The sequence below is a fragment of the Lolium perenne genome, chromosome 2 (assembly GCF_019359855.2).
Source record: "Lolium perenne isolate Kyuss_39 chromosome 2, Kyuss_2.0, whole genome shotgun sequence".
Lineage (NCBI taxonomy): Eukaryota > Viridiplantae > Streptophyta > Magnoliopsida > Poales > Poaceae > Lolium > Lolium perenne.
This window is the reverse complement of record NC_067245.2, coordinates 14,420,245-14,492,333: the sequence shown is the minus strand read 5'-3', so window position 1 is coordinate 14,492,333 and position 72,089 is coordinate 14,420,245.

Below are 72,089 nucleotides of genomic sequence, written 5' to 3'. Positions count from 1 at the left end.
CTTCGGTCTTCTGGAAGCTTCATGGCAAAATAGGACCCTGGGCGTTGATTTCGTCCAATTCCGAGAATATTTCCTTACTAGGATTTCTGAAACCAAAAACAGCAGAAAACAACAACTGGCACTTCGGCATCTTGTTAATAGGTTAGTTCCAGAAAATGCACGAATATGACATAAAGTGTGCATAAAACATGTAGATATCATCAATAATGTGGCATGGAACATAAGAAATTATCGATACGTCGGAGACGTATCAGCATCCCCAAGCTTAGTTCTGCTCGTCCCGAGCAGGTAAAACGATAAAAAAGATAATTTCTGGAGTGACATGCCATCATAACCTTGATCATACTATTTGTAAAGCATATGTAGTGAATGCAGCGATCAAAACAATGTATATGACATGAGTAAACAAGTGAATCATATAGCAAAGACTTTTCATGAATAGTACTTCAAGACAAGCATCAATAAGTCTTGCATAAGAGTTAACTCATAAAGCAATAATTCAAAGTAAAGGTATTGAAGCAACACAAAGGAAGATTAAGTTTCAGCAGTTGCTTTCAACTTATAACATGTATATCTCATGGATAATTGTCAACATAGAGTAATATAATAAGTGCAATATGCAAGTATGTAGGAATCAATGCACAGTTCACACAAGTGTTTGCTTCTTGAGGTGGAGAGAAATAGGTGAACTGACTCAACAATGAAAGTAAAAGAATGGTCCTCCATAGAGGAAAAGCATCGATTGCTATATTTGTGCTAGAGCTTTGATTTTGAAAACATGAAACAATTTTGTCAACGGTAGTAATAAAGCATATGTATCATGTAAATTATATCTTACAAGTTGCAAGCCTCATGCATAGTATACTAATAGTGCCCGCACCTTGTCCTAATTAGCTTGGACTACCGGATCATCGCAATGCACATGTTTTAACCAAGTGTCACAAAGGGGTACCTCTATGCCGCCTGTACAAAGGTCTAAGGAGAAAGCTCGCATTGGATTTCTCGCTATTGATTATTCTCAACTTAGACATCCATACCGGGACAACATAGAGAACAGATAATGGACTCCTCTTTAATGCATAAGCATGTAACAACAATTAATAATTTTCTCATATGAGATTGAGGATATATGTCCAAAACTGAAACTTCCACCATGGATCATGGCTTTAGTTAGCGGCCCAATGTTCTTCTCTAACAATATGAATGCTTAACCATAAGGTGGTAGATCTCCCTTACTTCAGACAAGACGGACATGCATAGCAACTCACATGATATTCAACAAAGAATAGTTGATGGCGTCCCCAGTGAACATGGTTATCGCACAACAAGCAACTTAATAAGAGATAAAGTGCATAAGTACATATTCAATACCACAATAGTTTTTAAGCTATTTGTCCCATGCGCTATATATTGCAAAGGTGAATGATGGAATTTTAAAGGTAGCACTCAAGCAATTTACTTTGGAATGGTGGAGAAATACCATGTAGTAGGTAGGTATGGTGGACACAAATGGCATAGTGGTTGGCTCAAGTATTTTGGATGCATGAGAACTATTCCCTCTCGATACAAGGTTTAGGCTAGCAAGGTTATTTGAAACAAACACAAGGATGAACCGGTGCAGCAAAACTCACATAAAAGACATATTGAAAACATTATAAGACTCTACACCGTCTTCCTTGTTGTTCAAACTCAATACTAGAAATTATCTAGACTTTAGAGAGACCAAATATGCAAACCAAATTTAAGCATGCTCTATGTATTTCTTCATTAATGGGTGCAAAGCATATGATGCAAGAGCTTAAACATGAGCACAACAATTGCCAAGTATCACATTACCTAAGACATTTATAGCAATTACTACATGTATCATTTTCCAATTCCAACCATATAACAATTTAACGAAGAAGAAACTTCGCCATGAATATTATGAGTAGAGCCTAAGGACATACTTGTCCATATGCTACAGCGGAGCGTGTCTCTCTCCCACAAAGTGAATGCTAGGATCCATTTTATTCAAACAAAACAAAAAATAAAAACAAACCGACGCTCCAAGAAAAGCACATAAGATGTGATGGAATAAATATATAGTTTCAGGGGAGGAACCTGATAATGTTGTCGATGAAGAAGGGGATGCCTTGGGCATCCCCAAGCTTAGACGCTTGAGTCTTCTTAGAATATGCAGGGGTGAACCACCGGGGCATCCCCAAGCTTAGAGCTTTCACTCTCCTTGATCATATTGCATCATACTCCTCTCTTGATCCTTGAAAACTTCCTCCACACCAAACTTAGAACAACTCATTAGAGGATTAGTGGACAATAAAAATTAACATGTTCAGAGGTGACACAATCATTCTTAACACTTCTGGACATTGCATAAAGCTACTGGACATTAATGGATCAAAGAAATTCATCCAACATAGCAAAAGAGGCAATGCGAAATAAAAGGCAGAATCTGTCAAAACAGAACAGTTCGTATTGACGAATTTTATCGAGGCACCAGACTTGCTCAAATGAAAATGCTAAAATTGAATGAAAGTTGCGTACATATCTGAGGATCACTCACGTAAATTGGCATAATTTTCTGAGTTACCTACAGAGAAAACAGCCCAGATTCGTGACAGCAAAGAAATCTGTTTCTGTGCAGTAATCCAAATCTAGTATGAACTTTACTATCAACGACTTTACTTGGCACAACAAAACACTAAACTAAGATAAGGAGAGGTTGCTACAGTAGTAAGCAACTTCCAAGACACAAAATAAAAACAAAGTACTGTAGCAAAATCATGGGTTGTCTCCCATAAGCGCTTTTCTTTAACGCCTTTCAGCTAGGCGCAGAAAGTGTGTATCAACTATTATCAAAGGGTGGTGCATCTACAGCGGGGTGTGGAGTTTTCTCAACCAGGCATAGTATATTAGATACATAAGTTTTAGCGTCCCCCTTTTCATTAGTCTTGGGCTTGCTACTCTCATCAAACAAATTTTCAGGAACAAGCCAATCATAATTATTTTCTAGTGCATCATTCATTGCTAGGAGCTTACATGGTATTGGTGCTTTGATCTCCCCACCATCATTAATATTATTAGTGTACTTTATTCTATCCATATCCATCTTTTCAAGGAGACTAACAAAATTGGTATAAGAACCAAGCATATTATATTTAGCAAAGACCTTTCTAGCCTCTCTTGCTATACCACCAAATTCTCTAAGAAGGGTTTCTAAAACAAAGTCTTTCTTTTCTCCTTCTTCCATATCACCGAGTGTAAGAAACATGTGTTGGATTATAGGATTGAGATTAACAAATTTAGTTTCCATCATACGAACTAAAGCAGCAGCGGCAATTTCATAAGTAGGAGCAAGTTCTACCAAGTGTCTATCTTCAAAATCTTCAACGGTACTGACATGATTGAAAAATTCTTCTATATTATTTCTCCCAATTATAGACCCACGTCCTACCGGTATGTCTTTCGTGGTAAAATTAAAAGGAAACATGATGAATCAAGTAAAGTAAATGCAAGTAACTAATTTTTTTGTGTTTTTGATATAGCAAACAAGATAGCAAATAAAGTAAAACTAGCAACTAATTTTTTTGTATTTTGATTTAGTGCAGCAAACAAAGTAGTAAATAAAACTAAGCAAGACAAAAACAAAGTAAAGAGTTTGGGAAGTGGAGACTCCCCTTGCAGCGTGTCTTGATCTCCCCGGCAACGGCGCCAGAAAAATTGCTTGATGGCGTGTACAGCACACGTCCGTTGGGAACCCCAAGAGGAAGGTGTGATGCGTACAGCAGCAAGTTTTCCCTCAGTATGAAACCAAGGTTTATCGAACCAGTAGGAGCCAAGAAGCACGTTGAAGGTTGATGGCGGCGAGATGTAGTGCGGCGCAACACCAGGGATTCCGGCGCCAACGTGGAACCTGCACAACACAACCAAAGTACTTTGCCCCAACGAAACAGCGAGGTTGTCAATCTCACCGGCTTGCTGTAACAAAGGATTAGATGTATAGTGTGGATGATGATTGTTTGCAGAAAACAGTAGAACAGTATTGCAGTAGATTGTATTTCAGTATAGAGAATTGGACCGGGGTCCACAGTTCACTAGAGGTGTCCAACAGCATGTTGGGTGAACAAATTACAGTTGGGCAATTGACAAATAGAGAGGGCATGACCATGCACATACATATTATGATGAGTACTGTGAGATTTAATTGGGCATTACGACAAAGTACATAGACCGCTATCCAGCATGCATCTATGCCTAAAAAGTCCACCTTCAGGTTATCATCCGAACCCCCTCCAGTATTAAGTTGCTAACAACAGACAATTGCATTAAGTATTGCGCGTAATGTAATCAGTGACTACATCCTCAAACATAGCACCAATGTTTTATCCCTAGTGGCAACAGCACATCAATAACCTTAGAGGTTCTTGTCACTCCTCCAGATTCACGGAGACATGAACCCACTATCGAGCATAAATACTCCCTCTTGGAGTTACTAGCATCAACTTGGCCAGAGCATCTACTAATAACGGAGAGCATGCAAGATCATAAACAACACATAGACATAACTTTGATAATCAACATAACAAGTATTCTCTATTCATCGGATCCCAACAAACGCAACATATAGAATTACAGATAGATGATCTTGATCATGTTCGGCAGCTCACAAGACCCGACAATTAAGCACAATGGGGAGAAGACAACCATCTAGCTACTGCTATGGACCCATAGTCCAGGGGTAGACTACTCACACATCACTCCGGAGGCGACCATGGCGGCGTAGAGTCCTCCGGGAGATGATTCCCCTCTCCGGCAGGGTGCCGGAGGCGATCTCCTGAATCCCCCGAGATGGGATTGGCGGCGGCGGCGTCTCTGGAAGGTTTTCCGTATCGTGGCTCTCGGTACTGGGGGTTTCGCGACGGAGGCTTTAAGTAGGCGGAAGGGCAGGTCAGGGGGCCACACGAGGGGCCCAGATGACAGGGCCGCGCGGCCAAGACCTAGGCCACGCCGCCCTGTAGTCTAGCCGCCTCGTGGCCCCACTTCGTCTCCTCTTCGGTCTTCTGGAAGCTTCGTGGCAAAATAGGACCCTGGGCGTTGATTTCGTCCAATTCCGAGAATATTTCCTTACTAGGATTTCTGAAACCAAAAACAGCAGAAAACAGCAACTGGCACTTCGGCATCTTGTTAATAGGTTAGTTCCAGAAAATGCACGAATATGACATTAAGTGTGCATAAAACATGTAGATATCATCAATAATGTGGCATGGAACATAAGAAATTATCGATACGTCGGAGACGTATCAATGATCCAGTAGTGCGTAAGGTATGGTTTGCCGATCCAAGATGAGTTGTTCCGAGAATCAACTTTGTGTTGGTTTTTAGGCCTCTTCTAGGGCTAGTTTTCTATTATCTTTCGTATCTGCCAGGCTCAACTACGTGTAGGATGTTCCAGTTATGCGGTGAAAACCCTAGACCGTCGTAGATTGATTTAACTTGGTATTGACCAAGCAGGACCACCATGTTTTCGTAGATCCGATACGAACCATGGGTGGATCGGCTCCTTGAGCCGATTCACAGGATAACCTGAGAGCCGATCGAGGCTCGGATTTAATGTTTACGTGTTTGCCATGCAGGAAACTAATTGAAGCAATCCATCACCTTCCTGACCAGGTATAGGTCAGGTGGCACGCCCTCGCACCAGCCAGGACGTGTGCCGGAGTTTTGCGGGCCGTTGCCCGAGGGACCAGGGCCCACCAGCAGTTCTGGGAGCCTCCCGGCTCTTTGTGTTGCTCGTCGCTGCTCGCCGGTGAGTTTTGGCAGGCAACAGATACACACTTTCTGCGCCTAGCTGAAAGGGGTTAAAGAAAAGCGCTTATGGGAGACAACCCATGATTTTACTACAGTATTTTTGTTTTATATTTGAGTCTTGGAAGTTATTACTACTGTAGCAACCTCTCCTTATCTTAATTTTATTGCATTGTTGTGCCAAGTAAAGTCTTTGATAGTAAGGTTCATACTAGATTTGGATTGCTGCGCAGAAACAGATTTCTTGTTGTCACGAATTTGAGCAGTAGTCTTTGTAGGTAACTCAGAAAATTCTGCCAATTTACGTGAGTGATCCTCAGATATGTACGCAACTTTCATTCAATTTGATCATTTTCATCTGAACAAGTCTGGTGCACCTAAAAAATTCGTCTTTACGGACTGTTCTGTTTTGACAGATTCTGCCTTTTATTTCACATTGCCTGTTTTACTATGCTTGATGGATTTCTTTATTCCATTAACTTTCAGTAGCTTTGTGCAATGTTCAGAAGTGTTATGAATGATTATGTCACCTCTGAACATGTGAATTTTTATTATGCACTAACCCTCTTATGAGTTGTTTTGAGTTTGGTGTGGAGGAAGTTTTCAAGGATCAAGAGAGGAGGATGATACAATATGATCAAGGAGAGTGAAAACTCTAAGCTTGGGGATGCCCCGGTGGTTCATCCCTGCATATTTCAAGAAGACTCAAGCATCTAAGCTTGGGGATGCCCAAGGCATCCACTTCTTCATCGACAACATTATCAGGTTCCTCTAATGAAACTATATTTTTATTCCATCACATCTTATGTGCTTTACTTGGAGCGTCTGTATGTTTTTTTTTGTTTGAATAAAGTTGGATCCTAGCATTCATTGTGTGGGAGAGAGACATGCTCCGCTGTTGCATATGGACAAATATGTCCTTAGGCTTTACTCATAATGTTCATGGCGAAGGTTGAAACTACTTCGTTAAATTGTTATATGGTTGGAAACGGGAAATGCTACATGTGGTAATTGGTATAATGTCTTGAATAATGTGATACTTGGCAATTGTTGTGCTCATGTTTAAGCTCTTGCATCATATACTTTGCACCTATTAGTGAAGAAATACATAGAGCTTGCTAAAATTTGGTTTGCATGATTGGTCTCTCTAAGGTCAAGATATTTTCTAGTAAGGGTCGAACAACAAGGAAGACGGTGTAGAGTCTTATAATGCTTACAATATGTCTTTTATGTGATTTTTGCTGTACCGGTTCATACTTGTGTTTGTTTCAAATAGCCTTGCTAGCCTAAGCCTTGTATTGAGAGGGAATACTTCTCATGCATCCAAAATCCTTGAGCCAAAAACTATGTCATTTGTGTCCACCATACCTACCTACTACATGGTATTTCTCCGCCATTCCAAAGTAAATTGCTTGAGTGCTACCTTTAAATTTCCATTCTTTGCCTTTGCAATATATAGCTCATGGGACAAATAGCCTAAAAACTATTGTGGTATTCAATATGTACTTATGTATTTTATCTCTTATAAGTTGCTTGTTGAGCGATAACCATGTTCCTGGGGACGCCATCAACTACCCTTTGTTGAATATCATGCGAGTTGCTATGCATGTTCGTCTTGTCTGAACTAAGGGTGATTTATCATGAGTTGAATGGTTTGAGTATGCATATTGTTAGAGAAGAACATTGGGCCGCTAACTAAAGCCATGATCCATGGTGGAAGTTTCAGTTTTGGACAACAATCCTCAATCTCTTATGAGAATATTATTTGTTGCTGAATGCTTATGCATTAAAGAGGAGTCCATTATTTGTTGTCTATGTTGTCCCGGTATGGATGTCTAAGTTGAGAATAATCAAAAGCGAGATTTAATGTTTACGTGTCTGCCATGCAGGAAACTAATTGAAGCAATCCATAACCTTCCTGACCAGCTATAGGTCAGGTGGCACGCCCTCGCACCAGCCAGGACGTGTGTCGGAGTTTTGCGGGCCGTTGCCCGAGGGACCAGGGCCCACCAGCAGTTCTGGGAGCCTCTCGGCTCTTCGTGTTGCTCGTCGCTGCTCGCCGGTGGGTTTTGGCAGGCAACACATTCTGGCACGCCCGGTGGGACATTCTACAGCAACTGCGTGAACATCTGCAGCTGAGATGGCGGAAGCACCGATCACGTACGAAGAGCTGACTGAGGAGCACAAGAAGAAGTATGATGAGATTAAAGCTGTCTTCGAAGCCGATCTCATCGGCTCTTTCGAGAGGACCCGTAAACATGGCATTAGGTGGAAAGGGTTCTCACCCGAAGGCGCTCTCGATGAAGTAGATCTGTCTCTCCCTTCGGAGGAACGCACCAGAGCTCTGCGCCAGGAAGTTAATTACATGGTGGCTCATTCTTTACACCATCATTCTGAGAGCTTGGTGAACGCTTTCGAGCGAATTGCGGTTCGTGTGGTTCAGGAAATCATGAAGCATCAGTACTCTCCGTCAGGACCTGCCCTAGGGACTCACCAGGGAGAAATACCGTTCCAGACTAGACCGCAGCTGCCATTCTCGCTTGCAGCTCCAGAGCCGCCGGGTTCACCGGCATACGTCGTCTACAAGATTGGAGGCGATCCTGGTGATTACCAGTTCCTGCATGAACCGCCTAAAGAAATCCCGCATGGATACGTGTGCACGTACGTGCCGGACTGCAATAACTTGGCGCGCACGAACCAGATTGCAGCAGGAGGGATTTCTGGAGCAGCAGGAGGGATTTCTGGAGCGGACACCGATAAACAGGCGTGGCTAGATAAATACGCCACCGGAACGAGTCATGAAAGCTCAGCCCCTGCAGCTCATACCGTGGAACAAATCAGTACAATCTTGAGAGACCAGTTCGGCATCGTGCCAAAGAGGAGAACAATCGGCTATTCCAAGCCGTACCCCAACGAATATGATTTGATTCCACTGCCACCCAAGTATTGGCTCCCTGAGTTCTCAAAGTTCAATGGATCAGAAGGGTCTAGTTCAATTGAGCATGTGAGCCGATATTTGGCACAGTTGGGCATGATTTCAGCGTCAGACCCGTTACGTGTGAGGTTTTTTGCGCAATCTCTCACGGGACCAGCTTTTGGGTGGTACACCTCGTTACCACCAGATTCAATCCGAACGTGGAAGCAGCTGGAAGAGCAGTTTCATATTCAATATCACTCAGAAGCTACCGAGGCTGGCATTGCCGATCTGGCGCAGGTACGGCAGAAGCGTGGAGAAACGGTGTCGGAATACATTCAGCGTTTCAGGACTGTCAAGAACCGATGTTATTCGGCTCGTTTAAATGAGAAAGAAGCAGTCGAACTGGCAGTGCTGGGCCTCGCAGCGCCGATCAAGGATCTGGCTTTCCAAGTGGAATACAATTCACTGGCGCACATGGCCCAGAAATTAACATTGTATGAGCAGCGTCACCCAGAATTGTACCAAGACAAGTTCAAACGCCCGATAGGCCTGGTCGAGACAGAAGAAGTTGGAGACTCTCCAGAAGACCAGGAAGTAGCCGTGGCTGAATGGGCTCGTGGGGCAAATCCCGTGTCCTGCAAATGGGTGAAACAACAAGGGCCTGCAAAAGGGTTTGACTTCGATGTAAGCAAAGCTGAGCAGATATTCGATTTATTGCTTAAGGAAAAACAGCTGAAGTTACCTGAAGGCCATAAAATCCCCACGGCGCAAGAGATGAACAGAAGACCATACTGCAAGTGGCATCACTCGTTCACCCATATAACCAATGACTGCAAAGAGTTGCGTCGGCAGATCCAAATGGCGATAGAACAAGGCCGTCTGATCTTTGGTCAGTTTGCCATGAAAGTGGACACGCAACCGTTTCCTGGCGTCAACATGGTGGAATGCAATCACTCCGTGAGGCGTCAGCCAGATTTCTCGTTCGGTATTAACATGGCAGGGCCTGTATACCACCATGGCAGGGATAAAGAAGAAAGCGGTCACTCCTGTGGCAAGGAAAAGGAGGAGGCCGGCCCACGCGACCGGCCCCGATATAACGACAAACGGTACATCACCGAGGAACAAGTGAGAAACGTGCGGTATCAGCGACCGCTCTCCGCGTATCTCCTCAACAAATATGAGCGTTAGTACGACCGACGCTGGCGGTACGACACAAATGACGAAAGATATCGTCGGTCTGATCAAGACAACGGAAAATATCGTCGGTATGATAGAGACGACGAAGGATATGAGCGCCGCGCTAAGGGGAAGTCAAGAGAGCAGAAAGACGTGGACAGACACTGGGATTGTCCTTTCTTTAAGCACTACTGGGATTCAGGAATGAGCCGATTGCCTACAATCGACAACTGCCCGGAATGCAGACAACAGAAGGAGGACACCGGTGAGGTTTCAGTGTTCAAGCGTCTAGGGCCTCTCCCATCTCAGAACAGACGAGCTGAGTCATCTCGAGAGGAAGATTTCGAGGAGTCAGAGGATGAAGAAGAAGACAGATACCACCGGCCAAGGTGGTGCCCTGATGGACTCAGTCACTCCCAAAAGCGTAGGGTTCAGCGGCTACGAAGCTTGGAGGAAGCCGAGGCGCAATACCTGCACACGTTGAGGAAAGCGCGGCCCGATCTGGCCGTGAAAATTCAGCAAACTTTGGACGCAGAGACTCGACCACAGAAGAAAGAATGGCGCCCCAAACAAATGAAAGCCGATGAGAAGGCATCGGCTGGCACAAATATGGTGTTCATACTTCCGTCGGAGTTTTGTGCTCCAAGAAACGAAGAAGCGCCGGTAGCACAGTTTGATTGTGGCCCACGGCCAGTTATCTTTGAAAAGCCCCGAGAGAAGAGCTACAAACATTTGAAGGCCCTGTACGTGAGAGGTTATATCAACGGGCAGCCTGTCAGCAAGATGTTGGTTGACACGGGAGCGGCAGACAATATAATGCCATACTCCATGCTACGTCGTTTGGGACGCTCAAGCGCAGATCTGATCAAAACCAACGTCACACTAAGCGACTTCAACGGCCAAGCATCAGAAACGCAAGACGTTCTGAACGTGGATCTAACCGTGGGCCGAAAAACTATCCCTACGTCATTCTTCATCGTCGATAGCAAAAGCACCTACGCTGTCCTGCTAGGGAGGGATTGGATCCACGCCAACTGCTGCATTCCATCCACAATGCACCAATGCCTGATACAGTGGGATGGAGATGAAGTGGAGGTCGTTCATGCAGATGACTCAGTCGAGATCTCAATAGCTGGCATGAATATTTGGGACGCAGACGACCAAGAGCCGATCTCTGGAGTCAGTTTGGACGGCTGTGAGTGCATCGAAGCTACAAAAAACGGGGTGAGGCTGGTCTTATCCACCGGCCTGACAGAGTAGCAAGAGCAAAGTCAATGGACGTACGTGGAAAGACCGATCCCTGCGATCGGCCCCAAAAAATAAAAAGCAATGATCTTACCTCAAGCATGTCACGTAGTCGTAGTAGGGAGACTCCCTCCCGTAGTAGAGCACGAATAAGTTGTAAACCTTCATTGATCAATGCAATCAAAAAGGGGGCCGATTCCAGCAATCGGCCCAAATTATCCTCGTCATACGTTTTTCCTGTGTTCAGCATCGATCTAGCAGGCGACGGAAAGCTAGGGTATGGGTTTACATCGGCTGATGAGCTAGAAGAGATTGACATTGGTCCTGGGGATAAGCCACGACCAACATTTATCAGCAAAAAGTTAGATCCGCATCTGAGGAGCCTGATGATAGCTCTGTTAAAAGAATACCCAGATTGCTTTGCCTGGGATTACACATAAATGCCTGGGTTAGACAGGAGCATCATTGAGCATCGGCTCCCTCTTAAAAAAGGATTTCGGCCGTTCCAGCAGCGAGCACGACAGATGAAGGCCGAGATTTTAGAAGAAGTCAAGAAAGAGATCGAGAAAATGTTGAACGCCGGGTTCATCAGGCCATGCAGGTACGCTGAGTGGATTTCTAGTATCGTGCCTGTACAGAAAAAGGACGGCCGATGGCGCGTCGCCCTAGATTTTCGGGATCTCAATAGAGCCACTCCAAAGGATGAGTATCCAATGCCGGTAGCAGAGACACTGATCAATGCAGCTGCTGGTCATAAGGTTCTAAGTTTCATGGATGGCAATGCCGGTTACAACCAAATTTTCATGGCTCCGGAAGATATATACAAGACTGCATTCAGAGTACCAGGCTCAGTGGGCTTGTTTGAATATGTAGTCATGACATTTGGACTGAAAAATGCCGGCGCAACATACCAAAGAGCCATGAATTATATCTTTCATGATCTGATTGGCAAGTTGGTGGAAATTTACATTGATGACGTGGTGGTCAAGTCTGTTTCGTTAGAAGGACACTTGGAGGATCTGCGACGCATCCTGGACCGAACCAGAAAATTCGGGCTAAGAATGAATCCGAAGAAGTGTGCTTTTGGTGTAACGGCCGGTCAGTTCTTGGGTTTCTTGGTTCATGAACGCGGAATTGAGATCGGCCTGAAGAGTCAGGAGGCAGTGCGAACGATGCAGCCACCTACCACGAAGAAGGAACTCCAGTGTCTCATCGGCAAAATCAATTTCATCAGAAGATTCATCTCTAATCTGTCGGGACGAATCGAGCCGTTCATGGGACTGGTAAAAATTAAATCTGATGAGGAGTTTCGCTGGGGGGCAGAGCAACAGCGAGCGTTTGACGAGATTAAAGAGTATCTAACGAAGACGCCTGTGTTAGTTCCGCCCCAGCAAGACAGACCATTCTATATTTACTTGTCGGTAGCTGACACTTCCATCGCCTCAGTGGTGGTGCAACTTTATGATGGTCAGGAGAGAGTCGCTTTCTACCTCAGCAGAAGAATGTTGGATGCAGAGACTAGGTACCCTGAGATCGAGAAGTTGTGCCTCTGCTTATTTTTTACCTGCACCATGCTTCGTCATATCTTGCTATCAGCGGAAATTATCATCATATGCAAATCAGATGTCATCAAACATATGTTGTCGGCTCCTGTATTGAAAGGCCGACTCGGTAAGTGGATGTTTGCATTATCGGAATTTGATCTCCGGTATCAGCCTGCAAAAGCAGTCAAGGGACAGGCGTTGGCCGATCTTATCGCTGAACGAATCAACACTGATATAGCAACACTGTCTGTACGTGCATGGGCCATGTTTTTCGATGGATCGGCTTGTGATGATGGTTGCGGCATCGGCATTCTACTCGTGTCGCCTCGGGGGGCAACATATTCCTTCTCCATCAGGCTACCCACTGCTTGCACCAACAATGTCGCTGAGTATGAAGCAATACGCAAGGGAATGGAGTTGCTTATCGAAGCCGGGGCAGAAGCAGTGGAACTTTTTGGGGACTCCAAATTGGTGATTTCCCAACTCACGGAAGAATACAAATGCGAGAGCGAGTCGCTCTTCCCATTATGGATGCAATGCCGTGAGCTGATGGCACAATTTAGGTACATAAACTTCAATTGGATCCCGAGGTCGCAAAATACCGAGGCCAACGATCTCACACAGATGGCATCAGGCTACAAGGACGTAGCAGATGGAGCCGATGTTCAGGTACAGTTCCTGGAACCGGATGACTGGAGAGCCGATATCTTCAATTACTTGAAAGATCCGGCTCGGGGGGAACCTAAACGGATAAGGTACAAGGCCATGAAGTATGTCCTTATAGGAGATGACATGTTCTACAGGTCTTTGGAAGGGTTACTCCTCAAATGTCTGGGACCAGCCGAGTCAAATCGGCTCTTACACGAGGTACACGAAGGCGCCTGTGGAACTCACCAATCGGCTCATAAGATGAAATGGTTGATCAGGCGATCGGGGTTTTATTGGCCCACCATGCTTGAGGATTGCTTTAAGTACTATAAAGGGTGTCAAGCGTGTCAGATGTTTGGGAAAATCCAGACGGTACCCGCATCAGCAATGAACCCCATCATCAAGCCTTGGCCGTTTCGAGGTTGGGGCATGGATATGATCGGCAAAATCAATCCTACATCAAGCAAAGGCCACGTGTGGATTTTGGCCATTACAGATTACTTCACTAAATGGGTGGAGGCCGTCCCTATGAAGTCAGTGAAATCGGAAGATGTTATCAATTTTGTGAAAGAACATGTCATTCATAGATTCGGGATTCCCCAGACTATCACGACCGATGGAGGTTCGGTCTTCATTTCTAAAGAGTTTAGAAAGTTCTGCGAGGACATGGGAATTAAGTTGATCCGATCGTCTCCATACTATGCTCAAGCAAATGGGCAAGCTGAAGCGTCCAACCAGAGCCTTATCGAGCTGATTAAGAGGAAAGTCGACGAGCACCCTAGACGTTGGCACGAGGTACTGTCAGAGGCTTTGTGGGCTTATCGCATGTCGTGTCATGGAGCGATAAAAACCTTGCCATACCATCTGGTCTATGGACAAGAAGCCGTATTGCCCTGGGAAATTACGGTTGGGTCGAGACGTATTACGTTTCAGAATGATTTAACAACTGAAGAATATGCAACCCTGATGAGTGATAGCATTGAGGATCTAACGGAACTTAGACTTTGGTCGCTTGAGAAAATTAAAGAGAACAAAGCCAAGGTAGCTCGCGCATATAATAAGAAGGTGAGACCAAAGGAGTTCCATGTTGGTGATCTGGTATGGGAAGCTGTATTGCCATTGGGGACTAAGGATGCAGTATATGGTAAATGGTCTCCAAATTGGCACGGGCCGTACAGAGTCGACCAAGTTTTAAAGGGTAACGCATACATGCTCGAGGAGATGAACGGTGTGAAATTCCCAGTGGCTATCAATGGTCAGCATCTCAAGAAATATTTCCCAAGCATGTGGGATGACGGACAGTGAAATATGGGGGCCGATGCATGAAATCGGCCAGTAAAAAAAATATATACATACAAGTGACGTGGGCACTACCCTTCGAGTAACCAACGTAGCCCTATCCTGTATTGATTAGTTGGAGGCCCATGAAAAAACCTGAAGGCGAGATGGGCCACTAGGTCGGTGATACGTCCAAAACGTATCTACTTTCCCGAACACTTTTGCTATTGTTTTGCCTCTAATTTATGTATTTTGGATACAACTAACACGGATTAACGCTGTTTTCAGCAGAACTGTTCTGGTGTCTCGTTTTTGTGCAGAAATCCAACTTTCGGGAAAATCCTCGGAATTTATGCAGAAGGCCCTATTTTCCCAGAATACTGACGGAGCCAGAAGGACAAGTAAGGTGGAGGCCCGAGGGCCCCACACCATAAGGCGGCGCGGCCTGGGGGGGGCCCGCGCGGCCCTATGGTGTGGCCCCCTCGGCCGGCCTCCGACGCCCTCCTTCGGACTATATATTGCCTTCGACCTAAAAACGCACGGGAGGAAGTCGAAGTCGCCAGAAAGCCTCCAGAACGCCGCCACATCGCGAAACTCCGTCGCGGGAGCCAGAAGTCTCCGTTCTGGCACTCCGCCGGGACGGGGAATTGGAGGAGATCATCGCCATCATCACCACCGACGCCTCTCCATCAACCAGCCATGTTTCCGCCATCCATGTGTGAGTAATTCCCCCGCTGTAGGCCGAAGGGGATGGTAGAGATTGGATGAGATTGGTCATGTAATAGCATAAGATTGTTAGGGCATAGTGCCTAGTGTCCGTAATCGGTACTTTGATGATATTGTTGCAACTTGTTATGCTTAATGCTTGTCACTAGGGCCCGAGTGCCATGATCTCAGATCTGAACATGTTATTATTTCATCATGATATTCATTGTTTATGGTCTTATCTGCAAGTTGTTGATGCGTGTGGTTGGCACGTCCGTTGGGAACCCCAAGAGGAAGGTGTGATGCGCACAGCGGCAAGTTTCCCTCAGTAAGAAACCAAGGTTTAATCGGACCAGTAGGAGTCAAGAAGCATGTTGAAGGTTGATGGCGGCGAGATGTAGTGCGGCGCAACACCAGTGATTCCGGCGCCAACGTGGAACCTGCACAACACAACCAAAGTACTTTGCCCCAACGAAACAGTGAGGTTGTCAATCTCACCGGCTTGCTGTAACAAAGAGTTAACCGTATTGTGTGGAAGATGATTGTTTGCAGAAAACAGTAGAACAAGTATTGCAGTAGATTGTATTTCAGTAAAGAGAATTGGACCGGGGTCCACAGTTCACTAGAGGTGTCTCTCCCATAAGACGAACAGCATGTTGGGTGAACAAATTACAGTTGGGCAATTGACAAATAAAGAGAGCATGACCATGCACATACATATCATGATGAGTATAGTGAGATTTAATTGGGCATTACGACAAAGTACATAGACCGTCATCCAACTGCATCTACGCCTAAAAAGTCCACCTTCAGGTTATCATCCGAACCCCCTCCAGTATTAAGTTGCTAACAACAGACAATTGCATTAAGTATTGCGCGTAATGTAACTAGTGACTACATCCTTGAACATAGCACTAATGTTTTATCCCTAGTGGCAACAGCACATCCGTAATCTTAGTGGTTCTTGTCACTCCTCCAGATTCACGGAGACATGAACCCACTATCGAGCATAAATACTCCCTCTTGGAGTTACTAGCATCAACTTGGCCAGAGCATCTACTAATAACGGAGAGCATGCAAGATCATAAACAACACATAGATATAACTTTGATAATCAACATAACAAGTATTCTCTATTCATCGGATCCCAACAAACGCAACATATAGAATTACAGATAGATGATCTTGATCATGTTAGGCAGCTCACAAGATCCGACAATGATAGCACAATGGGGAGAAGACAACCATCTAGCTACTGCTATGGACCCATAGTCCAGGGGTAGACTACTCACACATCACACCGGAGGCGACCATGGCGGCGTAGAGTCCTCCGGGAGATGATTCCCCTCTCCGGCAGGGCGCCGGAGGCGATCTCCTGGATCCCCCGAGATGGGATCGGCGGCGGCGGCGTCTCTGGAAGGTTTTCCGTATCGTGGCTCTCGGTACTGGGGGTTTCGTCACGGAGACTTTTTATAGGCGGAAGGGCAGGTCAAGAGGCGGCACGGGGGCCCCACACCACAGGCCGCGCGGCCAAGGGGGGGGCCGCGCCGCCCTATGGTGTGGCCCCTCCGTGGCCCCTCTTCGTCTCTCCTTCGGACTTCTGGAAGCTTCGTGAGAAAATAGGCCCCTGGGCTTTGATTTCGTCTAATTCCGAGAATATTTCCTTACTAGGATTTCTGAAACCAAAAACAGCAGAAAACAAGAATCGGCACTTCGGCATCTTGTTAATAGGTTAGTTCCAGAAAATGCACGAATATGACATAAAGTGTGCATAAAACATGTAGATAACATCAATAATGTGGCATGGAACATAAGAAATTATCGATACGTCGGAGACGTATCAGCATCCCCAAGCTTAGTTCTGCTCGTCCCGAGCAGGTAAAACGATAACATAGATAATTTCTGGAGTGACATGCCATCATAATCTTGATCATACTATTTGTAAAGCATATGTAGTGAATGCAGCGATCGAAACAATGTATATGACATGAGTAAACAAGTGAATCATATAGCAAAGACTTTTCATGAATAGCACTTCAAGACAAGCATCAATAAGTCTTGCATAAGAGTTAACTCATAAAGCAATAATTCAAAGTAAAGGCATTGAAGCAACACAAAAGAAGATTAAGTTTCAGCGGTTGCTTTCAACTTGTAACATGTATATCTCATGGATATTGTCAACATAGAGTAATATAATAAGTGCAATAAGCAAATATGTAGGAATCAATGCACAGTTCACACAAGTGTTTGCTTCTTGAGGTGGAGAGAAATAGGTGAACTGACTCAACATTGAAAGTAAAAGAATAGTCCTCCATAGAGGAAAAGCATCGATTGCTATATTTGTGCTAGAGCTTTGATTTTGAAAACATGAAACAATTTTGTCAACGGTAGTAATAAAGCATATGCATCATGTAAATTATATCTTATAAGTTGCAAGCCTCATGCATAGTGTACTAATAGTGCCCGCACCTTGTCCTAATTAGCTTGGACTACCGGATCATCACAATGCATTGTTTTTACCAAGTGTCACAAAGGGGTACCTCTATGCCGCCTGTACAAAGGTCTAAGGAGAAAGCTCGCATTGGATTTCTCGCTATTGATTATTCTTCAACTTAGACATCCATACCGGGACAACATAGACAACAGATAATGGACTCCTCTTTTATGCATAAGCATATACCAACAATTAATAATTTTCTCATTTGAGATTTGAGGATTGTTGTCCAAAACTGAAACTTCCACCATGGAGCATGGCTTTAGTTAGCGGCCCAATGTTCTTCTCTAACATATGCATGCTTAACCATATGGTGGTAGATCTCTCTTACTTCAGACAAGACGGACATGCATAGCAACTCACATGAAATTCAACAATGAATAGTTGATGGCGTCCCCAGTGAACATGGTTATCGCACAACAAGCAACTTAATAAGAGATAAAGTGCATAATTACATATTCAATACCACAATAGTTTTTAAGCTATTTGTCCCATGAGCTATATATTGCAAAGGTGAATGATGGAATTTTAAAGGTAGCACTCAAGCAATATACTTTGGAATGGCGGAAAATACCATGTAGTAGGTAGGTATGGTGGACACAAATGGCATAGTGGTTGGCTCAAGTATTTTGGATGCATGAGAAGTATTCCCTCTCGATACAAGGTTTAGGCTAGCAAGGCTTATTTGAAACAAACACAAGGATGAACCGGTGCAGCAAAACTCACATAAAAGACATATTGAAAACATTATAAGACTCTACACCGTCTTCCTTGTTGTTCAAACTCAAAACTAGAAATTATCTAGACCTTAGAGAAACCAAATATGCAAACCAAATTTTAGCATGCTCTATGTATTTCTTCATTAATGGGTGCAAAGCATATGATGCAAGAGCTTAATCATGAGCACAACAATTGCCAAGTATCACATTACCCAAGACATTAATAGCAATTACTACATGTATCATTTTCCAATTCCAACCATATAACAATTTAACGAAGGAGAAACTTCGCCATGAATACTATGAGTAGAAACCAAGGACATACTTGTCCATATGCTACAGCGGAGCGTGTCTCTCTCCCATAAAGTGAATGCTAGGATCCATTTTATTCAAACAAAACAAAAACAAAAACAAACCGACGCTCCAAGAAAAAGCACATAAGATGTGATGGAATAAAAATATAGTTTCAGGGGAGGAACCTGATAATGTTGTCGATGAAGAAGGGGATGCCTTGGGCATCCCCAAGCTTAGACGCTTGAGTCTTCTTAGAATATGCAGGGGTGAACCACCGGGTGCATCCCCAAGCTTAGAGCTTTCACTCTCCTTGATCATGTTGCATCATACTCCTCTCTTGATCCTTGAAAACTTCCTCCACACCAAACTCGAAACAACTCATTAGAGGGTTAGTGCACAATATAAATTGACATATTCAGAGGTGACACAATCATTCTTAACACTTCTGGACATTGCATAATGCTACTGGACATTAATGGATCAAAGAAATTCATCCAACATAGCGAAAGAGGCAATGCGAAATAAAAGGCAGAATCTGTCAAAACAGAACAGTTCGTATTGACGAATTTTAAAATGGCACCAGACTTGCTCAAATGAAAATGCTCAAATTTAATGAAAGTTGCGTACATATCTGAGGATCATGCACGTAAATTGGCTTAATTTTCTGAGCTACCTACAGGGAGGTGGACTCAGATTCGTGACAGCAAAGAAATCTGGAACTGTGCAGTAATCCAAATCTAGTACTTACTTTTCTATCAACGGCTTAACTTGGCACAACAAAACACAAAACTAAGATAAGGAGAGGTTGCTACAGTAGTAAACAACTTCCAAGACACAAAATAAAAACAAAGTACTGTAGGTAAAAATATGGGTTGTCTCCCATAAGCGCTTTTCTTTAACGCCTTTCAGCTAGGCGCAGAAAGTGTGTATCAAGTATTATCAAGAGACGGTGCATTGTTATCATGAGCTCCCCCATCCATAGTGGTACTAAGGGCTTTGTCAATTTTAGGCCTATAATAATACTTCTTTGGTTTAGGCACTTTAGAGACATACATAAACTTTTGCTCCTTACCCACATAAGCTTTCTCCTTATATTTAAGAGAAGAAAATGTTGAACCCAAGGTTCCCATAGCTTTTTCAAGTTCGTCAATCCTATTGATTTGATCATCATGGACAGCATTAGTTCCTAGGACACTAATTCTTTCATCAATTCCTCCTAAGGATTTATCAAGTTCATCAGTTTTATCAAGTAATATTTCCAATTTAGCTTCAATACTTGGAAAATTTTTCTCTATGGTTTCCAATTTTTTCATAACATCTTCAAGAGAGATTTCAGTTTTAACTTTATCAACAGGGGGTATTCCAAATAAGCTCTCAATAATGCAACTAGCTTCTAATGCAGGAGTACTTAGGAAGTCACCTTTTGCGAGACTATCAAGAACATATCTATTCCAGCTAGAGATACCAACATAAAAATTCCTGAGTAAAATAATGGTGGAGTGCTTCTTAGTGCATCTATTATGAGCATTGCTAATTCTATACCAAGCATCTCTCAAACATTCTCCCCCTCGTTGCTTAAACGTGCGAACTTCAACTTCAGGATTACTTATTTTAGTAGTAGTAAATAAAGCAAACTAGATAAAGTAGATGCAAGTAAACTAATTTTTTTGTGTTTTCGATATAGCAAACAAGATGGCAAATAAAGTAAAACTAGCAACTAATTTTTTTGTATTTTGATTTAGTGCAGCAAACAAAGTAGTAAATAAAACTAAGCAAGACAAAAACAAAGTAAAGAGATTGAGAAGTGGAGACTCCCCTTGCAGCGTGTCTTGATCTCCCCGGCAACGGCGCCAGAAATTTGCTTGATGCGTGTGGTTGGCACGTCCGTTGGGAACCCCAAGAGGAAGGTGTGATGCGCACAGCGGCAAGTTTCCCTCAGTAAGAAACCAAGGTTTAATCGGACCAGTAGGAGTCAAGAAGCACGTTGAAGGTTGATGGCGGCGAGATGTAGTGCGGCGCAACACCAGTGATTCCGGCGCCAACGTGGAACCTGCACAACACAACCAAAGTACTTTGCCCCAACGAAACAGTGAGGTTGTCAATCTCACCGGCTTGCTGTAACAAAGAGTTAACCGTATTGTGTGGAAGATGATTGTTTGCAGAAAACAGTAGAACAAGTATTGCAGTAGATTGTATTTCAGTAAAGAGAATTGGACCGGGGTCCACAGTTCACTAGAGGTGTCTCTCCCATAAGACGAACAGCATGTTGGGTGAACAAATTACAGTTGGGCAATTGACAAATAAAGAGAGCATGACCATGCACATACATATCATGATGAGTATAGTGAGATTTAATTGGGCATTACGACAAAGTACATAGACCGTCATCCAACTGCATCTATGCCTAAAAAGTCCACCTTCAGGTTATCATCCGAACCCCCTCCAGTATTAAGTTGCTAACAACAGACAATTGCATTAAGTATTGCGCGTAATGTAACTAGTGACTACATCCTTGAACATAGCACTAATGTTTTATCCCTAGTGGCAACAGCACATCCGTAATCTTAGTGGTTCTTGTCACTCCTCCAGATTCACGGAGACATGAACCCACTATCGAGCATAAATACTCCCTCTTGGAGTTACTAGCATCAACTTGGCCAGAGCATCTACTAATAACGGAGAGCATGCAAGATCATAAACAACACATAGATATAACTTTGATAATCAACATAACAAGTATTCTCTATTCATCGGATCCCAACAAACGCAACATATAGAATTACGGATAGATGATCTTGATCATGTTAGGCAGCTCACAAGATCCGACAATGATAGCACAATGGGGAGAAGACAACCATCTAGCTACTGCTATGGACCCATAGTCCAGGGGTAGACTACTCACACATCACACCGGAGGCGACCATGGCGGCGTAGAGTCCTCCGGGAGATGATTCCCCTCTCCGGCAGGGCGCCGGAGGCGATCTCCTGGATCCCCCGAGATGGGATCGGCGGCGGCGTCTCTGGAAGGTTTTCCGTATCGTGGCTCTCGGTACTGGGGTTTCGTCACGGAGACTTTTTATAGGCGGAAGGGCAGGTCAAGAGGCGGCACGGGGGCCCCACACCACAGGGCCGCGCGGCCAAGGGGGGGCCGCGCCGCCCTATGGTGTGGCCCCTCCGTGGCCCCTCTTCGTCTCTCCTTCGGACTTCTGGAAGCTTCGTGAGAAAATAGGCCCCTGGGCTTTGATTTCGTCCAATTCCGAGAATATTTCCTTACTAGGATTTCTGAAACCAAAAACAGCAGAAAACAGCAACTGGCACTTCGGCATCTTGTTAATAGGTTAGTTCCAGAAAATGCACGAATATGACATAAAGTGTGCATAAAACATGTAGATAACATCAATAATGTGGCATGGAACATAAGAAATTATCGATACGTCGGAGACGTATCAGTTGTATACACATGTCGCTGTCCGGAACCAATGGCCCCGAAGTGACAAGAATCGGGACAACCGGAGGGGATGGTAGTGATGTGAGGATCACATGTGTTCACGGAGTGTTAATGCTTTGCTCCGGTACTCTATTAAAAGGAGTACCTTAATATCCAGTAGTTTCCCTTGAGGCCCGGCTGCCACCGGCTGGTAGGACAAAAGATGTTGTGCAAGTTTCTCATTGCGAGCACGTACGACTATAATTGGAACACATGCCTATTGATTGCTTTGTACTTGGACACCGTTTTATTATTATCTGCAAATGCCCTGCTATGATTGTTACATGAGTTTCTCTCATCCATGCAATGCCCGTCATCCGTCCCCGTGCCTACAGTATTTTAATCCTGCTGTTTACTATAATCACTACTGCTGTCTCTGTTACTCTGCTGCTGTTATTTCACTACTGCCACTGCTATAAAACTGTTACTACTGATAAACTCTTGCGAGCAAGTCTGTTTCCAGGTGCAGCTGAATTGACAACTCCGCTGTTAAGGCTTCCAAGTGTTCTTTGTCTCCCCTTGTGTCGAATCAATAAATTGGGTTATACTACCCACGAAGACTGTTGCGATCCCCTATACTTGTGGGTCATCAAGACTGTTTTCTGGCGCCGTTGCCGGGGAGCATAGCTTTATTTGGAAGTTCACTTGGATTGATATTGTTCGCTGCAAATTCTCCATCATGGGTAAAGCTCGCGATTCTAAAGTCGCCATATTACCATTCACTACAAGAAAAGGTACAACTCTGAGTACCTCTGCTACTCTTGATTCACCATCTGTGATAAGTCAACTTGTTTCACCGCCGCAAGCTTCGCTTGGTGGTACGTCTGCTGAATCTGAAAATTCTCATAATATTGATAATGTTTCTGCTGTGCTTGATGATAGTGGTTCATTGGGATCCTTTCTAGATGCTACAATTGCTAGGTCTAGACAAATTGAAAATGCTGAAACTCCTAATGAAAATGCCACTACACCTGTTAATTCACCTGAACTTGATTATTCTAGTGATGATCCTGATGAAGATTATGTGGAGCTTAATGGTGATTTTATTGATAAATGCAATTCTATTACTGATGCAAGAAACATTAAAAAGTTTCTCGCACAATATACTGTTAGACATAAGCTATCTCCTGATCCTGAATTTGCCACATCTCCTATATGCATTAAGGATAAAGATTATGATTTTTCTCTTGATCTATCTCATATAGCTATTGTAGAGAAAACACCCTTTTGTGGTACTGAAAAAGAAAGTGCTGTAGAACACATGATTGAACTTTCTTCTATGAGTAGCTTGTTTTCTGATGATATCAAGATGCGTACTTACTTTGTCGCTAAAATTTTTCCTTTCTCATTAAAGGATGATGCCAAAACTTGGTATAATAATTTGCCTCCTGGTTCTATTAAAAGTCCATCTGATTTGCGTGATGTTTTCTTTCGAAAATACTTTCCTGCTAGTGCTCAACATGCCGCTTTACAGAGAATTTACAGATTTGATCAAGGAGATGAAGAGAAATTGCCTGCGGCATGGGCAAGATTTTGTTCTCTTATCAGAGCTAGACCTGGACATGATTTGGAAAAGAATGATCTACTTGATATATTTTATAGTGGACTAACCATTGAATCTAGAGCATATTTGGATAGTTGTGCTGGTTGTGTTTTTAGGAAAAGGACTCCAGAAGAAGCTGAAGATTTATTGGCTAGAATAAGCCGGAATCATGATGATTGGGAAACACCTGAACCAACTCCAACGCCAATATTGAAGAAGAGGGGTTTAATTGAATTGAATGATGAAGATATGCGGGAAGCTAAGAAGTCTCTCAAGGAGAAAGGTATTAAATCCGAAGATGTGAAGAATCTACCTCCTATAGAAGATATATGTGAGATAATTCCCCCTTCACCCATGATCGAGGTAAACTCCCTTCAACGCTTTACTAGGGAAGATATTCCGTATTCAAAACCTCCTGCGCAATGCTTAGATGAGTTTGATAATTATATTGTTAAGCAAGAAAATTTTAATATGAGAGTAGAGAATCATCTAATGGAAAATTCCCAAGCTATTAGAAATTTGCATGATATTGTGGAGAGAACCTCCAATGATGTTAAGGTGCTTGTTAAACATTTTCAAATGATTCAAACTCAAATTGATCAACTCACTAAAGTGCAAAATGATTTGCTAAATAATAATTCTAAAGAGAAACATGCTTATGAAGTAACAACTAGAGGTGGTGTCTATACCCAGGATCCTCTATATCATGAAGGGCATCCCAAAAGAATTGAACAAGATTCTCAACGCATTGAACCTAGTGCTCATTCTAAGAAGAAAAAGAAGAAGAAATATAAAAATGTTGTAGAATCCTCTGAACCTGTTAATGATCCTAATAGTATTTCTATTTCCGATGCTGAAACTGAAAGTGGTAATGAACATGATAATGATAATGATAATGATAAGAATGATGCTTCTGATAAAGAAGAGGTAGAAGATGAACCTGAAAAGCATGCTAAAAATAAAAAGTATACTAAAGAAGATTTTATTGCTAAGAAACATGGTAATGAAAGAGAACCTTGGGTGCAAAAGCAAATGTCTTTTCCTGCTAAGAAATTAAAATCAAAGGAAGAAGAACACTATAATAAATTTTGCGATTGGATGAAACCTTTATTCTTGCAAATCCCTTTGACTGATGCTATTAAATTGCCTCCTTATTCAAAGTATATGAAAGATATTGTTACTAACAAAAGGAAAATCCCCAATGAGGAAATTTCCACTATGCTTGCTAATTACTCTTTCAATGGCAAAGTTCCGAAGAAGTTGGGCGACCCAGGTATACCTACTATTCCTTGTTCTATCAAGAATAATTATGTTAAAACTGCTCTATGTGACTTGGGAGCCGGTGTTAGTGTTATGCCTTTTTCTCTTTATAAGAGACTTTATCTAGATAAGTTGATACCTACTGATATATCTTTGGAAATGGCTGATAAATCTACTGCTATTCCTGTTGGTATATGTGAGGATGTTCCTGTTCAAGTTACTACTAACTGCTTGATATTAACTGATTTTGTTGTGTTGGAAATGCCTGAAGATGATAATATGTCTATTATTCTTGGGAGACCTTTTCTTAACACCGCAGGGGCTGTTATTGATTGCAATAAAGGAAAGGTTACTTTCAATGTTGATGATAAGGAGCATACTGTCTATTTCCCAAAGAAGATTGATAAAGTATGTGGAGTCAATACTATTTCTAATGTGAGAACTATCAAAGTTGGAACTATCGATTGTCATATATATGAACCTAAAGAAGGTTATCAAAATCTTATGATTGGATCCATATCAATACAATTCAAGGTAACATGATTGATTTGAGGTTTATTTCTTCTTATGTTATGTAAAAATTATTCGGTGGCAAGACTTGATCAACCTTGTTAACGAATACTTTTTATATGCATAGAGGAGGTAAACAACATCTCTCTTTTTTTTTTCCTCCACTTGTCTTACTTGCTGTAGCACTTTTGATTTGCAAAGTTCCTTAGTTAATTAGAGTTTTCAAAAAATTTCCTGGCCAGTAATAATAAACTTAATACCCAGAAATGTGCATTTTTCAAAGTTTTCAAAAATTCACAAAAATTATACCGTTGGTCCTATTTTTCGAAGAGGCACCTGGGAGAACCAGAGGATGACCTGTGGGGCACCCCAGGATGCCACACCACCTGCTGGCGCGGCCAAGGAGGGGGGCGCGCCACCCTGTGGTGTGGGCCCCTCCTTGCCCCACTACTTCATCTCTTTCTCCCAGAATCTTCTCTCTCCCGAAAAAACTCGAACCAGCTTTCTCTCACTCGCGTTTTTGCTCAAGAGCTCAGGATTTTTCGATCTCTTTGCTCAGCCCAGATTTCTGTCTGAAATTTGGCACATTTGCTCTCCGGTATGTGACTCCTCCGCCTATCCAAGTAGAATTTTGTTTGGTTGAGTATATCTTGAATATTTTGCTGCTGTAGGTAACATGTTTAGTGAGCTTGCATGCTTGTTCTAAGTTGTATAAACTAGTTTTGATGCATGATTAGTACTCTAGCAAGTTCCTATAGTAGTTCCCCTTGATTATATGTCACCAAATCAAATTTTATATTGTTTGTTGAAAATTTCAGAAAATGGAGTGGAATAGATATCAACTTAACCAACAAGAATTGGAGGTCCAACAAGTCATGAGAGTGAACCGTGAAGAGGGAGTATACCCCTCTTACTACCCGTGCGCGGATTTCATGAGAAGCGCGGGAATATTGGAAGATGTTCAGAGTCTAATTTCTCGTGCAGGGCTGAGTGATTTTGTTGAAGGAGAGCCAAGCCAATATGCGAAATTAACTATGTCTGTTGTGCAAGACTTTAAGTTCAATTGGTCGCGATCTAACCCCATGGTTCAATATAAGATTTATAATAAAACTGTCAACTTGCCATTCAGTGATTTTTGTGCAGCAATTAGAGTACCGCAATGGGGGTCATGCGAGAAGATAAGGGGATCGCCGCAAGAACTCTTAAGCCTCTTCAAGATGATTTGCTATGGAAGGAGTTTCTCAGAGGATAGTGTTAAAATCACTAGCATTCAGCTCCCGGCTATCCGCTACTTTGCCTATTTCATTACTAAATGCGTTCTTGCTAGAAGGATTGGTGGTAAACTATCTATCCCGGATTTAGCTTTTCTAGCTGCGGCACTGCAAGGTAGTAGGACTTATAATTTGTGAGCATTGATAGCTTATAGACTTGCTACTAACCGTGAGAAAGGTGGAATTTGTGGAGGTTTCATCGCCTCTCGTTTACTAGCTTTGCATAATGTAGAACCTCATCATCTTGACATTCCACTTTCCATAGAAAAACTTGACATAGTCTCTATGATTAGACATGAATTTGTTTCTGACTCCTCCAACTTGGGTAACCTGTTTTACAAGATGACATTTTATAAGAAAGTCTGGAGAATAACTAAGAAAACTGAGAAACTAGTAAGATTGCCTGCGCCTGTTCTGTTTAACCTTGATTCCAGGGAAGATTGGTCGGTCACAGAAGGTGCACTGAATGCACACGTAGAGGGAGGAGGCCATCATGCAAGAGACAACACGGAGGAGGCCGAGGAACACCTCGACTCATCGTCCAATGCAGCAAGTTCCTCGCATCAACATGTTGGGCATGTGGAGCCTCCACGTTTTTCTTCTGCACAGGAACTTTATTATGGCTACGCCATGAATTATCCACCGGCGAGGTACAATGACCCTCGTTGGGGTTGAACTCCACTTAGGCCAAAAGCCTAAGCTTGGGGAGAGGTATACCGGCATCACTCATTCTTTGCATATTATGGTTGCTGGATACTTGTATATACTTGTTTTGTTTGTTTGAGTGGTTTTCTAATGAGAGGAAGATGATATTTGGGGAAATGCTGCCTGAAAACAGATTCTGGACTGTTACCGTAAAAATTCTCAAAAATAGCCAGAACAGTATTTTGCGAAGCCAATTTTTGTGCATGTTCCCCAGGTTGTTATCTAACTTTCATTAGTTGAACACTTTTCGATTTGAGCAGTGGAAGAATTTATTAAAAATCGGGTACTATACTGCTGTCAAGTTTGACGAATTTCTGCTGCTTTGTGTTTATGTGAGTCTTCTAGTTTGCTATTTCTTGTTTTTGCTTTGTTTCTTTCCCAAAGCAAAAAAAGACCAAAAATATTTCTGGTGTTTCTCTTCATCATTTGTTTGTTTTGGTTTTTTGCATTTGTTTCGCTTTATTTGCTATTGCTAGTTTGCTATAAGAAAACCCAAAAAGATTTTGCTTAGTTTGCTTGTTTCTCTTTGTTCTTGTTTCTAATTCGAAAACACCAAAAATATTTCCTGTTCTTCTTTGTTTTTTAAAGTTCATCTTGAGTTCAATGGTCTTCGGTGGCTGGAGCGTGGTTTTCATTTCATATTATCCAAGCTACACAAGTGAAAGGCAATAATGACGATCTACGACAATTGGATTGTGGTGAGAGGCTGGTATGAACTCTATTTGTTTTCATTTTTGTACATATACTCATCCATGTGAGCATGCTTAGTTGGTTCATGTGAGGTATATGTTATTTGAGAAAGTCTAGTAGTTCATGATCTCTCATATTTAGCTTCAATCTATTAATATGAGTAGCATGTCATGGATGTTTGCTTGCATTGTTTTATTCATAAGTAGGTATGGCATTGTGGTATCCTCCTCTGAATAATTCATTTATATCGACTTGGCACATGCTCACGCATGCATATGACTGAACAAAAGTCAATTAAGCCTCGATGATTTATATTGCTTCAGAGTTCTTGTATCACTTTTATGCCTCCGTTAATTTATTTTGCCGCAAGCATGATTATGACAGTTATTGCTCTCTTGATTTGTCGCTCCCTAGTCTATTGCTAGCCTTCACTTGTACTGAGCGGGAACGCTGCTCGTGCTTCCAAATACCTGAAAACCAAGTTATTCCAAAGTGTCCACCATAAATACCTATGCATGGCATTTCAAACCATTCCAAGTAAATTCTCATGCGCTACCTTTAAAACTTTCAAAATGCTTCTCAATTTGTGTTTATGTTTCATAGCTCATGAGGAAGTATGTGGTGTTTAGCTTTCAACCTTGTCATTTACTTTTGACGGACTCTCATATGGACTAGTGGCACATCCGCTTATCCAATAATTTTGCAAAAAGAGCTGGCAATGGGATTCCCAGTCCCGAATTAATTAACTTAAATAGACACTCCTCCATGGTTTGTGATTGATGGACGGCACCCGAAGGATTCGGTTAGCCATGGCTTGTGTAAGCAAAGGTTGGGGGGAGTGTCATCATCATAATAAAACTAAAATAAAAAGGCACTGCACCCGAGGATTCGGTTAGCCATGGTTTGTGTAAGAAAGGTTGGAAGGAGTGCCACATAAATATGCAATAATTCATGGGAGCCGCTCTTGGGAGTCCAGTTGGCGAGGTAGTTAGTGTACCCATTACCATTCGTTGACAATAACAAACACCTCTCAAAATAATTTTACTCCTGATTTTAAAAATGAAAAGCTCTAGCGCATGTTAATCCCTGCTTCCCTCAGCGAAGGGTCAATCTTTTACTTTTATGTTGTGTCTCCATTCTTTCTTTGAGCACTATCTTGAGAGCACAACTGTCATTCTTAGTATAATATGCTTGTCTCAAAATACGATTGATTGTGGTATAACTTTGATGCTTTTATCTTTGACAATCACTACTTCTAGTCTTTCTATGAACTCCAGAGGTGCCTGGGCATTTATGTTTTGCCGATCAAATACGGGCAAGCGAGATACCACTTTATCATACTCTCTTATGAACATTGCAATCCTGCTTATATACATGATTCATGATGCTTATTATTAATTGTTGGTACCTCTCCATGATTGACATAGCTGTTAGATGATCTTATTTGCATGTATCTCATTATGAACTGCTTAAGTATTAGCCATAGCATGAGAATATATACATCATATGAGCAAATGTGTTCGTGAAAGTTCTTTTATCGCTCAGTTGTTAACTGAATTGCTTGAGGACAAGCAATAAGCTAAGCTTGGGGGGAGTTGATACGTCCAAAACGTATCTACTTTCCCGAACACTTTTGCTATTGTTTTGCCTCTAATTTGTGTATTTTGGATACAACTAACACGGATTAACGTTGTTTTCAGCAGAACTGTTCTGGTGTCTCGTTTTTGTGCAGAAATCCAACTTTCGGGAAAATCCTCGGAATTTATGCAGAAGGCCCTATTTTCCCAGAATACTGACGGAGCCAGAAGGACAAGTAAGGTGGAGGCCCGAGGGCCCCACACCATAAGGCGGCGCGGCCTGGGGGGGCCCGCGCGGCCCTATGGTGTGGCCCCTCAGCCGGCCTCCGACGCCCTCCTTCGGATTATATATTGCCTTCGACCTAAAAACACACGGGAGGAAGTCGAAGTCGCCAGAAAGCCTCCAGAACGCCGCCACATCGCGAAACTCCGTCGCGGGAGCCAGAAGTCTCCGTTCTAGCACTCCGCCGGGACGGGGAATTGGAGGAGATCATCGCCATCATCACCACCGACGCCTCTCCATCAACCAGCCATGTTTCCCCCATCCATGTGTGAGTAATTCCCCCACTGTAGGCCGAAGGGGATGCTAGGGATTGGATGAGATTGGTCATGTAATAGCATAAGATTGTTAGGGCATAGTGCCTAGTGTCCGTAATCGGTACTTTGATGATATTGTTGCAACTTGTTATGCTTAATGCTTGTCACTAGGGCCCGAGTGCCATGATCTCAGATCTGAACATGTTATTATTTCATCATGATATTCATTGTTTATGGTCTTATCTGCAAGTTGTATACACATGTCGCTGTCCGGAACCAATGGCCCCGAAGTGACAAGAATCGGGACAACCGGAGGGGATGGTAGTGATGTGAGGATCACATGTGTTCACGGAGTGTTAATGCTTTGCTCCGGTACTCTATTAAAAGGAGTACCTTAATATCCAGTAGTTTCCCTTGAGGCCCGGCTGCCACCGGCTGGTAGGACAAAAGATGTTGTGCAAGTTTCTCATTGCGAGCACGTACGACTATAATTGGAACACATGCCTATTGATTGCTTTGTACTTGGACACCGTTTTATTATTATCTGCAAATGCCCTGCTATGATTGTTACATGAGTTTCTCTCATCCATGCAATGCCCGTCATCCGTCCCCGTGCCTACAGTATTTTAATCCTGCTGTTTACTATAATCACTACTGCTGTCTCTGTTACTCTGTTGCTGTTATTTCACTACTGCCACTGCTATAAAACTGTTACTACTGATAAACTCTTGCGAGCAAGTCTGTTTCCAGGTGCAGCTGAATTGACAACTCCGCTGTTAAGGCATCCAAGTGTTCTTTGTCTCCCCTTGTGTCGAATCAATAAATTGGGTTATACTACCCGCGAAGACTGCTGCGATCCCCTATACTTGTGGGTCATCAGTCGGCGCACCAGAAGGTTCCTTGACGGGCAAGACAAGGAAGCGAACAAACAAGGAAAGATCAGATCTAAAACTACTGTAAACCTAGTCATACTCGGTTAGACCTCTTGAGACCTGGCCTCCTATATAAAGGCTAGGAGAGGGGCTGCCGAGGGACACAATCAATCTTAGCAATCTTAGCCAGAAAAAGCTTAGAGCTAGGTAACTCTAGCAATAGCAATCTCGACGAGATCTCAGCCGAACTATTCGGCACCCCATTGTAACCCATTATCATCATAATCAAGAACAGACAGGCAGGACGTAAGGGTTTTACCTCATCGAGGGCCCCGAACCTGGGTAAATTGCTCTCCTCGCTTGTCTGTGAACCGATGTCTCGTGTCAGCCTGCAGGATTCCATCAACCCTAAGCCCCAATCGGAGGGCATTGGCGAGGAGTACCCTCGACAATTGGCGCCGTCTGTGGGAAATCTGTCGGCACAAGGCAGGTCATCGGCAGTACCAGTCACGTCCGCGGCGTTCTTACTCGACTCACCGACACCGGCAAAGTCAAGAGATCCGATCCGCTGCGGGTCCTTCGAGTTCGTGCCGCGCCGCGAAGAACTTCACCCGAATTCTATGGCATCGTCTCACGACACGGAAGCTATTTTCGGTGGCGTCCACTTCGTCATCGACTCCGGAGGTTTCCTTCGCCTCCCTGGGGCCGGCGTGTCCGACTCAAAGACCATGCCTCCGGAGGGTGTCCCTTCAGCAACAACCCTAAAAATTTTGCCCAGAAGCATACAAGAGAGCAACCGAGGGAATCTCGACACCGCAGCTGGACAAAGAAAGAGACGAAGAAGCTTACACCATGAAGGGGAAGGCAGAACAGCAGTCCACCCTCGACAGTTCGTGCAAGGATGCTATGACACATCGTCAATCAGGGGCCGCACCCGTTCTCCGCACCTCTCGGCTACAGAGCAACTTGAGGCGCCATGTTACCTCCACTCTTACTTTGATCCAAAAGATGGTCGGGAAAAGTCCAGTCATTTGTTGAGGAACTGCCGATACTTCCTGGAGATTCGACAGTTCTGCGATGATCTTAGAGCTGAAGCTACATCAAGAGTTCACATGATGGAGGAGAAGGCAAGGTCCTATGACCATCAGCCAGAACCATATGTACCAGAACCATACGAGCCAATGGAAAAAGATGAATATGTACCAGTCGAAGCATTCCCAGCGCTGCGTGGACAAATCAACATGATCCATAAAACCAGCTTTTCGAAAAGAGAAATCAAGAAGTTTTCCCGAGAAGTAAAATATGCGGAAGTTGCCATGGTTGATACGCCGGATTTCATCGATTGGTCAGAACAAAGCATCACCTTCAGCAGGGCGGATCACCCGAAAGCTGTCCCAAGGCCCGGTCACGCGGCCCTTGTCCTTGAAGCGCAGATTGGGGGGTACAGTATGGGCAAAGTATTCATGGACGGAGGAAGCGGCTTGAACCTGCTATTCTCCAGCACGATGAGAGCAATGGGTTTAACAGTCGACATGCTAAGAGAATCCGACACAGGGTTCCACGGCATTATACCGACTCGACCCACTTACTCGCTAGGCAAAACATCATTGGACGTAGTCTTCGGCACACCCAGTAATTTTAGGAAAGAAAAAGTCGAGTTCGAGGTAGTCGACTGGGAATCCCAGTACCACGCCATCCTCGGCAGGCCTGCGTTTGCCAAATTCATGGCCGTGCCTCATTATGCGTACCTGAAACTAAAGATGCCAGGCAACAACGGGACCCCAATAACCGTTCACGGCAGCTTCGCTCGGTCAGACAACTGCGACAGGGAGTTCCAGAAGATCGCCTCGAAGTTTGGAGCCAGGGAAGAACTCAACGCGATCGATACCGTTACAGACCACACACAACCACCAGCCGATAATCGAAACGTAAGATCCGATGAGTTCGATACTGCAAAGGAAACCAAGAAGCTGCAAGTGCACCCTACTGACCCGAAGAAGACAGTCAGTACCTCGGCTGACCTCACTATCGCATAGGAAAGCGCGCTCATCGAGTTCCTCCGTGAGCGCTGGGAGATATTTGCATCGGAACCATCCGACATGCCAGGTATCCCCAGGGAACTCGCTGAGCACGCCCTAAATGTTGACCCGACGGCCAAACCAGTACAACAGTCGATGCGACGATTTTCCGAACCTAAAAGAAGGGCAATCGGCGAATAAGTTAATCGACTCCGCAAGGAGGGATTTATTTGAGAGCTTAAGGAATCTGAGTGGGTGGCCAATCCGGTCATGGTGCCGAAGAAGGACACAACCGCCCTCCGCATGTGCATCGATTACACCAGCCTTAACAAACACTGCCCGAAAGATCATTTCCCGCTGCCTCGAATAGACCAAATAGTCGACTCCACGGCCGGGTGCGACCGTCTCTCTTTTCTCGATGCATACTCCGGGTACAACAGATCAAACTGAAGAAGGAAGACTAGGAGCTAACCGCGTTCATGACTCCACACGGCGTTTTCTGTTACAACGTCATGACCTTCGGGTTGAAAAATGCAGGAGCTACCTACCAGCGCTGCATGCAAGCCTGCCTCGCGGAGCAGATTGGAAGAAACGTTGAAGTCTACATCGACGACATCGTGGTGAAAACGAAGCACGCAGCCACACTCATTGATGACTTGCGGGAAACCTTCGACAATCTGGACAGATACAAAATCAAGTTGAATCCCAAGAAATGCTTCTTCGGAGTGCCAGGAGGACAAGTACTTGGGTACTTCATATCGGCCAGAGGAATCGAGGCCAATCCCTTGAAGATCAAAGCTATTCTCGATATGGAGCCTCCAAAGAATCTGCACCAAGTGCAGCAGTTGGCAGGCCGGCTAGCAGCGCTCAACAGGTTCATTGCAAAGCTAGGGGAGAAAGCTTTGCCCTTCTACAACTTAATGAAAAAGTCGGAAAAGTTCGAGTGGACAAAGGAGGCACAAGACTCCTTCGACAACTTGAAGAAAATCCTATCGACCTCCCCGGTGCTCGTGACCCCGCGCGAAAAGGAGACGTTGCTCATGTACATAGCCGCTACAGCTCAAGTCTTCAGCAGCGTTTTGGTCATCGAACAAGAGGAAGCAGGGAGAGTTCATGGTGTGCAGAGGCCCGTTTACTACCTTAGTGAAGTGCTTACTCCTGCAAGGCAGAGGTATCCCCATCACCAGAAGTTGGCATATGCAGTATGGAGGTCGGCTCGCAAGTTGCGGCACTACTTCACGGAGCACCCGATCAAAGTTGTAAGCGAAGCACCCCTGAAGAGCATAATGACCAATCCAGAAGCTACAGGTCGAGTGTCTCAATGGGCCATCGAGCTAGCGCCACACGACATAACTTACGTTAACCGAACGGCGGTAAAATCTCAAATCCTCCTAGATTTTGTGGCAGACTGGATCCAATCACAGACGCCAGCAACACCCGACATGTCGGGGTCATGGATAATGTACTTTGATGGGTCAAAACGGAGTACAGGTGCAGGAGCAGGAGTGGTGCTGATATCACCGCAGGGAGATAAGATGAAGTATATACTACGCATGAATTTCTCTCTGCCGACAAACAACGAAGCAGAATACGAAGCGCTGTTACACGGAATGAAAATGGCAAAGGCGTGTGGTGCTACTCGCTTAGAAATCTACGGAGACTCAAACTTGGTGGTCCAGCAGTCGATGAACCTGTGCGATGCTGTCAGCGACAACATGATTGCCTATCGACAGCTGTATCAGAATATGGAAGCTAAATTCGAAGGATGCGAGCTCAAACACATCGGCAGAGCCAGTAATGAGGAAGACGACACTTTGGCAAACATCGGGTCCACATGCTCCCCCATCCCAGACGGAGTGTTTTACGAAGTGATCACTCAACGATCAATAAAAGAAAAGACGTCAGCATCCCCAAAATCATAGGCTGATGAATTGGAGGCAAACTCACGACAAACTCCTTCGGTTGAAGAATCTCCAGCCCTTCCTGCCGAACAAGTCCTCCTCCTCGAGCCACTATGGACCAAACCACTCCTAGCGTATCTGATGAAACAAGAGCTGCCAGAGGACTCTGTGGAAGCTAGGCGAATCGTCAGACGTTCAAAGGCCTTCACCGTGATAAATGGTGAGCTTTACAAGCGTAGCATCTCAGGGATCTTCCAACGGTGTATCGCCATTGACGATGGAAAAGCACTGTTGCGCGAGATACATGAAGGAACCTGTGGGCATCATGCAGGGAGCAGAGCCCTTGTGGCGAAAGCCTTTAGGGCAGGATTTTATTGGCCAACGGCAGCGTCGAATGCTAGGGATCTAGTCATGAAGTACGATCCGTGCCAACGTTTTTCATCGAAACCACACGCTCCTGCAACGGACCTAATGACAATACCCTTGGCATGGCCGTTCGCTCAATGGGGACTCGATCAAGTTGGACCGCTGCCAAGATCGTCACCCGGAGGACACACGTACTTATTGGTTGCAGTCGACAAATTCACTAAGTGGATCGAGGCAGTACCAGTGCGAAACCAAAAAGCTGAAACAGCGGTTCAATTCTTCAAGGGAATAACTTGTCGATTCGGTATGCACCACAGCATTGTCACAGACAACGGCTCCAACTTTGATTCCGAGGAGTTCAGGAAATTTTGTGATGATGGAGGAATCAAATTGAAATTCGCATCAGTCTCTCACCCCCAGACCAACGGCCAGGTGGAAAGGATCAATGGTCTAACAGGAGATGGTCTAAAGAAATGCCTTAAAGGCGCAGCCGGAGCCTGGGTCGAAGAGTTACCATCTGTACTTTGGAGTTTGCGTACCACCCCCAACAGGTCGACTCAATACACTCCATTCTTCTTGGTGTACGGAGCCGAAGCAGTCCTACCAGCCGATGTCCGATTTGAAGCTCCTCGAGTGACAGCATACACAGAATCCTCCTCCAACATCGCGCTGCAAGATGCTGTCGACCTCTGATGTCTACGCCCCCCTCCTTTTCCTGTAGACAGTGTTGGGCCTCCAAGAGCAGAGGTTTGTAGAACAGCAGCAAGTTTTCCCTTAAGTGGATCACCCAAGGTTTATCGAACTCAGGGAGGAAGAGGTCAAAGATATCCCTCTCATGCAACCCTGCAACCACAAAGCAAGAAGTCTCTTGTGTCCCCAACACACCTAATAGGTGCACTAGTTCGGCGAAGAGATAGTGAAATACAGGTGGTATGAATAAGTAGTAGCAACGACACTAGAAAAGTGCTTTGCCCAGGACAGTAAACAAGCAGTAGTAACGCAGCAATAGTAACGCAGTAAAACAGTAAACAAGCAGCGATAGCAGTATTTAGGAACAAGGCCTAGGGATCATACTTTCACTAGTGGACACTCTCAACATTGATCACATAACAGAATAGATGAATGTATACTCTACACTCTTGTTGGATGATGAACACCATTGCGTAGGATTACACGAACCCTCAATGCCGGAGTTAACAAGCTCCACAATATTCAATGTTCATATTTAAATAACCTTAGAGTGCAAGATAGATCAACACAGCCAAACCAAGTACTAACATAGCATGCACACCGTAACCTTCACACTATGAAAGGAGGAATAGATCGCATCAATACCATCATAGTAATAGTTAACTTCATAATCTACAAGAGATCACAATCATAGCATAAACCAAGTACTTCATGATGCACACACTGCCAACATTACATCATGGAGGAGGAATAGACTACTTTAATAACATCACTAGAGTAGCACATAGATGAATTGTGATCCAAAACTCATATGAATCTCAATCATGTAAGGCAGCTCATGAGATCATTGTATTGAAGTACATAGGAGAGAGATTAACCACATAGCTACCGGTACAGCCCCGAGCCTCGACGGAGAACTACTCCCTCCTCATGGGAGACAGCAGCGGTGATGGAGATGGCGGTGGTGTCGATGGAGGAGCCTTCCGGGGGCACTTCTCCGTCCCGGCGGCGTGCCGGAACAGAGACTCCTGTCCCCCAGATCTTGGCTTCGCGATGGCGGCGGCTCTGGATGGTTTCTCGTACCGTGGCTTTTTTTCGTCTCGAGGTTTTAGGTCGAGGAGGCTTAAATAGGCGAAGAGGCGGCGTCAGAGGGTCGAAGGGGCGACGACACTATAGGGCGGCGCGGCCAGGGCCTGGGCCGCGCCGGCCTATGGTCTGGGGGCCCAGTGCCCCCTCTCTGGCGGTTCTCGTGTGTTCTGGATGCTTCCGGGCAAAATAGGAACCTGGGCGTTGATTTCGTCCGATTCCGAGAATATTTCGTTACTAGGATTTCTGAAACCAAAAACAGCAGAAAACAGGAACTGGCACTTCGGCATCTTGTGAATAGGTTAGTTCCAGAAAATGCACGAATATGACATAAAGTGTGCATAAAACATGTAGATATCATCAATAATGTGGCATGGAACATAAGAAATTATCGATACGTCGGAGACGTATCAGCATCCCCAAGCTTAGTTTCTACTCGTCCCGAGCAGGTAAACGATAAACAAAGATAATTTCTGGAGTGACATGCCATCATAACCTTGATCATACTATTGTAAGCATATGTAATGAATGCAGCGATCAAAACAATGTAAATGACATGAGTAAACAAATGAATCATATAGCAAAGACTTTTCATGAATAGTACTTCAAGACAAGCATCAATAAGTCTTGCATAAGAGTTAACTCATAAAGCAATAATTCATAGTAAAGGCATTGAAGCAACACAAAGGAAGATTGAGTTTCAGCGGTTGCTTTCAACTTATAACATGTATATCTCATGGATATTTGTCAACATAGAGTAATATAACAAATGCAATATGCAAGTATGTAGGAATCAATGCACAGTTCACACAAGTGTTTGCTTCTTGAGGTGGAAAGAGATAGGTGAACTGACTCAACATAAAAGTAAAAGAATGGTCCTTCAAAGAGGAAAGCATCGATTGCTATATTTGTGCTAGAGCTTTTATTTTGAAAACATGAAACAATTTTGTCAACGGTAGTAATAAAGCATATGAGTTATGTAAATTATATCTTACAAGTTGCAAGCCTCATGCATAGTATACTAATAGTGCCCGCACCTTGTCCTAATTAGCTTGGACTACCGGGATCATCGCAATGCACATGTTTTAACCAAGTGTCACAAAGGGGTACCTCTATGCCGCCTGTACAAAGGTCTAAGGAGAAAGCTCGCATTGGATTTCTCGCTATTGATTATTCTCAACTTAGACATCCATACCGGGACAACATAGACAACAGATAATGGACTCCTCTTTTATGCATAAGCATGTAACAACAATTAATTTTCTCATTTGAGATTGAGGATATATGTCCAAAACTGAAACTTCCACCATGGATCATGGCTTTAGTTAGCGGCCCAATGTTCTTCTCTAACAATATGCACGCTCTAATCATAAGGTGGTAGATCGCTCTTACTTCAAACAAGACGAACATGCATAGCAACTCACATGAAATTCAACAAAGAGTAGTTGATGGCGTCCCCAGGAACATGGTTATCGCACAACAAGCAACTTAATAAGAGATAAAGTGCATAAGTACATATTCAATACCACAATAGTTTTTAAGCTATTTGTCCCATGAGCTATATATTGTAAAGGTAGAGAATGGAAATTTAAAGGTAGCACTCAAGCAATTTACATTGGAATGGCGGAGAAATACCATGTAGTAGGTAGGTATGGTGGACACAAATGGCATAGTGGTTGGCTCAAGTATTTTGGATGCATGAGAAGTATTCCCTCTCGATACAAGGTTTAGGCTAGCAAGGATTATTTGAAACAAACACAAGGATGAAGCGGTGCAGCAAAACTCACATAAAAGACATATTGTAAACATTATAAGACTCTACACCGTCTTCCTTGTTGTTCAAACTCAATACTAGAAATTATCTAGACCTTAGAGAGACCAAATATGCAAACCAAATTTTAGCATGCTCTATGTATTTCTTCATTAATGGGTGCAAAGTATATGATGCAAGAGCTTAAACATGAGCACAAAAATTTCCAAGTATCACATTATCCAAGACATTATAGCAATTACTACATGTATCATTTTCCAATTCCAACCATATAACAATTTAACGAAGAAGAAACTTCGCCATGAATACTATGAGTAGAGCCTAAGGACATACTTGTCCATATGCAACAGCGGAGCGTGTCTCTCTCCCATACAGTGAATGCTAGGATCCATTTATTCAAACAAAACAAAAAACAAAAACAAACCGACGCTCCAAGCAAAGCACATAAGATGTGACGGAATAAAAATATAGTTTCAGGGGAGGAACCTGATAATATTGTCGATGAAGAAGGGGATGCCTTGGGCATCCCCAAGCTTAGACGCTTGAGTCTTCTTAGAATATGCAGGGGTGGTGAACCACCGGGGCATCCCCAAGCTTAGAGCTTTCACTCTTCTTGATCATAGTATATCATCCTCCTCTCTTGACCCTTGAAAACTTCCTTCACACCAAACTTCTCATAAACTTCATTAGAGGGGTTAGTACATAATCAAAAACTCACATGTTCAGAGGTGACACAATCATTCTTAACACTTCTGGACATTTCTCAAAGCTACTGGAAGGTAATGGAACAAATAAATCCACCCAACACAGCGAAAGAAGCAATGCGAAATAAAAGGCAGAATCTGTCAAAACAGAACAGTCCGTAAAGACGAATTTTTAATAAATACTTCCGTTGCTCAGATCAGAAAACTCAAAACTAATGAAAGTTGCGTACATATCTGAGGAACACGCACGTAAATTGGCATATTTTTCTGAGTTACCTACAGAGAAAACAGCCCAGATTCGTGACAGATAGAAATCTGTTTCTGCGCAGAATCCAAATCTAGTATCAACCTTCGATTAGAGGCTTCACTTGGCACAACAAAACACAAAACTAAGATAAGGAGAGATTGCTACAGTAGTAAACAACTTCCAAGACACAAATATAAAACAAAGTACTGTAGCAAAATAACACATGGGTTATCTCCCAAGAAGTTCTTTCTTTATAGCCATTAAGATGGGCTCAGCAGTTTTAATGATGCACTCGCAAGAAATAATATTTGAAGCAAAAGAGAGCATCAAGAGGCAAATTCAAAACACATTTAAGTCTAACATGCTTCCTATGCATAGGAATCTTGTAAATAAACAAGTTCATGAAGAGCAAAGTAACAAGCATAGGAAGATAAAACAAGTGTAGCTTCAAAAATTTCAGCACATAGAGAGGTATTTTAGTAACATGAAAATTTCTACAACCATATTTTCCTCTCTCATAATAACTTTCAGTAGCAACATGAGCAAACTCAACAATATAACTATCACATAAAGCATTCTTATCATGAGTCTCATGCATAAAATTATTACTCTCCACATAAGCATAATCAATTTTATTAGTTGTAGTGGGAGCAAATTCAACAAAGTAGCTATCATTATTATTCTCATCATCAAATATAGGAGGCATATTGTAATCATAATCAAATTCATCCTCCATAACAGGCGGTAACAAAAGACTACTATCATCATAAATTGGAGGCAAAGTATCATCAAAGAAAATTTTCTCCTCAATGCTTGGGGGACTAAAAATATCATGCTCATCAAAGCCAGCTTCCCCAAGCTTAGAATTTTCCATATCATTAGCAACAATGGTATTCAATGTGTTCATGCTAATATGTTCCATGGGTTTTTTAATTTTCGGATCAAACCATCCATGTCTTAAATCAGGAAATAGAATAAGAAGCTCATTGGTGTCCATTATGCCTAACTAGTGTAAACAAGAAACAAAAAGATGCAATTGCAGGATCTAAAGGAAATAGCTTCGAGTACTTACAATGCGCCGGAAAATAGCTTAGTAGCCGAGATCCGGAGTGTGAGTACCTTTTACCTTTCCTCCCCGGCAACGGCGCCAGAAAATAGCTTGATGTCTACGCCCCCCCTCCTTTTCCTGTAGATAGTGTTGGGCCTCCAAGAGCAGATGTTTGTAGAACAGCAGCAAGTTTTCCCTTAAGTGGATCACCCAAGGTTTATCGAACTCAGGGAGGAAGAGGTCAAAGATATCCCTCTCATGCAACCCTGCAACCACAAAGCAAGAAGTCTTTTGTGTCCCCAACACACCTAATAGGTGCACTAGTTCGGCGAAGAGATAGTGAAATACAGGTGGTATGAATAAGTAGTAGCAACGGCACCAGAAAAGTGCTTTGCCCAGGACAGTAAACAAGCAGTAGTAACGCAGCAATAGTAACGCAGTAAAACAGTAAACAAGCAGCGATAGCAGTATTTAGGAACAAGGCCTAGGGATCATACTTTCACTAGTGGACACTCTCAACATTGATCACATAACAGAATAGATGAATGCATACTCTACACTCTTGTTGGATGATGAACACCATTGCGTAGGATTACACGAACCCTCAATGTCGGAGTTAACAAGCTCCACAATATTCAATGTTCATATTTAAATAACCTTAGAGTGCAAGATAGATCAACACAGCCAAACCAAGTACTAACATAGCATGCACACCGTAACCTTCACACTATGAAAGGAGGAATAGATCGCATCAATACCATCATAGTAATAGTTAACTTCATAATCTACAAGAGATCACAATCATAGCATAAACCAAGTACTTCATGATGCACACACTGCCAACATTACATCATGGAGGAGGAATAGACTACTTTAATAACATCACTAGAGTAGCACATAGATGAATTGTGATACAAAACTCATATGAATCTCAATCATGTAAGGCAGCTCATGAGATCATTGTATTGAAGTACATAGGAGAGAGATTAACCACATAGCTACCGGTACAGCCCCGAGCCTCGACGGAGAACTACTCCCTCCTCATGGGAGACAGCAGCGGTGATGGAGATGGCCGTGGTGTCGATGGAGGAGCCTTCCGGGGGCACTTCCCCGTCCCGGCGGCGTGCCGGAACAGAGACTCCTGTCCCCCAGATCTTGGCTTCGCGATGGCGGCGGCTCTGGATGGTTTCTCGTACCGTGGCTTTTTCGTCTCGAGGTTTTAGGTCGAGGAGGCTTAAATAGGTGAAGAGGCACCGTCCGAGGGTCGAAGGGGCGACGACACTATAGGGCAGCGCGGCCAGGGCCTGGGCCGCGCCGGCCTATGGTCTGGGGGGCCAGTGCCCCCTCTCTGGCGGTTCTCGTGTGTTCTGGATGCTTCCGGGCAAAATAGGAACCTGGGCGTTGATTTCGTCCGATTCCGAGAATATTTCGTTACTAGGATTTCTGAAACCAAAAACAGCAGAAAACAGGAACTGGCACTTCGGCATCTTGTTAATAGGTTAGTTCCAGAAAATGCACGAATATGACATAAAGTGTGCATAAAACATGTAGATATCATCAATAATGTGGCATGGAACATAAGAAATTATCGATACGTCGGAGACGTATCAACCTCCTTGATGAAGCACGAGATATCGCCTTGGCAAGAACAACGGTTTACCAGCAAGCGCTGAGAAACTACCACAGTCGACGAATACGCAGTAGAAGTTTCAGTGTTGGAGATATGGTACTTTGGCTGAAGCAAAAAATACCCTTGAAGCTAGAATCTCCATGGGAAGGACCATACATCATCACCGAAGTGATACCAGGAGGAGCCTATCGGCTCAAAAATCCAGCTTCAGGGAAAGATGTCGAGAATCCGTGGAACATCGCGCAGTTGCGATGGTTCTATACATAGGATACGATTGTTTTTAATCATTCAACGGCCTATAAGGTTGCTCTACATTATGAATAAAAGATCTAATCAGATTTTCTACCTTTTTTCTTGCTTCAGGCTTTGGCACCCGAACATAACGTTTGGAGCCCTTACCATCGGCTCTAACTCCCATCGGGAGCGTTGGCCCAAAAGAAATGTGCTTACACAGTGTCATTAATTAAATACTCTCAGCGAGAGCTAAGATTAATGACACACAAAAACAACCAATCCAAGCCTCGAAAAATACGCGAGCGCTGCAGTCGATGGTTACAAGATAAGGCTCAAAGCGGTGCACCGCGTGTCGAAGCCGAGCTTTCGAATAAATTACATATCGACTTCGCAATAACATTGCATAAAATCCAATGAAGTCGTCGAGTAAGCAGGTTGAACTGATCACTCAGCCGCACTCGACAACAAAATATCAATCAAACTAACATAGCGTGCAGCGTACGCAGTAAACAATCTTATGCAGATACAAGGTTATTACATTCATAATCGGGTTCCCCGGTCCCAGTGGGCCTTCAGTTCCTTTTCAAGGCATGATTCCATCCGAGAAACAATGGTGTAAGCAGGACCTCTAGCAACATCATAGTACTGGCCTAAATCCCTTTCAGTGTTCGCCACGGCTCTCAAATCTAAAGATGGATGGCACACCAATATTGAAGCAAAGGCAAGCTCAGCACCAGCTAGAAGCTCTTTCCGCACCAGCTATCGAATCCTCTCGGGAGACTTGAATCGGGTGAACAAGCTAGACAAAGTTTCGGGTGCTTGGTCCAGAGGAAATAAGGTGTGCCAAACCATCGTGAGAAGGGCATAATATTTATCAAAATAGTAATGCGCCTTCATCACCCGGTATTTAAACTTCGCCATGACGACGGCCTTTGGACGATGCAGCCATAAACCATGTGTTGGGTGAGCAACGTCGGTCATCGCCTCAACCTCTTCATGAATCTTCCTATCCTCTTCAGCTGCATCCGAAGCTACGACTGGAAAAGGAACGAATGTCAGATAAAAGAACATTCAAGTTATGCCCGGAATCAGAAGACAGGCTAATACTTACAGCCCAAGCTTTCGGTAGCAACATGAAGACCATCAAGAGCGTATTGTTCGACAGCAGTCGCTATCTCTCCCTTTTTCTTCACCAAGGCAGCCATCGCACGAAGGGAAGTGATGTCTTTATTTAGACTAGACACCTGGTCACGTAACTGACGAACAAGGCCTGACTCGTCATTACTCGAAGGGTTCGGAAAAAGCTCGGCTCGGGAAGAAGATGAAGGAATCTGCAGTACAGTCCTCAATTCAGACCAAGCATTAATATAAAAACTCCCATCGGGAGCATTGAGAACACATCATACAGACAAAAGGATGTTTAAATTGGCAACAGAGCCGAATCTTTCGAGTTACGGATGATCTTATGTACAACAAGTCAAATAACAGTTCAAGGATTCGCCGACGTTGAACCAGGGGCTGACTCAGGAACAGGCTCGGCTTGTGCTTCATCCACCAGCTTCAGAAGTCGGTTGGCGCAAGTCATTGCCGTTCTCTTGAAAGGCTCAAGATCGACCAGATGGTTTTCATCATCAACAGGCAGTGCCTTAGAATACTCTTCCAATTCCGACCCCATCCCATGGCCCATAAGCAACTGAAAAGTAAGAACCGCTCCAATCAAACGGCCGCGGCGTTTCAGTACCTCTACAGGCTCGGAAGGATCGACAAGGAAAGCTTCCGCCATCTCATCGAGAGTCTTGTCCAGGTTCATCTTTGGGAAGATCATCGAGTATAACTTCGATAGTGCTCCCTTGGACTTCTGTAGCAGTCTAAGGACCTGGACATTTGACTCAGCAGCAAGAGACAAAGCATCGGCTGTGGAGTCCTCCCGAAGCTGATGGCGTCGGCTGACAGTTATATTGGCGGCCTCTGAAAGAGAGACGTATCAGTAACCAATGAAGAAAACATCAAGAAAGAAGCGGAATACCATGAGGATTTTTACCCAATAAATTCTTGACGGATTCACGGAGGACACCTTCCTTCTCATCAATTGCAGCCGCCGCTGCATGCCTAGCATCTTGATCATCCTTCATCTGACGCTTCAGCCTCTTTACTTCTTCCTTCAGCAAGGTGTTCTCACTTTTGGCATCGGTAGCAAGCATGTTGGCTTCAACCACCTGATCAGCCGAAGATTTGACGGCCTTCCGAAGTTGGGAGTTTTCAGCCTCAAGGCGAGTGAATTGCTTAGCAAAGTCCGCCACAGCATCGACTGTAGCGTAAATCGGCTGCAGCCAGGAAAAAATCAAGAAGAGTCAGGTGATAGAAACTCGGCAAATCCAGATAAATTAAGTACTTACATGATCACGGCCAGCCAGAGGGGTGGGAGCATCATCAGGAGGAATAACTCTCGATACCGGGACCTTCTCCACACCCGTTCGTGATGGAGGTGTTGACTTGGCGGGAGAAGGGTTTGATTCCTTAGCCGATGCTGCTCTCTCAGAGGCTAGCTTGGCCCTCTTTGCGAGAGGAACATTGTCATCATCATCGTCATCATCGGAGCTACTTAAATACAGTGCACAGTTAGCATGCAGGATGACAAGAAATAAATTAAAAAAAAAGTATAAATGCTCACAGGTCTAGATCATCTTCGTCCACGAAGAAACTTGTTGAACTCTTCTTAGCAGGAGGAGGCGAAGCAGCTTCGTCGGCATCATTATCTCCTCCTTTAGGACTTGATTCAGCCGATGTGATAAGATCATCATGTACCTGCTTACGACGTCTGCTCCTGAGGAAGGCATCATCTTCGGCAGCTTCCTCCTCTTGGACATCGCTGTCCTCAAGGACGTGCTGAATGTCCTCAGTTCCCTCAGAATCATCATCGTCATCCTCCAGTACCACGCCGCTCTCGGGTGAGGGAGGATAACATTGGGCAACAGCGGGAGCCTGTGGAGGGACAGAAACTTGTAAGGTACAAACAGAAAAAAGAAGTAATAACAGTAAACGAAGAGTGGTAAGGTTACCTCGGACGGAAGATGCTTGAGATCATAGGGAGGACGCGCTGATGTCAAGACGATGGTGTCCTTGGTGCTGAGGCATGTTAGGCGACGAACTTCGTCCCGGAGCTCATCTGCCGATAGGTCGGCAGAGTTGACCCTTGACTTGTCGCTTTTGCCAGTGTAAAGCCACAACTGGCGAGGGCGGGACATCAGCGGCTGCACTCGACGCTGTAGGAACACTGAAACTACTTCAGTGCCGCACATCGTCAGGCCTCCTGTATTCTTCAAAGTGACTATCTGCTCAAATAGTTCATCGGCTGTCGCCTTTTCTTCGCGAGAAAGGGCGTTTTGCCAAGACTTCTTCTTATGAGCTACCAAGACGTCGTCAAAAAGAGGGAGATTTGAACGCCGCCCAGGAACGGCGGGGTCCCGAAGGTAGAACCACTTGTTGCGCCAGCCCTGGACAGATTCCTTCATCGGATAGTCGAAGTAGTCGACCTCCTTCCTGACGACGAAGCCAACGCCACCGACAACGGGGGGGCATTACTGTCGTTGTGACGCTTCACATAGAAGATCTTCCTCCAAAGGCCCCAGTGATGCTTGATACGTCCAATTTGCATCACTATTTTATATCATAATTTGCTGTTATTCATTGATATATTTCATGTTGGGACACAATACTTATGTCATTTCATCTATTTTGCATGTTTCATCATTGTTGGAGGATCAAGCACCGGAGCCAGGATTCTGCTGGAAAAAGCACCGTCAGAACGCAATATTTCGGAAGATCAACTGTGGAAGGAAATTATACCAAAAATCCTATTTTTCAAGATGACGAAGGAAGCCAGAAGGAGGAGCCAGGAGGACCCAGGGTGGGCCCACACCCTAGGGCGGCGCGGCCGCGCCGCCATGTGGTGTGGAGGGCCCACAGCCCCTTTCGCCTCCTTTTCTTCGTGAAATCCTTCGTCCCGAAAACCGAAGCCACAGAGGGTTCCTCACGAAGAGTTACAGCCGCCTCTGCGGGGCGGAGAACACCAGAGAGAAAAGAGCTCTCCGGCGGGCAGGAATCCGCCGGGGAAATTCCCTCCGGGAGGGGGAAATCGACGCCATCGTCACCGTCATCGAGCTGGACATCATCTCCATCACCATCATCATCATCTCCACCATCATCACCGCCGTCTCCACCACTGGACACCGTCACCGCTGTAACAATTTGGGTTTGATCTTGATTGTTTGATAGGGGAAACTCTCCCGGTATCGATCTCTACTTGTTGTTGATGCTATTGAGTGAAACCATTGAACCAAGTTTATGTTCAGATTGTTATTCATCATCATATCACCTCTGATCATGTTCCATATGATGTCTCATGAGTAGTTCGTTTAGTTCTTGAGGACATGGGTGAAGTCTAAATGTTAGTAGTGAACTATGGTTGAGTAATATTCAATGGTATGATATTTAAGTTGTGGTGTTATTCTTCTAGTGGTGTCATGTGAACGTCGACTACATGACACTTCACCATTTATGGGCCTAGGGGAATGCATCTTGTATTCGTTTGCTAATTGCGGGGTTGCCGGAGTGACAGAAACCTAAACCCCCGTTGGTATATCGATGCAGGAGGGATCGCAGGATCTCAGAGTTTAAGGCTGTGGTTAGATTTATTCTTAATTACTTTCTTGTAGTTGCGGATGCTTGCAAGGGGTATAATCACAAGTATGTATTAGTCCTAGGAAGGGCGGTGCATTAGCATAGGTTCACCCACACAACACTTATCATAACAATGAAGATTATTTAGCCGTATGTAGCGAAAGCACTAGACTAAAATCCCGTGTGTCCTCGAGAACGTTTGGTCATTATAAGTAAACAAACCGGCTTGTCCTTTGTGCTAAAAAGGATTGGGCCACTCGCTGCAATTGTTACTCTCGCACTTTACTTACTCGTACTTTATTCAACTGTTACATCCAAACCCCCTGAATACTTGTCTGTGAGCATTTACAGTGAATCCTTCATCGAAACTGCTTGTCAACACCTTCTGCTCCTCGTTGGGATCGACATTCTTACTTATCAAAAATACTACGATACACCCCCTATACTTGTGGGTCATCAAGACTATTTTCTGGCGCCATTGCCGGGGAGTGAAGCGCTATTGGTAAGTGGAATTGGTAAGGAAAACCTTTACTGTTGTGCTGATTTTATTTCTGCCTGCTGCTATAAGTCATTATGGAGAGATCTTCTCTTCAATTTTTATTTGGGAAATCTACTACTACTGCAACGGTAGTGGATGAGGCGCCAGGTGAGGAAGTGATACCATATAAAATACCTATGAAAATTATTGAACGTGTTATGGATAACCGCTATGAAGGGGATGGAACTGTCCATCCTGGTGATCATTTACTGTTTTTGCATGAATTATGCGGGTTATTCAAATGTGCAGGTATTGCTATGGATGAAGTGAGGAAGAAACTATTCTCTTTATCGCTGTCTGGCAAAGCGGCGCATTGGTATAAATTACTGGATAATGGGGATTCTCTTGAATGGAATGATATTGTGCCCCGGTTTTATTCTAAGTTCTATCCTCCAAGTGAAATTCACAAGGATCGGAATCGCATATATAATTTTTGGCCTCATGATGGAGAGAGTATTGCCCAAGCTTGGGGGAGATTGAAGTCTTTAATGCTCAAATGCCCCATTCATGAGCTTCCTGGTAATGTTATTATTGATAATTTCTATGCAAGACTTTCTTTTCAAGACAAGACCTTGCTGGATACTTCTTGTTCTGGATCATTTACACGCAACAAAGAAGAGTTTAAAAGGGACCTTCTTGATCGGATCCAAGAAAATACTGAAGGTTGGGAGAACGACAAGGATAGAGAATCAGGTATAATTTATGATTATAAATGCATTGAAGCTTTTATGGATACTGATAAATTTTGTAATATGAGTGCTACATATGGTCTTGATTCTCAAGTTGCTGTAAATCTTTATAAAGCTTTTGCCTCTCATTATGAATTGCCAAAGAAGAATTTTGATAAGTATCATGAACCGTATAAAGATAAAATTGATTCATCTATTAATAAATGCGTTGTAGTTGAAACTGCTGATCATGTTATTCCTGAAGCTTATATTGAAAAAACTCCTTTCCCTGCTAAAATGAAGGAGTACTCTGTTATAAATAGTGCGGTTCATAAAAGTGAAAAGAAACCTGTAGAACCTGAAGAACAAATAAAAGTTGAACCTGCTGTTGCAATAGTTAAAGATCTTGTAACTGAAAATGTGGAGGATGGTCATATTATTTTCTGTGAAGATGCTTCTAATATTGTTTCACATCCTAATAAACCCAAACAAGCTAGTGTTCCTATGCTATCTATTAGAATTGGTGATCATTGCTATTATGGATTATGTGATATTGGTGCAAGTGTTAGTGCTATTCCTTATGAGCTTTACACGGAGATTATGCACGAAATTGATTCTTGTGAACTTGAAGATATTGATGTGGTTATTCAGCTGGCTAATAGAGAAACTATTTCTCCAATTGGTATTGTTCGAGATGTGGAAGTTTTATGCGGTAAGATTAAATATCCTGCTGACTTTTTGGTACTTGGTTCTGCTGCTAGTGATTATTGTCCTATTATTTTTGGTAGACCTTTTCTAAATACTTGTGGAGCTATTATAGATTGCAAGAAAGAGAAAATTTTGACTAAATTTGCTGGTGAATCTTACGAGTTTAACTTCTCTAAATTTACCAAAACTCCTTATAAAGCTGATTTGCCTAGTAATGATTTTAAAATGGAGCAGTGTGCATCTATTGTTCTTGTTCCTAATAATCCTTTGCAGCAACATTTGGAGGATAGCGAGAGTGAAGTTTTTAGGAAAGAAAGAGATGAGCTTGAGAAAAATTTTCTCCGCCAACCTATTCTCAAGCATGATTTACCGGTGGAAGATTTGGGTACAACGCCACCACTAAAGGAAGATCCTGTTTTTGATTTAAAGCCTTTGCCTGATAATCTTAAATATGCTCATATTGATGATAAGAAAATATATCCTGTTATTATTAGTTCTAAGCTTTCAGAGATTGAAGAAGAAAGGTTATTGGAAATATTGAAGAAGCACCGAGGAGCTATTGGCTACACTCTTGATGATTTGAAAGGGATTTCTCCTTCTATTTGCCAACACGCTATTAATATGGAAGATGATGCAAAGCCTGTTGTTGAACATCAGCGTCGTCTAATTCCGAAGATGAAGGAAGTGGTAAGGAATGAGGTATTAAGACTTCTTGAAGCTGGTATTATATATCCTATTGCTGATAGTAGATGGGTTAGTCCTGTGCATTGCGTTCCCAAGAAAGGAGGAATGACTGTTGAGCCTAATGATAATGATGAGCTCATCCCTCAAAGAGTAGTTGTAGGGTATAGAATGTGCATTGATTTTCGAAAAGTTAATAAAGTTACTAAGAAAGATCATTACCCTTTACCATTTATTGATCAAATGCTAGAAAGATTGTCTAAAAATACTCATTTTTGTTTTCTTGATGGTTATTCTGGGTTTTCACAAATTGCTGTTAAAGCTAAAGATCAAGAGAAAACCACCTTTACTTGTCCCTATGGAACTTATGCTTATAGACGTATGCCTTTTGGTTTATGTAATGCTCCTGCTACTTTTCAAAGATGCATGTCTGCTATTTTTCATGGTTTTTGTGAGAGTATTGTAGAGGTATTCATGGATGATTTTTCCGTCTATGGGAATTCTTTTGATAGTTGCTTGCGAAACCTTGATAAAGTTTTGCAGAGATGTGAAGAAACTAACCTTGTTCTTAATTGGGAGAAATGCCACTTTATGGTTAATGAAGGAATTGTATTGGGACATAAAATTTCTGAGAGAGGTATTGAAGTTGATAGAGCTAAAGTTGAAGCAATTGAGAAGATGCCCTATCCGAGGGATGTTAAAGGTATTCGTAGTGTTCTTGGTCATGCTGGGTTTTATAGGAGATTTATTAAAGATTTCTCCAAGATTTCAAAACCTCTTACTAATCTTCTTCAAAAAGATGTACCATTTGTTTTTGATGATGATTCTAAGGAAGCTTTTGAAACTCTTAAGAAAGCCTTAACAACTGCTCCTATAGTTGAACCTCCTGATTGGAACTTACCCTTTGAAATTATGTGTGATGCTAGTGATTTTGCTGTAGGCGCTATTCTTGGACAGCGAGTAGATAAAAAACTGAATGTTATTCATTATGCTAGTAAAACTCTTGATGCTGCTCAAAGAAATTATGCTACGACTGAAAAAGAATTATTAGCTGTAGTTTTTGCTTGTGATAAATTTAGATCTTATATTGTTGATTCAAAAGTTACTATTCATACTGATCATGCTGCAATTAGATACCTTATGACAAAGAAAGATGCTAAGCCGAGACTTATTAGATGGGTACTTCTTTTGCAAGAATTTGATTTACATATTGTAGATAGGAAAGGTGCTGATAATCCTGTTGCTGATAATTTGTCTAGATTGGAAAACATTGCCTATGATCCTATTCCTGTTAATGATAGCTTTCCAAATGAACAATTGGCTGTAATAAAGGTGAGCTCGCGAGACAGTCCTTGGTATGCTGATTATGCTAACTTTATTGTTTCCAAGTACTTGCCTCCAACCTTTTCAGCTCAGCAAAGGAGGAAGTTCTTTTATGACTTGAGGCATTATTTCTGGGATGACCCACACTTATATAAAGAAGGAGTGGATGGTATTATGCGAAGATGTGTTCCCTAATATGAACAACAAGAGATATTGAGTAAATGTCATGGTAGTGCTTATGGAGGACATCACGCCGGAGAAAGAACCGCGCAAAAGGTTCTACAATCAGGTTTTTATTGGCCAACTCTCTTCAAAGATGCGAGAAAGTTTATTTTATCTTGTGATGAATGCCAAAGGGTTGGTAATATCTCCAGACGTAATGAAATGCCTATGAATTATACTCTTGTTATTAAACCATTTGATTGTTGGGGATTTGACTTCATGGGACCTTTTCCCTCTTCAGAAGGTAACACTCATATACTTGTTGCTGTTGATTATGTTACTAAATGGGTGGAAGCTATACCTACAAAAAGTGCTGATGGTGAGACCTCTTTAAGAATGCTTTTAGATATTATTTTTCCTAGATTTGGAGTACCTAGATATATTATGACTGATGGAGGTTCTCATTTTATTCATGGAGGTTTTAGAAAAACTCTTGCTAAGTATGGTATTAATCATAGAATTGCTTCCGCTTATCATCCTCAAACTAGTGGTCAAGTAGAATTATCAAATAGAGAGATTAAATCTATTTTGGGAAAGACCGTTAATAAAACTAGAAAGAATTGGGCTAGTAAATTGAAGGATGCACTATGGGCTTATAGAACTGCTTATAAAAATCCCATGGGAATGTCACCTTATAAAATGGTTTATGGGAAAGCTTGTCATTTACCTTTAGAACTAGAGCACAAAGCTTATTGGGCTGTTAGAGAATCAAATAAAGATCCTAAACTTGCCGGTGATAAGAGGTTGTTGCAATTAAGTTCTCTAGATGAATGGAGAAGTGAAGCTTATGAAAATGCTAAACTCTTTAAAGAGAAAGTTAAAAAATGGCATGATAGAAGGATTATCAAAAGAGAATTTAATATTGGGGATAAAGTCCTATTGTATCGGTCTCGTCTCAGATTCTTTGCAGGAAATTACTCTCGAAATGGGAAGGACCGTATGTTGTCGAGGAGGTGTATCGTTCAGGAGCAATCAAAATTAGCTCTCTCCAAGGCAATGCTACGCAAGTGGTGAATGGACAAAGACTCAAGCATTATATCTCAGGTGATTCTTATAATGTTGATGTTGATATTATTCAAGTGGAAACACCGGAGGCTTTCATCAAAGGGCAAATTGACAAATCCGCAACTCGACTTTGAATAGGTAACAGTACTGGTAATGAAAAGTACGCAATTTACTTTCCGAACAATATTTTCGCTGTTTTTAGAAAATATGAAAAATTACGAGTTCGAAACGGAGTGGAAAGGACGCACGAGGGGGCGCCACCATAGGCCGGCGCGGCCAAGCCTGGGCCCGCGCCGCCCTATGGTTTGGCCGCCTCGTCGCCTCTTTCCGACTCTGGTTCGATCTGGTACTTTCCTTTTGTCGAGAAAATTTTTGCTATATAATCCCCCGGACCCCTGGAGGTCCGTATATCGTGTTCTCGACGTGTTTTGTTTCGAGCTGTTTCTGCCAGGATCTGTTTTCGGTCTAGAAGCACCATGGCCTCCAACAACAAGGGCAAGGGGCTTTCGGAGGAAGAAGTGAAGGAGGTGCCCTCAAGACAAGAGCAGCAAGCCGGAGGAAGCAAGCAAATCTTGGTGGGATCTGTTGACACTCGACGTTTTCTTTCTCATAACCTGCAGGGATCATTACCACCCGCTCTTAGCCTCGACTCCTTCCCCATGTTGGAAGAAGTTCTACGGACTACCGATGAGTTTTGTGATCAATATCAGGCTCTAAGAAGAGAAGTGGAGATACTCCAAGAGGAGAATTGCCGTCTCCGAAGAATGCTGGAATACCACTCGATTCGCATCACAAGCGCGGGAGGAGTTCATCACCACCATCTCCGCAGGAGTAATTCATCATCGGTATTGGCATCCCCTTGGTTTGTTCCAAGCTTGGGGGAGTGCCGCGGTATCACATTATCACTACCTTTTACTTTTATTGTCAAGTAGTGTCATATCATGAGTAGGGAAGTTATCATATAAGATGGGTTGCAGTTGGAAGTATCTCTCCTTTAGTTGGTTATCTATGTATCCCTTGGTGTGAGTTATCGTTATGGAATATTAATGAGAAGTCTTATCATTTACATATTGCACATCTTATTTTAGTTTGCAATCTCTATTATATGATTTACCTTGTTGTTAGTATTGGTATCACTTTGGGAGCATTGAATAAATCTATTTGGTTTTGGCAAACTTAGCATTGGTCAATAGCAACAACACTTTGAGGTTTAAGTAGAAAAGAGAAATACATGTAGTTGATTCATTGTCTTTCTTTCTTGTTAGCTCATAGCTTATTATTCTGAAGTTAAAATTGTTTGTGCTTATAGGGAAGATGCATGATTGTTTCTATCACATGTATATTTGTTTGTTTCCCTCGACTCTTATGCTTGCTAATTAACCTTGCTAGCCAAAGACCTGTACTGAGAGGGAATACTTCTCGTGCATCCAAACCTTAACCCAAACCTATGCCATTTGTGTCCACCATACCTACCTACTACATGGTATTTTCTGCCATTCCAAGTAAATACTTCATGTGCTACCTTTAAACAATTCAAAACTTAGTATCTCTTATTTGTGTCAATGTTTCATAGCTCATGAGGAAGTATGTGGTGTTTTATCTTTCAATCTTGTTGGGCAACTTTCACCAATGGACTAGTGGCTTCATCCGCTTATCCAATAATTTTGCAAAAAGAGCTGGCAATGGGATTCCCAGTCCCAAATTAATTAAACTAAATAGACACTCCTCCATGGTATGTGATTGATGGACGGCACCCGAAAGATTCGGTTAGCCATGGCTTGTGTAAGCAAAGGTTGGGGGGAGTGTCATCATCATAATAAAGCTAAAATAAAAGGGCACTCCTTCATGGTATGAGATTGTTGGCAGGCACCCGAGGATTCGGTTAGCCATGGTTTGTGAAAGAAAAGGTTGGAAGGAGTGCCACACAAAATAAAAATAATATGGGAGCCGCTCTTTAAAGGTTGTCTGGCAAGGGGGTTAGAGTACCCGCTACCAGTCGTTGACAACAACAAACACCTCTCAAAATGTTACTTTTATTCTCTTTATATGATTGCAAAACTGAAAAAGCTCTAGCACATGATTTAATCCCTGCTTCCCTCTGCGAAGGGCCTGTCTTTTACTTTATGTTGAGTCAGTAAACCTATTTCCCTCCATCTCAAGCAAGCATTTGAGTAGTTGTGATCAAACCATTATATTGTGATTTGCTTCATCATGTCTTTTATTCTTCCTTGTTTAGTACAAGTTTTATCTGAATGAATATAGCTTTGCAAGTTATCAATGATAATGAAGAGACCATTATGATTGAGTATGCAAGTTGTGCCTTATAAACTTTAACATGAGAGCGCTGCTCAATGAGATAAGTATAATCTGTTAATTGTTCTCTGACCAAGAACGAAGTTTGCCATCACCAACTATGATTTCTTATGCACCTTCATTTGTGATTACCTTATACTTGTTTCAAGTTGAGTTATATGAGAAAGTTGTTTACTACAATGTCTTGTGCGAATGAATATGATGCTTCTTGTCCGTATTTTATTTATCGACTCTTCACTCCATAAACATGTGGTCCTGTTTATCGAGCTCAGTTTCGCTTGGGGACAAGCGAAGTCTAAGCTTGGGGGGAGTTGATACGTCCAATTTGCATCACTATTTTATATCATAATTTGCTGTTATTCATTGATATATTTCATATTGCGACACAATACTTATGTTATTTCATCTATTTTGCATGTTTCATCATTGTTGGAGGATCAAGCACCGGAGCCAGGATTCTGCTGGAAAAAGCACCGTCAGAACGCAATATTTCGGAAGATCAACTGTGGAAGGAAATTATACCAAAAATCCTATTTTTCAAGATGACGAAGGAAGCCAGAAGGAGGAGCCAGGAGGACCCAGGGTGGGCCCACACCCTAGGGCGGCGCGGCCCATGGCCTGGCCGCGCCGCCATGTGGTGTGGAGGGCCCACAGCCCCTTTCGCCTCCTTTTCTTCGCGAAATCCTTCGTCCCGAAAACCGAAGCCACAGAGGGTTCCTCACGAAGAGTTACAGCCGCCTCTGCGGGGCGGAGAACACCAGAGAGAAAAGAGCTCTCCGGCGGGCAGGAATCCGCTGGGGAAATTCCCTCCGGGAGGGGGAAATCGACGCCATCGTCACCGTCATCGAGCTGGACATCATCTCCATCACCATCATCATCATCTCCACCATCATCACCGCCGTCTCCACCACTGGACACCGTCACCGCTGTAACAATTTGGGTTTGATCTTGATTGTTTGATAGGGGAAACTCTCCCGGTATCGATCTCTACTTGTTGTTGATGCTATTGAGTGAAACCATTGAACCAAGTTTATGTTCAGATTGTTATTCATCATCATATCACCTCTGATCATGTTCCATATGATGTCTCGTGAGTAGTTCGTTTAGTTCTTGAGGACATGGGTGAAGTCTAAATGTTAGTAGTGAACTATGGTTGAGTAATATTCAATGGTATGATATTTAAGTTGTGGTGTTATTCTTCTAGTGGTGTCATGTGAACGTCGACTACATGACACTTCACCATTTATGGGCCTAGGGGAATGCATCTTGTATTCGTTTGCTAATTGCGGGGTTGCCGGAGTGACAGAAACCTAAACCCCCGTTGGTATATCGATGCAGGAGGGATCGCAGGATCTCAGAGTTTAAGGTTGTGGTTAGATTTATTCTTAATTACTTTCTTGTAGTTGCGGATGCTTGCAAGGGGTATAATCACAAGTATGTATTAGTCCTAGGAAGGGCGGTGCATTAGCATAGGTTCACCCACACAACACTTATCATAACAATGAAGATTATTTAGCCGTATGTAGCGAAAGCACTAGACTAATATCCCGTGTGTCCTCGAGAACATTTGGTCATTATAAGTAAACAAACCGGCTTGTCCTTTGTGCTAAAAAGGATTGGGCCACTCGCTGCAATTGTTACTCTCGCACTTTACTTACTCGTACTTTATTCAACTGTTACATCCAAACCCCCTGAATACTTGTCTGTGAGCATTTACAGTGAATCCTTCATCGAAACTGCTTGTCAACACCTTCTGCTCCTCGTTGGGATCGACATTCTTACTTATCGAAAATACTACGATACACCCCCTATACTTGTGGGTCATCAAGGCTCAATGCCAAGGAAGGCCTCGCAGACGGTAATAAAAATGGAAAGGTGGAGGATGGAATTTGGGGTCAGCTGCCAAAGCTGAATCCCATAGAAGAAAAGGAGGGAGCGAAGGAATTCGTGTGCCGGAAGAGAGAGGCCACGAAACAGAAAAGCGGCAAACATGACGGTGAAGCCCTTCGGGGGACTTGGGCGAGAAACCGAACCTGGGAGACGAATGTCATCCTCAGATGCGGAGATGAAGCCGAGAGCGCGAAGTTTGTTGATGCCACGGTTGGAAATGGCGGAGGCGCTCCAATCACGGCTAACTTTGGCCGTCCCCGATGTGCTGCCACCCTTCTTTTTGCCCATGGTGAAAGGAGCTTCTGATGAAGAGGCAGAGGAACAGGAAGGCTTGAAGGAGAAGATGAGCAGTGAACGGGGTAAAAGGTAAAAAGAGAGGAGGCTCCCTATTTATCCCGTAAGAATTTGAGCCCAATCGTGGCCATAACTCCACAAAGCATCGTGGGGGATGGAGCAGATCTGACTGTACACATGGCGCTTGAAGAAGGAGTGGAACCGGCGGCCCATTATTCCCACGTCGTGCGAAAATTGAGGAGACGCCTCAATCGCCACGCGTGCATTAGTCAAGCCCTAAAAACTGCCCGCGCAGAGCTAGGGTGGGCCCGTCAGGTCAAGTCCTGTCAATTGGCCCACAGCAGTTACACGTCAGGTCAAGTCCTGTCAATCGGCCCACAACAGTGACATTATAAAAAAAACCCTAGAAGCATTCGAAGGAAAAGATGGAAAGTTATCGGATGAAGGACTTGAGTCTACGCACGGATTACAAGCATCCGTACCTAGACTCGGGGGCTACTTCCATCGAGAGCGCTGACGCGTACCCGATAAAATGAAGACTCGACAGAATAAGCAGTCGAAGGAAGTAGGTTTGAGATTGCACCCAGACTCGACAACTACTCCCATCGGGAGAGCGCGGCGTACACCCGATAGAAGTTTTTGCACTCCAGGATCATGCCCGGGGACTTGATTCTGTGTAGGGTAACGTTGTTTTGCCATCGGCAGTTAACCAACAAAAGATGGGCACGTTACTCATTATCCTTTGCGTAAAGAAAATATATCGAATGACCTATGAAGACCTGCGAAAAATTCGGCAGAGGAGAATATTCGAGTGGTACAACTTGAGTCTACGCACGGATTGCAAGCATCCGTACCTAGACTCGGGGGCTACTCCCATCGGGAGCGCTGACGCGCACCCGATAAAAGAAGGTGAAGCAGATTCAAGATGAACAAGGACAATGAAGGAGAAGAACATCAAGAGAAGACATGCATTAGTCTCTACCCGAATTATCTTCGGCTAGACACTCGGGGGCTACTGACGTGGGCACTACCCTTCGAGTAACCAATGTTGCCCTATCCTGTATTGATTAGTTGGAGGCCCATGAAGACAACTGAAGGCGAGATGGGCCACTAGGTCGGCGCACCAGAAGGTTCCTTGACGGGCAAGACAAGGAAGCGAACAAACAAGGAAAGATCAGATCTAAAACTACTGTAAGCCTAGTCGTACTCGGTTAGACCTCTTGAGACCTGGCCTCCTATATAAAGGCCAGGAGAGGGGCTGCCGAGGGACACAATCAATCTTAGCAATCTTAGCCAGAAAAAGCTTAGAGCTAGGTAACTCTAGCAATAGCAATCTCGACGAGATCTCAGCCGAACTATTCGGCACCCCATTGTAACCCATTATCATCATAATCAAGAACAGACAGGCAGGACGTAAGGGTTTTACCTCATCGAGGGCCCCGAACCTGGGTAAATTGCTCTCCCCGCTTGTCTGTGAACCGATGTCTCGTGTCAGCCTGCAGGATTCCATCAACCCTAAGCCCCTATCGGAGGGCATTGGCGAGGAGTACCCTCGACAACAAGGCACAGCCGATGCACAGACATCGACTTTAGAAAATATATACAAAGCAACAGGACGCAAAGTACAGCTGATGCACAGACATCGACTTCAGACTAAAAAGCCGATGCACGGCCATCGACTCTAGAGGTACAAACAGTTACGAACAGTTGTCAGGTTACATGGATAGGCTCTACTGAAGGAATGCCTCGAAGGCACGGAGGGCGTCAGCACGGACACGATCCACCTCGGCGATCTCGGCCTCGTCATCCTCGTCCTTGCCTGTCACTAACTGTTTGTTCAGGGCACGTATTTCTGCCAGATCAGTTTTCAGTTGAGCTTTGAGGCCTTCTGCTTCCTCTTGGGAGCGGGCAATGAGAGCTTCCTTATCGGAAATAAGCTGTTTGGTTGCCCGGACTCTCTCTTCAAGGTCCTCCAATTCCTTTCGCAAGGTCTCAAGTTCGACAGTGCTGACAGAGGTGTCAGTTTTGGCATCTAAGGCCGTCTTTTTCTCATTGAGCCGCTGACATTTGTTTGCAATATCGGCTTTCAACGGAAGTTGGGCGTGGCGTAGGTCGATTCTCTGACGAGCCAACTTCACCCTTGACCTGTAGGCAGACAGAGTCACAACTGGCCAGAGTTTCACCTGCAACGTTACCGGGAGGTGGGGTTGGATTTCTTCGAGAATGCTCTTCACTTCCTCGGGGTCTTCGACCAACGTCTCGATCGAGGAGGAAAGCAGGGCTTTGAGACGCTGGAATTGACCGAGGATAGCGCTGGGTCCTGGTTCATCACATGCCGTAGAAGGAGCTGTTTCTATGGATTCAGGATCGAACAATAGCAAGCCCGAGAGGTCACAACCCTGACAAATAGAAGCAGCGTCAGTATGTAGAAGAAGGGAAGGGTAAGCCAAACGGAAGGAGTATACCTCTCCTAAGACCAGGGAGACAGCCGATGACGAGGTAGTCGGCTCTTGTGTTGCTGCTGGGGGCTTGGCCAAATTGGCGACCTTGTCAACGACACCTTCAGGGATTACTGGATCCAGGTTTGCGGAGGGCATCCGTATTTCCTCGACTTCCCCACTAGAGGTGTCATCAGTCTGCAAAGGAGGTGGTGAGCCGATATGAACAGCAATAGATTAGCATGAAAGATGAGCCGGGGAGAGTTGGAGGGTAATTACATTTGAAGCCTCTTGGTTTGATGAAGGGGCTTGCGGTTCCTTTCGAGCTCTCTTGATGCATAGGCTCTTTGTGCGTAGTCCGCCCTGCCCCGCTTTGATTGGAGCTTGGGAGGCAGCAGGTTCAGGAACTGACCTTTTCTTGGAAGCCGATGGTGGCAAATCTGGCTGGCTCTGCATGATGGTTTTCCCAGAGTTGCCCGAGCTCGAATCCCCTCGACTGGATTGTGTTTTCTCGCTGGAGTTGTCTTCAGTGGAGGCCTATAAAAGAAGAGTTAGTAAGCACAAGCAGGTTTGCAGAAGCCCATAAGGATAGATGAAATCAGTTAGGGAATGGATCAACGTACGTGCAAGCTCTCTTGATCAGGAGAAGGGATCCGGCGCTTCAGAGTTTTCCTGGCAGCTACTTTCCTCACCGCCGTTCTCGCCCGGATTGGGGCTCGGGGGGCAGCTGGCCCGGAAGATGCTTTGCTCTTGGAAGCCGATTTTGGTGAAATCGGCTGGCTCTGCATCACAACCTTTTTCAAGGGTGGCGAGCTTTTGCAGAAGAGGACTACTGGAGCTGGTGGGAGGAATTCAAAGGGGGAGCCGTCATCATGTGCAGGTTCTGGACCATCTTATTGCTGCAAAGAAACAGAGCAAGGTTATAAAAATCATTGTGAGCCACTTCAAGAAAATCTGTGAGTGGTGGTACCTGTTCTGCAGGGATATCATATTCAGCATCAAGTTTTTTCAGCAATGGTCCCAGAGCTCTCCTGAAGGCATGAGTTTCCCACATTGACCACCGGGTCTCAAAACCATCGGTTGATGAGGTGAAAGAGAGGTTGTTAGGGACTGGGATGGCTAGAGCATCAAAGAAGGAATAACACCTCTGACCGGTGAGGATATCTGGTAAATCAGCTCTGCTCTCTGTTAAGTGGTGGAGGAAGAAGTGGGGAGACACTTGCCCAAGACCAAACTGCCGGGCTGCTACGACCGGCTGATAAGACTCATAACCAGGTTTGATTATCCTGTTTGAGGTGTGATACGTCTCCGACGTATCGATAATTTCTTATGTTCCATGCCACATTATTGATGATATCTACATGTTTTATGCATACTTTATGTCATATTTATGCGTTTTCCGGAACTAACCTATTGACGAGATGCCGAAGGGCCAGTTGCTGTTTTCTGCTGTTTTTGGTTTCAGAAATCCTAGTAAGGAAATATTCTCGGAATTGGACGAAATCAACGCCCAGCATCTTAGAATCCCCGGAAGCATCCAGAACACCCGAGAGTCGCCAGAGGGGGGCCACAGGGGCCCCAGATGATAGGCCGGCGCGGCCCAGGCCCTGGCCGCGCCGCCTTATGGTGTCGTCGCCTCGTTGACCTTCTGACGCCGCCTCTTCGCCTATTTAAGCCCCCTCGACCTAAAACCTCGATACAAAAAAGCCACGGTACGAGAAACCATCTAGAGCCGCCGCCATCGCGAAGCCAAGATCTGGGGGACAGGAGTCTCTGTTCCGGCACGCCGCCGGGACGGGGAAGTGCCCCCGGAAGGCTTCTCCATCGACACCACCGCCATCTCCATCAACGCTGCTGTCTCCCATGAGGAGGGAGTAGTTCTCCATCGAGGCTCGGGGCTGTACCGGTAGCTATGTGGTTCATCTCTCTCCTATGTACTTCAATACAATAATCTCATGAGCTGCCTTACATGATTGAGATTCATATGATGATGCTTGTAATCTAGATGTCGTTATGCTAGTCAAGTGAATTTTACTTATGTGATCTCCGGAGACTCCTTGTCCCACGTGTGTAAAGGTGACAGTGTGTGCACCGTGTGGGTCTCTTAGGCTATATTTCACAGAATACTTATTCACTGTTATGAATGGCATAGTGAAGTGCTTATTTATATCTCTTTATGATTGCAATGTGTTTTGTATCACAATTTATCTATGTGCTACTCTAGTGATGTTATTAAAGTAGTTTATTCCTCCTGCACGGTGTAATGGTGACAGTGTGTGCATCCGTGTTAGTACTTGGCGTAGGCTATGATTATGATCTCTTGTAGATTATGAAGTTAACTATTGCTATGATGGTATTGATGTGATCTATGCCTCCTTTCGTAGCGTGAAGGTGACAGTGTGCATGCTACGTTAGTACTTGGTTTAGTTGTGTTGATCTATCTTACACTCTAAGGTTATTTAAATATGAACATTGAATATTGTGGAGCTTGTTAACTCCGGCATTGAGGGTTCGTGTAATCCTACACAGTTAGTGGTGTTCATCATCCAACAAGAGGGTGTAGAGTATGCATTTATCTAATCTGTTATGTGATCAAAGTTGAGAGTGTCCACTAGTGAAAGTCTAATCCCTAGGCCTTGTTCCTAAATACTGCTATCGCTGCTTGTTTACTGTTTTACTGCGTTACTACTGTTGCGTTACTACTGCTTGTTTACTGTCCTGGGCAAAGCACTTTTCTGGTGCCGTTGCTACTGCTTATATATATTCATACCACCTGTATTTCACTATCTCTTCGCCGAACTAGTGCACCTATTAGGTGTGTTGGGGACACAAGAGACTTCTTGCTTTGTGGTTGCAGGGTTGCATGAGAGGGATATCTTTGACCTCTTCCTCCCTGAGATCGATAAACCTTGGGTGATCCACTTAAGGGAAATTTGCTGCTGTTCTACAAACCTCTGCTCTTGGAGGCCCAACACTGTCTACAAGAATAGAAGCTCCCGTAGACATCAAGCACTTTTCTGGCGCCGTTTCCGGGGAGGAAAGGTAAACGGTACTCACACACTGGACCCCGGCAACTTGCCACTTTTCTGGCGCCGTTGCCGGGGAGGAAAGGTAAAAGGCTCTCATACTCCGGTCCCAGGTAAAGTACTTTTCTGGCGCTGTTGTGTGTGTGCTCGAAGCTATTTCCTTTAGATCCTGCAATTGCATCTTTTTGTTTCTTGTTTACACTAGTTAGGCATAATGGAAAACAACAAAAATATGAGAGATCTTTATGAACTTTATCTTGAATTAGGACATGATGTGTTTGAAGAGAGAATTAAAAAACCCATGGAACTTTATATGCATGCTAATGGGAATGTTATTAATATGAATGCTTTGAACACTATTGTTGCTAATGCTATGGAAAATTCTAAGCTTGGGGAGGTCGGTTTTGATGAAAATGATCTCTTTAGCCCTCCGGGTATTGAGGAGAAAGTTTATGTTGATTATGATTTACCTCCTATTTATGATGATTATAATGATAGTAGCCTTTTGGTACCGCCTGTTATGGAGGATAAATTTGATTATGATTACAATATGCCTCCTATATTTGATGATGAGAATAATAATGATAGCTACTTTGTTGAATTTGCTCCCACTACAACTAATAAAATTGACTATGATTATGTGGAGAGTAATAATTTTATGCATGAGACTCATGATAAGAATGCTTTATGTGATAGTTATATTGTTGAGTTTGCTCATGATGCTACTGAAAGTTATTATGAGAGAGGAAAATATGGTTGTAGAATTTTTCATGTTACTAAAACACCTCTATATGTGCTGAAATTTTTGAAGCTACACTTATTCTATCTTTCTATGCTTGTTGCATTATGCTTCTTGAATTTATTTATTTACAAGATTCCTTTTCATAGGAAGCATGTTAGACTTAAATGTGTTTTGAATTTGCCTCTTGATGCTCTCTTTTGCTTCAAATACTATTTCTTGCGAGTGCATCATTAAAACTGCTGAGCCCATCTTAATGGCTATAAAGAAAGAACTTCTTGGGAGATAACCCATGTGTTTATTTTGCTACAGTACCTTTGTTTTATATTTGTATCTTGGAAGTTGTTAGTACTGTAGCAACCTCTCCTTATCTTAGTTTTGTGTTTTGTTGTGCCAAGTAAAGTCTTTGATAGCAAGGTTGATACTAGATTTGGATTACTGCGCAGAAACAGATTTCTTTGCTGTCACGAATCTGGGCAAAATTCTCTGTAGGTAACTCAGAAAATTATGCCAATTTACGTGAGTGATCCTCAGATATGTACGCAACTTTCATTCAATTTGAGAATTTTCATTTGAGCAAGTCTGGTGCCTCAATAAAATTCGTCATTACGAACTGTTCTGTTTTGACAGATTCTGCCTTTTATTTCGCATTGCCTGTTTTGATATGTTCGATGGATTTTTCAATTCCATTGACTTTCAGTAGCTTTGTGCAATGTCCAGAAGTGTCAAGAATAATTGTGTCACCTCTGAACATGTGAGTTTTTGATTATGCACTAACCCTCTAATGAGTTTGTTTCGAGTTTGGTGTGGAGGAAGTTTTCAAGGGTCAAGAGAGGAGGATGATATACTATGATCAAGGAGAGTGAAAGCTCTAAGCTTGGGGATGCCCCGGTGGTTCATCCCTGCATATTTCAAGAAGACTCAAGCATCTAAGCTTGGGGATGCCCAAGGCATCCCCTTCTTCATCGACAATATTATCAGGTTCCTCCCTTGAAACTATATTTTTATTCGGCCACATCTTATGTACTTTACTTGGAGCGTCTGTTTGTTTTTGTTTTTGTTTTTGTTTGAATAAATGCTTGTGTGGGAGAGAGACACGCTCCGCTGGTTCATATGAACACATGTGTTCTTAGCTTTTAATTTTCATGGCGAAGGTTGAAACTGCTTCGTTAAATTGTTATATGGTTGGAATTGGAAAATGATACATGTAGTAGTTGCTAAAATGTCTTGGATAATGTGATACTTGGCAATTGTTGTGCTCATGTTTAAGCTCTTGCATCATATACTTTGCACCTATTAATGAAGAAATACATAGAGCATGCTAAAATTTGGTTTGCATATTTGGTCTCTCTAAGGTCTAGATAATTTCTAGTATTGAGTTTGAACAACAAGGAAGATGGTGTAGAGTCTTATAATGTTTTCAATATGTCTTTTATGTGAGTTTTGCTGCACCGGTTCATCCTTGTGTTTGTTTCAAATAGCCTTGCTAGCCTAAACCTTGTATCGAGAGGGAATACTTCTCATGCATCCAAATACTTGAGCCAACCACTATGCCATTTGTGTCCACCATACCTACCTACTACATGGTATTTCTCCGCCATTCCAAAGTAAATTGCTTGAGTGCTACCTTTAAATTTCCATTCCTCCACCTTTACAATAAATAGCTCATGGGACAAATAGCCTAAAAACTATTGTGGTATTGAATATGTACACTTTATCTCTTATTAAGTTGCTTGTTGTGCGATAACCATGTTCCTGGGGACGCCATCAACTACTCTTTGTTGAATATCATGTGAGTTGCTATGCATGTTCGTCTTGTCTGAAGTAAGGGCGATTGATACGTCTCCGACGTATCGATAATTTCTTATGTTCCATGCCACATTATTGATGATATCTACATGTTATATGCACATTTTATGTCATATTTATGCGTTTTCTGGAACTAACCTATTGACGAGATGCCGAAGGGCCAGTTGCTGTTTTCTGCTGTTTTTGGTTTCAGAAATCCTAGTAAAGAAATATTCTCGGAATCGGACGAAATCAACGACCAGGTTCCTATTCTGCCCGGAAGCATCCAGAACACACGAGAACCGCCAGAGAGGGGGCACAGGCCCACCAAACCCTAGGCCGGCGCGGCCAAGGGGGGGCCCGCGCCCCCCTATAGTGTCGGCGCCCCTTCGACCTCCTGACGCCGCCTCTTCGCCTATATAAAGCCCCTGGACCTAAAACTTCGATACGGAAAAGCCACGGTACGAGAAACCATCCAGAGCCGCCACCATCGCGAAGCCAAGATCTGGGGGACAGGAGTCTCTGTTCTGGCACGCCGCCGGGACGGGGAAGTGCCCCCGGAAGGCTTCTCCATCGACACCACCGCCATCTCCATCAACGCTGCTGTCTCCCATGAGGAGGGAGTAGTTTTCCATCGAGGCTCGGGGCTGTACCGGTAGCTATGTGGTTCATCTCTCTCCTATGTACTTCAATACAATAATCTCATGAGCTGCCTTACATGATTGAGATTCATATGATGATGCTTGTAATCTAGATGTCGTTATGCTAGTCAAGTGAATTTTACTTATGTGATCTCCGGAGACTCCTTGTCCCACGTGTGTAAAGGTGACAGTGTGTGCACCGTGTGGGTCTCTTAGGCTATATTTCACAGAATACTTATTCACTGTTATGAATAGCATAGTGAAGTGCTTATTTATATCTCTTTATGATTGCAATGTGTTTTGTATCACAATTCATCTATGTGCTACTCTAGTGATGTTATTAAAGTAGTTTTATTCCTCCTGCACGGTGTAATGGTGACAGTGTGTGCATCTGTGTTAGTACTTGGCGTATGCTATGATTATGATCTCTTGTAGATCATGAAGTTAACTATTGCTATGATGGTATTGATGTGATCTATTCCTCCTACATAGTGTGAAGGTGACAGTGTGCATGCTATGTTAGTACTTGGTTTAGTCGTGTTGATCTTTCATGCACTCTAAGGTTATTTAAATATGAACATTGAATTGTGGAGCTTGTTAACTCCGGCATTGAGGGTTCGTGTAATCCTACGCAATGGTGTTCATCATCCAACAAGAGTGTACAGTATGCATTTATCTATTCTGTTATGTGATCAATGTTGAGAGTGTCCACTAGTGAAAGTATGATCCCTAGGCCTTGTTCCTAAATACTGCTATCGCTGCTTGTTTACTGTTTTACTGCGTTACTACTGCTTATATATATTCATACCACCTGTATTTCACTATCTCTTCGCCGAACTAGTGCACCTATTAGGTGTGTTGGGGACACAAGAGACTTCTTGCTTTGTGGTTGCAGGGTTGCATGAGAGGGATATCTTTGACATCTTCCTCCCTGAGTTCGATAAACCTTGGGTGATCCACTTAAGGGAAACTTGCTGCTGTTCTACAAACCTCTGCTCTTGGAGGCCCAACACTGTCTACAGGAAAATGAGGGGGCGTAGACATCAAGCTATTTTCTGGCGCCGTTGCCGGGGAGGAAAGGTAAAAGGTACTCACACTCCTGATCTCGGCTACCAAGCTATTTTCGCCGTTGTAAGTACTCGAAGCTATTTCCTTTAGATCCTGCAATTGCATCTTTTTGTTTCTTGTTTACACTAGTTTGGCATAATGGACAAGAATGAGCTTCTTATGCTATTTCCTGATTTAAAACATGGATTGTTTGATGCGAAAATTAAAAAACCTATGGAATCTTATTTGCATGCTGGTAGTAATATTAGTATGAACGCTTTGAACACCATTGTTGATAATGATATAGAAAGTTCTAAGCTTGGGGAAGCTGGTTTTCATGATCTTTTTAGTCCCCCAAGCATTGAGGAGAAAATTTTCTTTGATGATACTTTGCCTCCCATATATGATGATTATAATGATAGTGGTCTTTTGGTGCCACCTACTATGGAGAGTAAATTTTGTTGTGATTATACTATGCCTCCAACACTTGATAATGATAGCTACTTTGTTGAATTTGCTCCCACTACAACTAATAAAATTGATTATGCTTATGTGGAGAGTAATAATTTTATGCATGAGACTCATGATTTATGTGATAGTTATATTGTTGAGTTTGCTCATGATGCTACTGAAAGTTATTATGAGAGAGGAAAATATGGTTGTAGAAATTTTCATGTTACTAAAACACCTCTCTATGTGCTGAAATTTTTGAAGCTACACTTGTTTTATCTTCCTATGCTTGTTACTTTGCTCTTCATGAACTTGTTTATTTACAAGATTCCTATGCATAGGAAGCATGTTAGACTTAAATGTGTTTTGAATTTGCCTCTTGATGCTCTCTTTTGCTTCAAATATTATTTCTTGCGAGTGCATCATTAAAACTGCTGAGCCCATCTTAATGGCTATAAAGAAAGAACTTCTTGGGAGATAACCCATGTGTTATTTTGCTACAGTACTTTGTTTTATATTTGTGTCTTGGAAGTTGTTTACTACTGTAGCAACCTCTCCTTATCTTAGTTTTGTGTTTTGTTGTGCCAAGTGAAGCCTCTAATCGAAGGTTGATACTAGATTTGGATTTCTGCGCAGAAACAGATTTCTATCTGTCACGAATCTGGGCTGTTTTCTCTGTAGGTAACTCAGAAAAATATGCCAATTTACGTGCGTGTTGCTCAGATATGTACGCAACTTTCATTAGTTTTGAGTTTTCTGATCTGAGCAACGGAAGTATTTATTAAAAATTCGTCTTTACGGACTGTTCTGTTTTGACAGATTCTGCCTTTTATTTCGCATTGCTTCTTTCGCTGTGTTGGGTGGATTTCTTTGTTCCATTACCTTCCAGTAGCTTTGAGCAATGTCCAGAAGTGTTAAGAATGATTGTGTCACCTCTGAACATGTGAGTTTTTGATTATGTACTAACCCCGCTAATGAAGTTTATGAGAAGTTTGGTGTGAAGGAAGTTTTCAAGGGTCAAGAGAGGAGGATGATATACTATGATCAAGAAGACTGAAAGCTCTAAGCTTGGGGATGCCCCGGTGGTTCACCCCTGCATATATCAAGAAGACTCAAGCGTCTAAGCTTGGGGATGCCCAAGGCATCCCCTTCTTCATCGACAAATTATCAGGTTCCTTCTCTTGAAACTATATTTTTATTCGGTCACATCTTATGTGCTTTACTTGGAGCGTCTGTATGCTTTTATTTTTGTTTGTGTTTGAATAAATTGGATTACATCATGCTTGTGTGGGAGAGAGACACGCTCCGCTGTAGCATATGGACAAATATGTCCTTAGGCTTTACTCATAGTATTCATGGCGAAGTTTCTTCTTCGTTAAATTGTTATATGGTTGGAATTGGAAAATGCTACATGTAGTAAATTGCTAAAATGTCTTGGATAATGTGATACTTGGCAATTGTTGTGCTCATGTTTAAGCTCTTGCATCATATACTTTGCACCCATTAATGAAGAAACACCTAGAGCTTGCTAATTTGGTTTGCATATTTGGTCTCTCTAAAGACTAGATAATATCTAGTATTGAGTTTTGAACAACAAGGAAGACGGTGTAGAGTCTTATAATGTTTTCAATATGTCTTTTATGTGAGTTTTGCTGCACCGCTTCATCCTTGTGTTTGTTTCAAATAGCCTTGCTAGCCCAAACCTTGTATCGAGAGGGAATACTTCTCATGCATCCAAAATCCTTGAGCCAACCACTATGCCATTTGTGTCCACCATACCTACCTACTACATGGTATTTCTCCGCCATTCCAAAGTAAATTGCTTGAGTGCTACCTTTAAAATTCCATCATTCACCTTTGCAATATATAGCTCATGGGACAAATAGCTTAAAAACTATTGTGGTATTGAATATGTACTTATGCACTTTATCTCTTATTAAGTTGCTTGTTGTGCGATAACCATGTTTCTGGGGACGCCATCAACTATTCTTTGTTGAATATCATGTGAGTTGCTATGCATGTCCGTCTTGTCTGAAGTAAGAGAGATCTACCACCTTAATGGTTGGAGCATACATATTGTTAGAGAAGAACATTGGGCCGCTAACTAAAGCCATGAATCATGGTGGAAGTTTCAGTTTTGGACATATATCCTCAATCTCATATGAGAAAAATAATTGTTGCTACATGCTTATGCATAAAAGAGGAGTCCATTATCTGTTATCTATGTTGTCCCGGTATGGATGTGTAAGTTGAGAATAATCAATAGCGAGAAATCCAATGCGAGCTTTCTCCTTAGACCTTTGTACAGGCGGCATGGAGGTACCCCATTGTGACACTTGGTTAAAACATGTGTATTGCGATGATCCGGTAGTCCAAGCTAATTAGGACAAGGTGCGGGCACTATTAGTATACTATGCATGAGGCTTGCAACTTGTAAGATATAATTTACATAACTCATATGCTTTATTACTACCGTTGACAAAATTGTTTCATGTTTTCAAAATCAAAGCTCTAGCACAAATATAGCAATAGATGCTTTTCCTCTATGGAGGACCATTCTTTTACTTTTATTGTTGAGTCAGTTCACCTATTTCTCTCCACCTCAAGAAGCAAACACTTGTGTGAACTGTGCATTGATTCCTACATATTTGCATATTGCACTTATTATATTACTCTATGTTGACAATATCCATGAGATATACATGTTATAAGTTGAAAGCAACCGCTGAAACTTAATCTTCCTATGTGTTGCTTCAATGCTTTTACTTTGAATTATTGCTTTATGAGTTAACTCTTATGCAAGACTCATTGATGCTTGTCTTGAAGTACTATTCATGAAAAGTCTTTGCTATATGATTCACTTGTTACTCATGTCATTTACATTGTTTTGATCGCTGCATTCACTACATATGCTTTACAAATAGTATGATCAAGGTTATGATGGCATGTCACTCCAGAAATTATCTTTGTTTATCGTTTACCTGCTCGGGACGAGCAGAAACTAAGCTTGGGGATGCTGATACGTCTCCGACGTATCGATAATTTCTTATGTTCCATGCCACATTATTGATGATATCTATATGTTATATGCACATTTTATGTCATATTTATGCGTTTTCTGGAACTAACCTATTGACGAGATGCCGAAGGGCCAGTTGCTGTTTTCTGCTGTTTTTGGTTTCAGAAATCCTAGTAAAGAAATATTCTCGGAATCGGACGAAATCAACGCCCAGGTTCCTATTCTGCCCGGAAGCATCCAGAACACACGAGAACCGCCAGAGAGGGGGCACAGGCCCACCAAACCCTAGGCCGGCGCGGCCAAGGGGGGGCCCGCGCCCCCCTATAGTGTTGGTGCCCCTTCGACCTCCTGACGCCGCCTCTTTGCCTATATAAAGCCCCTGGACCTAAAACTTCGATACGGAAAAGCCACGGTACGAGAAACCATCCAGAGCCGCCGCCATCGCGAAGCCAAGATCTGGGGGACAGGAGTCTCTGTTCCGGCACGCCGCCGGGACGGGGAAGTGCCCCCGGAAGGCTTCTCCATCGACACCACCGCCATCTCCATCAACGCTGCTGTCTCCCATGAGGAGGGAGTAGTTTTCCATCGAGGCTCGGGGCTGTACCGGTAGCTATGTGGTTCATCTCTCTCCTATGTACTTCAATACAATAATCTCATGAGCTGCCTTACATGATTGAGATTCATATGATGATGCTTGTAATCTAGATGTCGTTATGCTAGTCAAGTGAATTTTACTTATGTGATCTCCGGAGACTCCTTGTCCCACGTGTGTAAAGGTGACAGTGTGTGCACCGTGTGGGTCTCTTAGGCTATATTTCACAGAATACTTATTCACTGTTATGAATGGCATAGTGAAGTGCTTATTTATATCTCTTTATGATTGCAATGTGTTTTGTATCACAATTCATCTATGTGCTACTCTAGGTATGTTATTAAAGTAGTTTTATTCCTCCTACACGGTGTAATGGTGACAGTGTGTGCATCCGTGTTAGTACTTGGCGTATGCTATGATTATGATCTCTTGTAGATCATGAAGTTAACTATTGCTATGATGGTATTGATGTGATCTATTCCTCCTACATAGTGTGAAGGTGACAGTGTGCATGCTATGTTAGTACTTGGTTTAGTCGTGTTGATCTTTCATGCACTCTAAGGTTATTTAAATATGAACATTGAATTGTGGAGCTTGTTAACTCCGGCATTGAGGGTTCGTGTAATCCTACGCAATGGTGTTCATCATCCAACAAGAGTGTAGAGTATGCATTTATCTATTCTGTTATGTGATCAATGTTGAGAGTGTCCACTAGTGAAAGTATGATCCCTAGGCCTTGTTCCTAAATACTGCTATCGCTGCTTGTTTACTGTTTTACTGCGTTACTACTGCTGCGTTACTACTGCTTATATATATTCATACCACCTGTATTTCACTATCTCTTCGCCGAACTAGTGCACCTATTAGGTGTGTTGGGGACACAAGAGACTTCTTGCTTTGTGGTTGCAGGGTTGCATGAGAGGGATATCTTTGACCTCTTCCTCCCTGAGTTCGATAAACCTTGGGTGATCCACTTAAGGGAAACTTGCTGCTGTTCTACAAACCTCTGCTCTTGGAGGCCCAACACTGTCTACAGGAAAAGGAGGGGGCGTAGA